This window comes from Miscanthus floridulus, chromosome 9 (genome assembly GCF_019320115.1).
Source record: "Miscanthus floridulus cultivar M001 chromosome 9, ASM1932011v1, whole genome shotgun sequence".
Taxonomy (NCBI): Eukaryota; Viridiplantae; Streptophyta; class Magnoliopsida; order Poales; family Poaceae; genus Miscanthus; species Miscanthus floridulus.
Window position 1 is genome coordinate 85,255,701 of NC_089588.1, and position 67,125 is coordinate 85,322,825.

Consider the following 67,125-nt stretch of genomic DNA (forward strand, 5'->3'; position numbering starts at 1 on the left):
TTCTATGCTGAGTCCATCATGTCATAGAACGCCTGTGCAGCTGCCTCCATCTCCTCCTCATGTCCATCATTGAACTGGCCATGGTGAAAGTCATCTAACATGTCTGCTACCCCTGCATCAGCATCAAAAGCCTCCACCCGTGGTCTCACCACCTCCTCTCTCATACGATGGGCTTCACCATGGTGGACCCACCGGGTGTAGTCCGGCGTAAATCCATTCTTCACAAGATGTTTACCCATTTCCACCTTGTTTACCCTTCTCCTGTTTACATTTGCTGTAGGGACACAAAACTAGGCAATGTCCTTTAGCAGCCTTGCCAAATGCACTATTCAAGAAAGCATCGGTCTTGTTCATGCATTCCGTGGTGTAATCACTCTGACTTCTCTAGCCCATGTACATCCACTGACGGTCATCCATCCTCTAACATATGTATCAGCGAGTAATGTAACCATCAATTGCATCTACATGGTGTTCCTACTATCTAATAGGTGAGGATAAGTCCTAATCCCACCCACGGATGTGTAGATGAGGTTAGTTTCCATGCTCTACTCCTATCCAAGATAGAATTTCGGCAGCACCTCCTCGCTGTTCTCCAGATACACGTCCTGCCAAACAAGAGTGCGTATCCAGAGAACAACAGGGAGGTGTTGCCGAAACTCTGTCTCAGACCAGAGCAAACCATGGAAACTAACCCATCTATGCATCCGTGGGCTATTCAAAAAACGTGGACAATCCGAAACAGATACGGTCATAGATATACAAAGATCTACATACCTCCAACCGTATCTCTTTCGAACAGGAGACGCCTAACTGGGTTACGCGATCTACGACCATGATACGGAAAGAGGGGTTATACCTAGGGTGGCGGCGGAGTTAGGCTAGCGGGGCCGTGGTGGGTCGGTGCAGTGGCGAGGCGATGTAGTGCAGGCAGACCGGCACGGCGACGGGAACTCTGACTCAGCTCTGATGGGCTCTTCTCTACAAAAATGGAACAAAATATTGTCATTTAAAAAAAATCAGTAGAACCTCCCCTACACGGTGAGGTTTCCAAAACCTATAAAAAACAACGGCACGATGGCCGACAAGCACATATGTCTCAAGAGAAGCCATGTAGTTTGGATATCAATCCATGCAGAAGAATATATCCAAGTAGTACCACTAGTTCTACTACTACTTCCACTATTGCTACTACTACTACCACTAGTTCTACTACTACTACTATAACTATTGCTACTACTACTACCACTAGTTCTACTACTACTACCACTACTTCTACTACTACTATCACTAGTTCTACTACTACTACCACTACTTCTAATACTACTACTACCACTAGCACTACTACTACGACTAATCCTACTACAACTATCACTACCATGACAACAATAAGAGAGAAGGCATACCTGACGGGCGCCGGGGGTAGGGGTGGGTGGCGTCGGGGTCACGGTCAGGGTCGCTGGAATCGGGAATGTGGTCAGGCACGGGCGGCGTCGGGGCACGCGGTCCATGGGGCGCGGCCGGGGGTAGGGCCAAAGTGGCCGGGGGCAGGGTGCGGCCGGCCGCAGGGCCAGCATTGGCGCGGCCGCAGGCAGGGCGCGGTGGCAGGGCTGGCGCGGCCATGGGCAGGGCACGGTCGGGGGCTGCCGGGGGCAGGGGCGGCGTGGGGAGGGGCGGCTGGGGTGGGGGCGGCGCGGGGAGGTGCGGCAGGGGGTGGGACTGCCGTGGGGTGGGGCCGCCGCGAGGAGGGGCGGTCGGGGGTGGGGCCGGCGTGGGGAGGGGCTGCCGGGGGCGGGGGTAGGCGCAGGGGCAGGGGCGGGGCTGTTTTTTCGAAGTGGCTGGCTGCCAGTTTTGTTTAATGGGCGGTCTCTTTGCCGAGTGCCCTGATCTAGCACTCGGCAAAGGAGGCCAGTTTGCCGAGTGCCAGATCGGGGCACTCGGCAAAGATTTTTTCTTTTTTTTAATCTAAACCCTAAACCGCACTCCATCGTATTTTTAAAAAAACAAAATTACCACTTTGCCGAGTGCCGGGCGGAGAGGCACTCGGCAAACATTTAAAAAAAAATTGGCACGCTCTTTGCCAAGTGTCCCCATGAACACTCGGCAAAGGGAACACTTTGCCGAGTGCCTACCATCTAGCACTCGCAAAGAGCATATTTGCCGAGTGTCAAAAGATGACACTCGGCAAACCAATTTTTTTTTGTATTTTGACCTCCAAACTTTTCCTCACCACCTCCTCTCTCATACGATGGGCTTCACCATGGTGGACCCACCGGGTGTAGTCCGGCGTAAATCCATTCTTCACAAGATGTTTACTCATTTCCACCTTGTTTACCCTTCTCCTGTTTACATTTGCCATAGGGACACAAAACTAGGCAATGTCCTTTAGCAGCCTTGCCAAATGCACTATTCAAGAAAGCATCGGTCTTGTTCATCCATTCCGTGGTGTAATCACTCTGACTTCTCCAGCCTGTGTACATCCACTAACGGTCATCCATCCTCTAACATATGTATCAGCAAGTAATGTAACCATCAATTGCATCTACATGGTGTTCCTACTATCTAATAGGTGAGGATAGGTCCTAATCCCACCCACGGATGTGTAGATGAGGTTAGTTTCCATGCTCTACTCCTATCCAAGATAGAATTTCGGCAGCACCTCCCCGCTGTTCTCTAGATACACGTCCTACCAAACAAGAGTGCATATCCGGAGAACAACAGGGAGGTGTTGCCGAAACTCTGTCTTAGACCGGAGCAAACCATGGAAACTAACCCATCTACGCATCCGCGGGCTATTCAAAAAATGTGGACAATCCGAAACAGATACGGTCATAGATATACAAAGATCTACATACCTCCAACCGTATCTCTTTCGAACGGGAGACGCCTAACTGGGTTACGCGATCTACGACCATGATACGGAAAGCGGGGTTATACCTAGGGTGGCGGCGGAGTTAGGCTAGCGGAGCCATGGCGGGTCGGTGTAGTGGCGAGGCGATGCGGTGCAGGCAGACCGGCACGGCGACGGGAAACTCCGACTCGGCTCCGACGGGCTCTTCTCTACAAAAATTGAACAAAATACTGTCATTTAAAAAAAATCGGTAGAACCTCCCCTACACGGTGAGATTTCCAAAACCTGTAAAAAACAATGGCACGATGGCCGACAAGCACATATGTCTCAAGAGAAGCCATGTAGTTTAGATATCAATCCATGTAGAAGAATATATCCAAGTAGTACCACTAGTTCTACTACTACTTTCACTATTGCTACTACTACTACCACTAGTTCTACTACTACTACTATAACTATTGCTACTACTACTACCACTAGTTCTACTACTACTACTACCACTACTTCTACTACTACTACCACTACTTCTACTACTACTACCACTAGTTCTACTACTACTACCACTACTTCTAATACTACTACTACCACTAGCACTACTACTACAACTAATCCTACTACAACTATCACTACCACGATGGGACGGGACCGCCATGGGGCGGGGCCGCCGCGAGGAGGGGCGGCCGGGGGCGGGGGCGGCGTGGGGAGGGGCTGCCGGGGGCGGGGGCAGGCACGGGGGCGGGGGCGGGGCCGTTTTTTCGAAGTGGCTGGCTGCCGGTTTTGTTTAATGGGTGGGCTCTTTGCCGAGTGCCCCAATCTGGCACTCGGCAAAGGAGGCCAGTTTGCCGAGTGCCAGATCGGGGCACTCGGCAAAGATTTTTTTCTTTTTTTTAATCTAAACCCTAAACCGCACTCCATCGTATTTTAAAAAAAAAACAAAATTACCACTTTGCCAAGTGCCGGGCGGGGAGGCACTTGGCAAACATTTTTAAAAAAAAATTGGCACACTCTTTGCCAAGTGTCCCCATGAACACTCGGCAAAGGGAACACTTTGCCGAGTGCCTACCATCTGGCACTCGCAAAGAGCATATTTGCCGAGTGTCAAAAGATGACACTCGGCAAACCATTTTTTTTTTGTATTTTGACCTCCAAACTTTTCCTGTAGTCCTCTTACAGTACTTGGTACTCCATGTCGAAATTTGGTACATTTACCGAACTGTTTACTATATTTATTTAATTTATTTCATTTACTTGATTTTTTTTAGGAAATGCAAATTTGAACTGCACGTGCATCGAATAATGGAATTTAATGATTCAAAAAATGATATTCATGGTATTGAGTGTAGTGTGAGGCCGTATCTAGGAACGGACCCGAAATTTCGAACATCTTGTTCACGAAACATGACCACGAACTTGCGGACGAATTGTTTTTAAATTCTATAAAATGCAAACGAAGTCCGGAAATCAAGAAAATTGTTGAGATGTCATGATATCGTATGTGAAGGATGTGATAAAAATTTGCAAAGGTTTGGTGCAAGTTATCATGTACGATGCTTACAAACTAGGACATCCCCACATGTGATATCAGATATCACATGTTGAGATGTCCTGGTTTGTAAGCATCATACGTGATAACTTGCACCAAACCTTCTAAATTTTTTATCACATCATCCACATACGATATCATGACATCTCGACAAGTTTCATGTTTTCCGGACTTCGTTTGCATTTTATAGAATTTAAAACAATTCGTCCGCAAGTTCGTGGTCATGTTTCATGAACATGATGTTCGAAATTTCGGGTCCGTTCCTGGATATGGCCTCACACTACACTCAATACCATGAATATCATTTTTTGAATCATTAAATTCCATTATTCGATGCACGTGCAATTTAAATTTGCATTTTCCGAAAAAATTCAAGTAAATGAAATAAATTAAATAAATATAGTAAACAGTTCGGTAAATGTATCAAATTTCGACATGGAGTACCAAGTACTGTAAGAGGACTATAGAAAAAGTTTGGAGGTCAAAATAGAAAAAAAAATTGGTTTGCCGAGTGTCTTCCTTTGACCCTCGGCAAATATGCTCTTTGCCGAGTGCTAGATGGTAGGCACTCGGCAAAGTGTTCCCTTTGCCGAGTGTTCGTGGGGACACTCGGCAAAGAGCGTGTGCCAATTTTTTTAAAAAAATGTTTGCCGAGTGCCTCTCCGCCCGGCACTCGGCAAAGTGGTAATTTTGTTTTTTTTTAAAATACGATGGAGTGCGGTTTAGGGTTTAGATTTTAAAAAGAAAAGAAAAAATCTTTGCCGAGTGCCCCGATCTGGCACTCGGCAAACCGGCAACCCTAGTCCTTTGCCGAGTGTCAGGGTCTGGCACTCGGCAAAGAAGTGGTTTGCCGAGTGCCTACCCGCTGGCACTCGGCAAACCTGGACGGTAGGCGGCGGCTGTTACCTGACGCCATTTTTTGTCGAGTACCAGAGTTTGCCGAGTGCCTGACACTCGGCAAAAAGGGCCTTTGCCGAGTGTCTGGCTTTGACACTCGGCAAAGCCTTCTTTGCCGAGTGTATATCTTTGTCGAGTGCAGCACTCGACAAAATAGCTCTTTGCCGAGTGCGGCACTCGGCAAAATAGCTCTTTGCCGAGTGCCCGATTTTTAGTCCTCGACAAAGAAAGTTGCACTCGGCAAAGACCCTGTTTCCCGTAGTGCATAGTGCATCTATAGAGGTATATTGTCACAAAATATGAGATAAAAAATAAATTCATAAAAAACTCATGCGTATAAACAACAAATTTTGGGTGTATATACACTAGAAGACAAATTCTCACAAATTTTGTCTTGTAGTGCATAGTTGCACATGAAATTTGTTCTTCCCGTATAAATTTCTTCTAAATGGTGTTTGGATCTCGAGTTTGTGATAATGTGCATCTATAGATGCACTATGGATGTGTATTGTTTCAAAAAAATTCAAAACCTCTAAATCTAAATGTGTTTTTCATGGGAGTTTTCATGATTTTACTGAAAAGATTGTTTGCACCAAATATTTTCCCATATTTATCTTCAAGTCCTTCACTTCATGGGGAAGCTCTAAATTGGTTGCTGGGTACGTAAATTAATTTCAAGTTAAATTTATGAGAAATCCTCGAACGCAGTTGCCTGATAATTTGTAAATCCATCAGTCACCTGGCTGAGAGACTGCATGCTGGACAGGGCTTGTGAGAGAGACCGGGCCGGGAGTGGGGGCGTGGTCTGCGACTGTGACAGAGACTGGGCAGCGATGCTGCATGCTGGGCAAAGGCAGAGCGCCGGGATGCATGCTGGGCAGCGATACGCTGCCGAGAGACGGGCGGCCGCAGCGCGACGGCTGTGAAGGTGACTGATGGATTATCTTTTCCATCAGTCACCTGCTGAGGAGATACTCCCTAAATTTATAGGTAAATTTTAGATTACAAGCGAATTAGATTGTCTTATTGAAGGAAAGTTAGGGTTTAATTGGAATTCCCCAAAGTATAAGCACATTTCTTGACATCCAAGTGCTCCAACACATGAGCAATTATTATTTCCACGTAGAAAGGAACTTGGAGTTGTGATTTTGAAGGTGCTAAAGATGACAATTGGTTCTTGGAGGCAACTAAACTGTAGATTGAGAGAATTACAACGATCTCTTCCAAAATTGCAAAAGAGAGAGGCGTGTCACAAATTCCTCTATATGGGCAATGGACACGATCGAAGGACTGAAGAGACATAATCTTTCACTTTATTTTTTTTTTCCGAGAATGTGTCCGTTGACACATTTCATTTAGAGGATTGTAAATGGTATACAGCATGACACCCATGATAACGCGAGTGGCGTAGGCCATGGTGACCGCGCACACGACGCTTAGACAAGCTTAATGGATCAACGAATTACATGCTGCGCACTACATTGTTACAAGTTTGGCGACCTGAGTGGACACGGCAGCATTCTAAAGCATCGCAAGCAACGCTTCATACATTGCACAAACACACAATCAGGCTTCTTTGGATCATAATCATCATCATCTTGTCCAACATCATCCTCATCCTCTGAGCGTGGAGCACCTGGTGGACGCGAACCACCTGCACTAGATGGGTCATAACCACCAAAACCATAGTCGCTATATCCACTTGTGAGGTCACCCCACCAGTCTGAAGCAAACTCATCTACAGCACTAGGACATGGTTGAGAGTGAGTAGGCACACGAGCCAGTAGTGGCAAGGTGTTTGGGTGCTCTAGTGCCTGCTACTACTGCTGCTGAGTCTGCTGCTGCTCTTGTCGCTGAAGAAACTAAGCAAACTCTCTATCGTACCTGACCTGTCACTGCTCCTCTGTCTCTGGGTCACTGAGATCCTCATCTAAAAGAGGAGACCTAGGAGGATTAAGCTCAAGGTTCTGAGTAATCAGCTTGAGTGTGCGGGTATCCTTCCTCCTAGCCTCCCTCTCTCTGCTGCCTAGTCTAGATGTCCCCGCACATCCAAAAAAATAGCACTAAACATCTTGCGAATTGGCGAAGGAGGGCTGTGATGGCGTGTAGAAGAACGTGAATGATCACGTGGTGGAGGAGAGGCTCCTGCTGTTGTTGCACCACCCTCAAGTGCATCTGTCTCTGCTGCTGTTCCCCCTAGACCAAGTGGGGGTACTCCAACCTCTGGTAATTAGCTACTATCTTCAGAACCTTGTGAGGTCTATCATACTCAAACTGGTGCCTTGTCACCTACTCAATCATATGCATGATGTATGGACCAAAACCATAGCCCTTGATGGGTCTCCAACACTCTGAATCTCACACCAGATGAAATCAAAGATACTAGAGGCCTGTGCATCTGGTGCCATCCTATGGAGAAGGTTCCTGGAGTAATCTACAATCGTACCCTTGTCTCCACCCTTGCAATCAATGCTCTTCCTGAATATCCTATCCAGGTACCTATAGGTGGGGTGAAGGCCATTCACTTTCCCGACTGAGCCACCTCTATACATGTAAGCCATCCTCTTAGGAGCTAATACCTGCTCAGTGTGAATCCTATCTCTTTGAAGCTCATCCTCTAAAATACCCAGATGCCCTGCGAAGACTGCATAGTCAACACAGTACCATTGTCCCTCTAGCATCTAGTGCATACGCCTCGGCTCCTCCTCTACAAACAATGTAGCATAGAACTGTGCAATAACTTCAGAGTTCTAAGGATGCTGAAACTCCATGAGCTGATATACACCTGTCCACTGACATGTAGCAATAGCATCATCAAGAGAGCGCTTCTGTAACTCTCTAACATGTGTCCAATCAATCCACTGAGACTTAGCTACAACTGAGTTTCTGGAGAGGATCACACTAGTATAAAAAACAAGCTGAAACATAGTGCGAAACCTATGATCATAAGGGCAACTCTCTGGCAGACTCCTAGGGTCAATCCTCCTCTGCTCTCTAGCTCTCTCAGTTATACCCTTAGCCTTGTATTTCACTCTAGCGAGATAGTTGGGTACCTTGGAGCTATGCACCTCAAGCATACCAAAGTGAATGCTCTGTGCTGGCTCACCTCCCTGACGTGGATGGTGAACTGGAGGTGCCTCCTCCTCCTCCTCCTCAATCTCCTCCTCCTCATCTGGGCTATCACCATCTGATCCTCTGTCGGTGCTCTTTCTCTTCTTGTGCTCAACTCTATAATCCTTGGTCTCATCATCATCAGAAGAGGGGCTACTGCCATCACCACTCTCTCTATACCGTGGAGCACCCCTAGCTATCTAGCAGGCCTCCTGCTGCCACCTTGATCACCAAAGGTGGGGTGAAGATCCTGCTTTGCTTTCTTGTGCTTCTCAAAGGCATGGTGATCACGTTGGGCCTTGGAACGAGGCTCGATCCGTCCACCTCTCATAGTAGCTGCCCTGTATCCAAACAAGCATACCAAAGAGTCTCAGAAGCATGTCCAAGAATAATTTCACATTGCATTATTAGAGAAATGATTACTTATCAAATGATTTTATGCTCATCTAGACCAACCTTGGTCATAGTTCCACAAAACATCTTAGACAAATAGTCATAACACTAACTACAATAGTGATGAAAGATTGAGTCGAGAACTGCAAAAAAAAATCTACACTGCTGCGCAATACCAGATGCGTCTGGTATACATGCATAGTAAAACCTAGCCAGGGGCTCACACTCGATCTCATCTCTGACTTAATCCAAATTTTAACCATGGCTTCTAGACCTCCAATGCAACATCTTGACCAAAGGAATTTGTAATTGAAGTGCTATCCAACATATCAAACGGGTGAAAGCCGAAGTTTGGTTTTGGTTAATTGATGAAACGTAGCACTAACTTTTGATCTAAGTGTGTGAATTAGATAAGGTGGTCTGTTGTTATTTATTAATGTGTCACTTGTTTTAAGTAGTCACACTATGTTGTTTACATTCTTTAGCATCTTTTACTAGGTTGTCATCCCTAGTGTTTATGCCAGAAATGCTTGTTGGTAAAACCTAGTGCCACTTCTAGAATGACACTAAGAAGTACTTTAATATTTCATGTGACTAGAAAAAATTTATATAAATGAAAGGAATCTGCAAGCACACAGATAATTATACCATTATAGCATTTCACCCAGGAGAATTCCAGGTATCGTTATTTATATTTTTACCACAGGGAAGGTCTGGCACAGACATGTATTGATAACTTATGCTATTGATGGAGAAGTAAACCATAACCAATATTCTACTCACAACATGGGTAAGTCATAGGATAAATTATGTATATGATAAGTATGGATTAATGATAAATCACTCAGAGTACTCCTTTCTATGGCATTAGCATGGTTAAGTAGAATATTAGAGGAATAATTTCTAAGTCATGCTTAATTACAAGTCAAAGCATACATTGATTAGTCTTATTACACCTTGTATCATGGCTAAGGTCATCTTTATATCTACACATAAGAGATATTACTAAGGAAGATTAAGAATAGAGCTTGTTCTTCCTTCGTAACTGGACCCTACTTGCACCTATATTCGAGGAGTGGATTACAAAGGACTCAAGGGAGTGTCACATCCGCGATCTACCACATGACCCGGAATATAGGGTGTATCCATAGGTAAACAACGTATAAGCACCACGCTTACACAATGTTGACCACTCACCCTACGTACACCAAAGCGAGCGCTATACGAACTTATGCATAAACATAATGATAAACTAGCTATACTAAGTATATAATCAAAGTAGACGATGAACATTACAACTAAGAACATAAATATTGTGAATACCAATGTTCTCATAACAATTGTAACAAACATATAAAAGGAATAAGAGATACAAAAGAGAGGGGGTACAAAGATTATACCAAACGACGCTCTTCACAAGATCAGGAAACCAACTTGCCTCCCTCTAGACCTAACCTAACTAGCTATGTCCTAGAATATGGTGGAACTCTGAGGATGATTAGGGTTTCTATCTTCTCAAATGACTTATGCCTGAGGAAGGGGGGTAGAGGCTGGTATATAGGCTGGAGTGTCAATCCTGAGCCCTCAGATCTAACTGACTTGAATAAATAGTGTAGATGCAATCTAGGAGGCAGTGGAGAACCGGCATAACACTGCGGAGCTGATAGGTGGGTCCTAGGGGTCGGCTGGCGTCTCGCCCTTCGCTTTGATGTGGAGTCCTCTCGAGTCCTCTAGAACCTTCAGGGTCATTTTCATTGTGGATAGCACGATTAAATCAGACATGTAGGTCCACATTGATGTTTTTCTGGATAAACCCTGCAGAAAATACAGATTCACCAAAACTCATGGAATTTGTTGGTGATTACATTTATGCCCTTATGCATATTATATTGACGGTTTATAATGGTTGTTAGCTACCATCAATATGGTCCAACCCAAGTGGTGAAGCTAGATGATGGCCATGGTGAAGGTGATGGCCACAAATGAGATGATCAAGTGCCTCACATTTGGATAAGAAGAAAGAGAAAAGCAAAAATGGGCTCAAGACAAAGGTATAATGATAGGAGCCATATTTGGTTTGCACTCAAGACACCATAGAGGGTAAGTGATTTAGGATCGATAGTCGTACTATAAAGAGGGGAAATCTTTGGCTAACCAGTTTATCAAGTGTCACTAGATGACATGATTCATGCATTGCATTTAGGAACCTAGTGTGCTAACTTCTAACCCTTACAAAATGTGTAACAACCCAAAAATCCACACACCAAAAATACCAACTGCAAATTTTTTTTCTCAAAACTCCCATGTGATGATGAGTGTCATGTAGAGAAACCCAACCTAAGAGATGCATTAGGTCTAACCCCAACCCAAGTCAACACATAAGCATGGCATGTCATTTGTTGATTATGATTATTTAAATTCTAACAAATAAAGTATTGCATACATTGCTAATTCAAGTTGTGATTTGGATTTCCATTTGCTTTATGTTATGCTTAACAATTCCATTAAAGTAATAAACCATAAAGTAATTATTAAACAAATCAAAAGAATAAATGCTTAAGGAGTAAACTAACCCTATTTTTGTACAACAAAACCACATCTATTTTTGTTATACAAAATAGCTAAACAAAATTCCCTAAACTCCAATGAATAAGTTACATCAGTTATGAATTCAAATTCTAAACCAAATTTGAATTCAAACAATGGAAAAGAAATGAAAAACAGAAAAAGGAAAAGAAGAAGTAGGCCTCCCAGCTAGCAGCTCGGCCCGCGTCAGCCAGCTAGCCCAACCGGCCTGCCAACCGCGCCCGCCTTCACCCAGCGCGCGCACGCGGCCTAGCTTGCGGCCCAGCGACCAGCCCCACGCGCTGCTCACCCATGCGCCCCTTTTTTTCTTCGCCCGTAGCCGCTGCCACGCGGGCCCCGCACGTCAGCCGGGGTCTATAGTGCCGTCTTCCTCACCCACACCTCAACCGCCTACGCGACCGGCGCCCGACAGCGGTGGTAGGGCGGGCCAGGGCTCACGCCCAGGGCATGGCCCTGTCTTTTCCTTGCGTCGCGCCCACGCAACCTCGCGCAAGCCATTGGATGCCACTGAACACGCCTCCACCGCTCGATCGCTGTCCGCCATAGGAGCATGGAGCTTGGCTATATAGCTCAGACCTCGGTCGCCCTAGCACCCCTCCATCGCCCCGCTGCCACTTGTGGCCATCCACCAGACCACCCAGCACGAGGGCCGAGGGGAGGAGAAGAACAAAGAGGGTAGAGCCGCTGCCGGGAGGAAGACCGAGAGATCACTGGAGCCGGAGCGGGCGACACTGCACGACACGACTTCTAGAGCTACATGGCCTTGAATCGCCACTGCATCGCCACCCTATCGTCGTCGACACCTACGGTGAGCCCCTGGTTCTTCCCCCTGCTCATCGCCGGACCTTGCTACTTCGGCCATGGCGCTCCATACCGTGAGCGCGTAGGCCAAGGCCATCTCCGGTCTCTAGGCACACAAGCACAGCACACTCACGCGCACACCGCGACCACCTCCGAGCCCTTGGATGCTGTAGACCCCTCCAAGCACCACGGACGCCGAAGTAGAGCACTCGCTCGCCGTGCTTGCAACACCGCTGTCGTGGCATGGCCACCACCGGCGCACCCGACCACCTCGCTAGACCAGAACGTAGCCGTAGAGCACCAGACCATCGGCCAAAGCACCAGACCACCAGCCAGAGCACCGCCACCATCGGCCAGAGCACCAGACCACCGTGGCCAGCACTGCTAGGAGTGCCTAGCGTCTCCTTGACTCACCCGTCTTGTTCGCTGAAGCCACGGGTAACTCACGCGCACACCGTGACCACCCCGCTGGAACCCCATAGTGACCCACGCGCCTCGCTGTCGTCACCATGTCGCCGTGGCCACCGGGAAGTCCCTACCGGCCACCTAGAAACCGGAAGTCCTGCCTTGAGCTTTGGATGCTCTCGCCGCATCCACATGGATCTGTAGGAGCCTACACACCCCACTGTGACGCTCCTCCGAGGCCATAGCCCCCACACTGACGTCGCCGATGTGATCAGAAGGCCGCCGCCATGGCCAAAGCCACCGAAGGCCCTGGAGGACCCCTCGACCTGCCCAACATGCCCGCTGAAGCATTGTGACGCCCATGCACACCACAGAACCGGCCAATGCCACTGCACCCGCACCATTCCCGCATGCCGGTTGTGCTCAAGCCACCGTTCGCCATGACCAGTGACTTAGGAAGCGCCATCCGTCGCCCCGACCCCACCATCGCAGTCGCCATGGCACGGGGAGGCTTTTCCCCACCTTAATTGGATGCCTGAGCCGTTGCGGGAGCTCGCCGGTGAGCACGTCACTGGTGGGAGCGCGCCGTGGAAGAAACAGAGGAGAAGGGGTGAGTTGGGCAGTGCAGCCCTGCACCCAGTGCACATGAGCCGAGCCGAGGGGAAATGACGATGGACTCGGTCCACCATGGACCCTGCCTTAGGTCCATGGACCGTGAACTTGGGTCCACCGTGAGCCGCGCTCACGCCCACAGCTAGGAAACGAAGCCCAGTAAGAGCCCAACTGTGCCACATGGCAGCGCCACAGCATGCCATGTGTCCGGGTCAGCCCGGCCCAGACCGGCCCAAATCCAGCCCTGTCTAGGCCTAGTTTGAACCTAGCCCGTATTGACCATTGACTGGTCAACGTTGACCATTGACCTGGCCCCACATGTCAGTGGCACAGACACTCTGGACCCACACGTCAGATGCTGATGACATGATGACATCACGCAGGACCCACACGTTAGAAGCCAACGCAGCCGGGGTGACGTCATGCTGACATCACGGTGACATCAGTTGCTGACGTCAGCTGGACCCCACCTGTCAGCTCAGAACCGAGACGATGATGATGCTGACGTCAGCATGCCATGTGGACCAGCCACAGCGTGACACGTGTCAGCCCAAGATTAGTTCAGCCTTTTTCTATTTTCAGAAATAGAATTAATCTTCGGAAATTCATAACTAATTCATACGACCTCAGAAAAATACGAAACCAGGACCAAAATTCATCTAAAATCGAGCTCTATGCAATGAACCCATGTTTGAGTGCATTTGGCTCTTTTGAATTTTCATTGCTTCTTTGTGCTATTCTATAGATGTCGCTAATGCGACTATAATGCGATCATTTGCAGACTCGGAGGAGAACCTGGCGGACGAGGATCGTGAGTACCATGAGGAGTACGAAGACGACTACACTAAAGGTGCCACATCCCACCCAATCTCGTAGCACCTATTACGCATGGCTAATATAGAACCGCTGAAAGGTCCTTGTTTGTTTTTGGTAATTGAGTGACAACTTAGGTGGACTAATTGTGTTTATGTGAGATACACAGGTAATTAGTCCACAGGTACATGTGTGTGAGCAACATATGCCATGGATGTGAAAATGGCTTGGAGATGTTGCAAAGCTCACACATATGATGGTGAAGGAGCTTAAATGCACATGAGACATGACATTGAGTCATGTGATCAAGGTGGAGAAGATCAAGACAAGACTTGGCTTGATGGACCAGTTGCAAGCGTGAAGGGCAAGTCGAAGGCTTTGGAGTGATGGACCGCATGGCGGTGAAGCTTGAGCAAGACTTGGCACCGATGGACGATGGCAACGGTGAAGAGCAAGTGAAGTCAAGATCGATGAACCAATATGATCATGTGATGATATGAAGTGGATCATATCATTGTTGATCATGTTGGTGCATGTGTTGCATCGATGTTGAAGGAGATGGAATGGAATGCGCAAGGCAAAGGTATAATCTAGGGCATTTCATTTCACCGGTCATAGGTGTGTAGAGAAGTTTATGACCGGGTTTAGGATAGATGGCCGTACTATCAAGAGGGGCAAACTTGTTTGCATATCGGTCATCTAGTGCCACTCGAGTGATCTAACTTTGCATTGTCGCTAGGATCGAGTGGCGTGGCAAGTTGAGTGGCTAACATCCTTTGGGAAATGATTGTGAAAATGCTAACACACTTACACATGGTGATGTACACTTGGTGGTGTTGGCACATTTACAAAGGCGGTGGTGTTTGCAGGGTTGAGATTCGGCGCTTTCGGCAAAATGGAATGCCTATTTTCTATTGCACTGGATGCAAATTCTTTGTGGTTGGCACATTGGAGCAAGGGTGAAGAGAATGGAGAAGATGCTGGCGTCGGTCAACTGACCGGACGCTGGATCTGAATGCACCGGACGCTGGCAGGCTACGTTCGGTCGCACTGACATGGAGTATAGCAGTAGCTGGAGAGTGATCGGACGCTGGCTACGTCCGATCGCGTTCGACCGGACGCGTCCGGTCATGCTTGGGAGCTTACTGGAAACGACCGGACGCTGGGAGTTCAGCGTCCGGTCAGTTGAAGCTAGAGCGTCCGGTCAGGTCAAGTGACTGTTGGAACCGAGACACGTGGTCGTCTGTGGGTGACTGGACGCTGAGGTCCAGCGTCCGGTCAACACGACCAGAGCGTCCGGTCGGCCCGACCGTTGCCTAGTGAAGGGGGTAACGGCTAGTTTAGCCCTTGGGGCTATAAATAGAAGTGGCCTTCAGCCATGGCTGGTGCTGAGCACCTCAAGGGACTTAGTGTCCATGCTTGTGAGTGCTTGGGAGCCCTCCATCACACATATACTTGATAGTGATCATTTGATTGTGTGAGTGAGTGATTCTAGTGCGATTGCATCGTGAGGTTGCATCGAGTGGCACTAGGTGATCGAGTTGCAAGCCGGTGGTGCTTGTTACTCTTGGAGGTTGCCACCTCCTAGATGGCTTGGTGGTGGTCTCCGTCGAAGTGCGCAAGAAGCTTGTGCGGCGCTCTGGAGAAGTGCTTGTGAGGGGCATTGTGCTCGCCCCGCAGGAGCCGCGAAGAGCAACTCTAGTAAAGCGTGTCATTGAACTATCCTCACTCAAGGGATAGGTTCTTGCGGCACCCGATGTGCAGGCTTAGCGGGTGATGCTAATTAGCCACCGAACCACCAAGTGAGCGGTCGACACAACGGGGACTAGCGTGTTGGCAAACACGTGAACCTCGGGAGAAAAATCATTGTGTCAACCTTGTTCTTCCCGTTGGTTTGCATCCCCGTTACACAAGCTTGCGTTTACATTCATATACATTAAGCTTGTGTTGTTGCTCTTGTAATTAGATAGCTTGTGTAGCTTGCTAATTACCTTCTTGCTTGTGTAGCATAGAAGTAGCTCCCTTGCGTGGCTAATTTGGTTTTAGTAACCTTGTTAGTCACATTGCTTAGTTTGTGTAGCTAAGTTTTTGCGCTCTCTAATTAGGCATTGGTTGCCTTGTTATTGAGCATTGCTAGTGAGCATCGTTAGCTTTGTGCTTTTGCTTACTAGCATGTGTAGGAGCTCCCTTGTTGCTTAAAGTACTAGTGGCATAGGTTTGTGTAACCTTGCTCCTAGAATTGTTTAGGAGAGCTCTAGCTAGCCCGGCACCTTTTGTTGCATATTTGTTATCTTTGCAAGGTGCTAGTGAACACATATAGTGGGGTATAGTCTTGGCTAGACCGATAGTTTTAATTCCACATTTGTATCGGTTAGCCGACGCGATTAAGTCATAGAAAAGACTATTCACCCCCCCTCTAGTCCACCATCTCGACCCTTCAACCGCTATTGCTTTACTTTATTGTTGTATTCACTCTATGATAGGACTTGCATGGTAGTGTGCTTACTTGATGGCCTTTACCTTGACGCAACCTTACCCCTGCTCACCCTGCTGTTAGGCTAGTCACACGCTCGCTACTATATTTCATTGCTTATTACTTCTACTACGCTTGCACTACATTGATGCGTGGTGGAAAACTGGTGTTATCTGGACTATGGGGAGAGTGCTGCGTGTGTGACTTGGGTGCATGGAGGGTGAGGGTTGTGTCGACCAAGTTAGAGTATACGACGTGCCTGGGGCAAGTCTTGTCGTGAGGTGCTACCTAGGCACCCCTGGAATGGATACCTGTGGTGGGTAAATGGTATATGAGGTGGCCCTGGGTGTGATCCTATGATGGGAGGAGCCCAGGGTGGAGGTGCTGTGGTGGCACGATAAATGGAAACCCTGATGGAGACATTCTGGCTTGGTCACCCCTAAGGACTTACTAGTACTCAGATTCACCGGGAAGCCTTATGTACCACTCGCCCTATATGGTGCGGGACGGTCGGACTACTTGGTAGGATATTGCCACTACTGCTAGGTTGATAGCGGATAGTGTAAGGAGGTACGGGGCGTGGAGGATTTCCCCCACACCCTTTCGAGACTTCATGGAGACCTTGTGGACCCGGCTCATGACTCACAGTTTCAGCCACCCCAGACTAGACTAGGGGTGTACCAGGGCTGAATGGTAGAGTGGCATTATCCTAGGCTAGTAAACGGCCGGTATCAACCTAGTTGACGACGGTCAGCGAGGAAGGCAGATCTTGTGGCTATGTAAAACCTCTGCAGAGTGTATGGTTGATCGATCGATACATATGCTGATTTGTCGGCTATGGACCTTTCCTGGGTTTCGCTTAAACTAGATAGAGAGATGAGTCCTTCTCTTCTTCACGGGTGAGAGAGTGTCAGTCATAGCCAGGGGCTACGAGCCTTGAGACAGTGCTGAGAGGGAGTTGGTCTGTCGACTGAGCGATGGTACGGTAAAGGTGTGGAGATGGTGGTAAATCGATTCTAGGATCGAAACCTGGCTCTAGGAAGCGAATGGGGTGGAATGTGTGGGGGGAATGGTGTTAAAACTTGACAATACTTTTATATATACTTGATATGCTAAATAAATAGGAAACCCCAGCCTTATAGGTCCCTTTTGAATATATCCAACTTGCATCCAATTTCTACAAAGCAATGCTCATAGGGTTGGGAGTGGCCAGTATAAATCGTACTGATAACATTTGGCACATAGGTTCTGCTAAGGAGTATAGCTCTGAGGAGTTTGACGGATGAGGATTCATTCCTACGCTCGAGTTTGGTGATCTTATCTTCAAGCTGTTCTAAATGAATGCTACTTTTGATTCCGCCAATGCGGCGATGTAATAAATTATGTAATTCCACACTATTTGTACTCTGTTTTTATCATTGTATGGATGTGATATTCGACTGGAATTTAGGTAATATGATCTATAATGGTCTTATTACACTTTGACGCTGTGGATTTCCCTTCACGGAAATCGGGGTCGCTTTAGTTGGTATCAGAGCCATACTTGACCATAGGACGAAACCCTTAGGAATGGACGATAGAATAGGACGTGAACAGCCCTTCTTTCAGTTATATACCAACCCCATATTTACTTTTATGCAAGGCTTATCTATTATTGACCTGCTAACACCTGTTCCTTAAAACATGCAGATGGCAACGAACATTGACTGGCCGCCTCTAGGACCGCTACCTCTGGACCATGCCAAGCTTACCTTCGACCTACGTGAGCTCGAGGGTTTTGCACAGACCCTCTGCCGAGTTCTTGTCATGTTAGGAGTCCCCGACAAGCTTGTCAAGGTCACCTGTACCGGGAAGCTAGCTCAAGAAGGAGGAATCGAAGGACCGGTTGTCACCTCAGTCGAGTTCCCAGCTAGCACTACCTTACCTTCTGTCCTAGCTTTCACCGAGTTGACTATAGAGGACACAGTCGAGGAGGGACTGCAGGCTATCTCACACAAGGCACTTCGCAGAATGATGAGGGACCACTACGAGCACCTGAAGATGACAGAGTTCCGTTTACTTCCCTAGGCCCTCGACCTCAGCCTTACCCCTAGTGAGCAGAGTTTCACAGCCAGCAAAGTTATCCTTGCCGAGGAGGACAGCTGCCTTCACGTCTTAGCTATCCACCTACTAGAGCAGGACAGGTACGTGACCTAGCTGGAGCGGAGGAGACGTTAGGACCAGGCCCTCCGGTGGGAGTACTAGGAGCGAGACTTGCTGGGAGCACAGGAGCGAGCTAGTCTACTGGAGACAGTCGCTAAGCTACAGGACGAGCTCAACCATCATGAAGAAGTCCATAAAGCTGAGGTCACTGACTTACAGGACAAAGCAGTCGACCTAGGCAATAGGAACTGCTACCTCGACAGCAAGGTCTTAGAGTTGTAGAGAGAGTTGGACGACAAGAAGGCTGAGTTCAACCGCAGAGGAGACAGAGAGAGATCCAAAGGGATTGATTTGCTGAAGATCCAATCTCAGAACAAGACCATGACTCAAGAGCTAGAGGAGTTTAGGAAGAAGGCTGTTCTCAACCAGGGTCACCTGATTGAGGCACTCAGGCAGACCGAGTACCTATAGGACAAGTGTGAGAGGACATGGTAGGCTTGGCAAAAGTCTGACAGGAAGCGCCTCAGGGAGATGAAGGGTATGTGGGATCAGCTACCCTAGGAGATTCATAGCAAGACGAAGCCTAGGATAGAGGAGTTTGAGTTAGCCCCGACTCGCCTCAACCTAGACGCCTGCCCTACCCTACCTAGAGCCAAGCCTAGTGAGGAGCTCGCCGAGGCCTTGAAGTACGTGTCCCGACTTCACAAGTCTGACGAGGAGATCGAGATCGAGAACAGTCGTATCCTAGCTGCGGTGTATGAGTTAGAGTAGATGACCCTGCATGGTCAAGAGTCATGTCAGTTGCTTCCATGAGTTATACCCCATGATGTACCCCTTATGAGATGCATTATGAGACATTATGCGTAGTACAATTCTCGCATGTCTTCAAGTGTAGCTACTGGAGATGATGCTATGTAATAAAACCCATGTAATGAATGTTTTGGATCTTATTGCATCTTATGGATCTTATCGCTTCTTTGTAATGAGTGTTGGATAGTATAAATGTTTTTCTTTAAATCGTCAAAATCATGTAATCATATCAAATTATAAGCACTTATGGCACAAGCACTAAGATTCCTATGATTCGTGTTGCAGATGCCGAACTGTTGATCCAATCGCCTAATGAACCATGGACGTGCGCCCACCCCTGAGCCAGTTGAACCAAATGGGGGCCGTGGTGGCAACAACCATGGCCATGGACGTGGCCGTGGACGTGGAGGGATACCCTTCCACCTGGAGAATACCCCGCCGCCTGAGGGGAACATTCCACCACCACCACTGAACCTGGCAAAAGTAATGGCACAACAGACTCAGCTTCTTGTAGCTCTTGTAGAAGGAGCAAACCGTCATCAGGGAGGTCAGCAGAATGATTTCCAAAGGAAGCTGGAAGGATTTCTAAAGCTAAGGCCACCTACCTATGATGGCACCGACCCTAACCTACTTGTAAACAATGACTGGCTCAAGGAGATGGAGAAGAAGCTTGACCTCACAACTCTCACCGACGAGGAGTGTGTTGGAGCTGCCACACACCAGCTCACAGGTGCAGCACGTGCCTGGTGGGACAGTTTTAGTGATTCCCATGAGGACCCTGCCAATATCTCATGGGATGAGTTTGCCAAAGCATTCACTGAGTATCACATTCCCAAGGGTATCATGGAGGCCAAAGCCGAGGAGTTCTGCAACATCAAGATGGGAAAGGACAAGGTGACTAGTACACTACCCATTTCACCAACCTTCTGCGCTATGCCCCTTCCTATGTTGTGAACTCTGAGAAGGAGAAGCTGTACTATTACCACAAGGGACTTAACCCACACATCAAACTAAAGTTTGGCGGTATTGAGAGTAACACACTGTGTGCTCTAGTGGATCGCTGCATCCAGATTGAGAAGGACCGTGCTAAAGCTAGAGAAGAGTACAGGGAGAGGAAGCGTAAGCCTGAGGAGTCCTTTCGTGGACGTGATCGCAAGAGGTTCCATAGAGATGCACCCTCTAGGGAGCGCTCTCGCCACAACAGGGGTGACAACCCTAGATTGAGTAGGGGTAGTGGAGGCTACACCACCAAATACTCCCGCCCTGCTCAGGATCGTTACACCTGGGACCATTATGCTCAGGACCATTTCAACCATTCCCGCTCTGTGAATGAACACCCAGCACAGAACCGCTCTACGCCAGGCACTGGAAACTAGAAGGCACCCACACCAACACCTATAGGCAGTGCGCCTTTCACCTGCTTCGCTTGTGGCCAACCAGGTCACAAAGCCGCTGAGTGCCCTCAGAACTCAGCTGCTCAGAAGTCTCAGTTCAAGGGATCTGCTACCCTGGACATCTCAACCATCTGGACACCGAGGAAGCACAGGCTGCCCCTGACATGGTGTATGGTATGTTTTTAGTTAATGGCAATACTACATCAGTTCTATTTGACTCAGGAGCAACTTGTTCTTACATATCATCCAAGTTTGCACGAGGACATGACCTATCTATAACCCCACGTGAAAAGCCTATCATCACTAGCTCACCTATAGGAGACCTAAAATGCACCCACATCTGTAAGGGAGTGAGTCTTACCATTGAGGGTCTTATCTTTAAAGCCGACCTAACCCTGTTACCTTCCACAAACCTAGATGTCATCTTAGGTATGGATTGGTTAACCCTTCACTGAGGTATCATATCATGTTCACCTAGATACGTCCAAGTAACCCACCCATCAGGCCAAGTCATTAGATGTGAACCCCAGTCCAAAAAGTCTACCTCTATCTTGTGTGCCCTTAAAGCCAGTTCAAAATCACAGAAAGAGGAGAAGATAGTTCATGATGTGCCTGTGGTCAGAGACTATCCCGATGTATTCCCTAAAGAATTACCGGGTATGCCACCAGACCGTGATGTAGATTTCATCATTGATCTCTTGCCAGGAACAGGACCCATTGCCAAGAGACCCTATCGCATGTCAGTTGATGAACTGGCTAAGCTCAAGAAACAGCTTGATGAGCTCATCTCGAAGGGATATATCAGACCCAGTGCTTCACCCTAGGGATCCCCTGTTCTGTTTATTAAGAAGAAGGATGGCTCAATGAGAATGTGCATTGACTATCGGAACTTGAATGCAATCACCATCAAGAACAAGTACCCTCTGCCAAGAATCAATGATCTGCTTGATCAGCTTCAAGGTGCCAAGTATTTCTCCAAGATTGATCTCAGATCTGGCTATCATCAGATGAAGATTCGAGAGAGTGACATATTGAAGACAGCCTTTGTGACTAGGTATGGATAGTTTGAGTTCATTGTGGTGTCCTTTGGACTCACGAATGCTCCTGCATACTGCATGAACATGATGAATAAGGTTTTCATGGATGAACTGGATAAGTTCGTGGTAGTATTCATTGATGACATCCTTGTTTATTCACCCACCGCCAAAGAACATAAACATCATCTGAGAACTATGCTTGAGAAATTAGCCCAACATCAGCTCTACGCAAAGTTTAGCAAATGCGAATTTTGGCTATAGAAAGTTGCCTTCCTTGGCCATGTACTATCAGCTGAAGGTGTTGTAGTTGACCCAGCCAAGATTGAAGCTGTGAAAGAATGGGATCAACCTCGTAATGTGACAGAAGTCAGAAGTTTCTTAGGATTGGCTAGATATTATCGCCGATTCATTGAGAACTTCTCTAAGATAGCCCGTCCAATGACCAACCTTCTTAAGAAGACTAAGGAGTTTGAGTGGACGCCCGAGTGTGAACAAAGCTTTTAGGAATTGAAATAGAAGCTTACCACAACTCCTGTGCTAGCATTGCCTGATATCAGCAAAGATTTCATGGTCTATTGTGATGCATCCCGTCAAGGACTTGGTTGTGTACTGATGCAAGATGGATGAGTGATAGCATATGCGTCTCGACAATTGAAAGAACACAAGAACCGTTACCCAACCCATGATCTTGAGTTAGCAGCAGTTGTGCATGCCTTGAAGATCTAGAGACACTATTTGATAGGCAACAAGTGTGATATCTATACGGATCACAAGAGCTTGAAGCACTTTTTCACTCAGGAAGATCTAAATATGAGGCAATGCCGATAGCTAGAGTTGATCAAGGACTACGACCTGGAAATTCACTATCATCTGGGAAAAGCTAATGTAGTCGTAGATGCTCTCAGTCACAAGAGTTACTGTCACACTTTGATCACTGAATCCATACCACCTGAGCTCAAGGAAGAGATTGAAGATTTCTAGCTTGAGATACTACCGCATGGCTTGTTGAATGAGCTCTGCATACATTATGATCTCACAGATCACATCCATCAAGCTCAGAAAAATTGTGAAGAGATCGAATATCTCCGTGGTCTGATGAAACTAGGCTACAAGACGAACCACCATGAAGATGAACAAGGGACCATCTGGTTCAAGGATAGAATCTGTGTACCTTCAGATCTAGCCCTACGAGAGGAAATTCTGTCAGAAGCCCATGATTCTAAGTATTGTATTCACCCTGGAGGTTCGAAGATGTATCAAGACTTGAAGAAACACTTTTGGTGGAAAGGCATGAAGATGGACATTGCAGGACATGTGGCACGATGTGACACCTGTAATAGAGTCAAGGCTAAACATCAAAGGCCTGCAGGATTGCTAAAGCCTCTTGACATCCCCGAGTGGAAATGGGAGAGCATATCCATGGATTTCATAGTTGGATTGCCCCATTCACAGAAAGGCAATGATTCCATCTGGGTGATTGTTGATCGTTTGACCAAGATTGCTCACTTTGTACCAGTGAAGACCAAGACCAATGCAGAAAAATTAGTAGATCTATATATTGAGCATATTCTCAGACTGCATGGAGCTCCCTCCAGTATTGTATCTGATCGTGGTCCTCAGTTTGTGTCCTGATTCTAGGAATCTCTGCACAAGTCCATGGGAACCAAACTTGATTTTAGTGCCGCTTATCACCCACAGACAGATGGACAAACAAAATGAGTAAATCAGATCTTAGAAGACATGCTTCGCACTAGTGTACTGAATTATGGCTCTGATTGGGAGAAATGTTTACCCTATGCAGAGTTCTCTTACAACAACAGCTATCAAGCCAGTATCAAGAAGTCATCGTTTGAAGCTCTATATGGTAGACCTTGTAAGACACCTTTGATGTGGTCTCAACCGGGTGAAAGATCGTTCTTTGATTCCGCTAAAATACAAGATGCAGAAGGAGTTGCTCAAGTGAAAGAGAATTTGAGAATTGCACAAAGTCGATACAAGAGTTATGCTGATAAAAGGAGAAGAGAACTTGTGTTCAATGTGGGGGACTTCATCTATCTCAAGGTATCCCCGCTACGTGGGACCATTAGATTTCATGTGAAAGGGAAGCTTGCCCCTAGGTTTGTTGGCCCATACAAGATTTGCAAGAGGATTGGAAGGCTCGCCTACAAACTTGAGCTACCGAAGGAATTGGCGGGTGTACATCCCATATTCCATGTCTCACAGCTACAAAAGTGTATGAGAGTGCCCGATGAAGTAGTTCCAACTAATACACTTGACATTCAAGATACACTTGAGTATAAAGAACATCATATCAGAATTCTGGGCAGAGATACCAAAGAGACCCGAAGCAAGACTATTCCTATGTGCAAGATCCAATGGAGTAACCACACTGAGAGAGAAGCAACATGGAAGAAAGAGTGTGACCTCCAGCTACAATATCCTTACCTCTTTGAAGAGTATGTTATGCTTTAATCTCGGGGACGAGATTCTGTTAAGGGGTAGGACTGTAACAACCCAAAAATCCACACACCAAAAATACCAACTATAAATTTTTTTTCTCAAAACTCCCATGTGATGATGTGTGTCATGTAGAGAAACCCAACCTAAGAGATGCATTAGGTCTAACCCCAACCCAAGTCAACACATAAGCATGGCATGTCATTTGTTGATTATGATTATTTAAATTCTAATAAATAAAGTATTGCATACATTGATAATTCAAGTTGTGATTTGGATTTCCATTTGCTTTATGTTATGCTTAACAATTCCATTAAAGTAATAAACCATAAAGTAATTATTAAACAAATCAAAAGAATAAATGCTTAAGGAGTAAACTAACCCTATTTTTGTACAACAAAACCACATCTATTTTTGTTATACAAAATAGCTAAACAAAATTCCCTAAACTCCAATGAATAAGTTACATCAGTTATGAATTCAAATTCTAAACCAAATTTGAATTCAAACAATGGAAAAGAAATGAAAAACAGAAAAAGGAAAAGAAGAAGTAGGCCTCCCAGCCAGCAGCTCGGCCCGCGTAAGCCAGCCAGCCCAACCGGCCTGCCAACCGCGCCCGCCTTCACCCAGCGCGCACACGCGGCCCAACTTGTGGCCCAGCGACCAGCCCCGCGCGCTGCTCACCCACGCGCCCCTTTTTTTCTTCACCCGTAGCCGCTGCCACGTGGGCCCCACATGTCAGCCACCCTGTCTACAGTGCCGTCTTCCTCACCCACGCCTCAATCGCCTACGCGACCGGCGCCCGACAGCGGTGGTAGGGCGGGCCAGGGGTCACGCCCGAGGCATGGCCCTGTCTTTTCCTTGCGCCGCACCCACGCAACCTCACGCGAGCCATTGGATGCCACTGAACACGCCTCCACCGCTCGATCGCTGTCCGCCATAGGAGCATGGAGCTTGGCTATAAAGCTCGGACCTTGGTCACCCTAGCGCCCCTCCATCGCCCCGCCGCCACTTGTGGCCATCCACCAGACCACCCAGCACGAGGGCCGAGGGGAGGAGAAGAACAAAGAGGGCGGAGCCGCTGCCGGGAGGAAGACCAGGAGATCACCAGAGCTGGAGCGAGCGACACTGCATGGCACGGCTTCTAGAGCTACACGGCCTCGAACCGCCACTGCATCGCCACCCTATTGTCGTCGACACCTACAGTGAGCCCTTGGTTCTTCCCCCTGCTTGCCACTAGACCTTGCTACTATGGCCATGGCGCTCCATACCGTGAGCACGTAGGCCAAGGCCATCTCCGGTCTCTAGGCACACAAGCACAGCACACTCATGCGCACACCGCGACCACCTCCGAGCCCTTGGACGCTGTAGACCCCTCCAAGCACCACGGATGCCGAAGCAGAGCACTCGCTCGCCGTGCTTGCAACGCCGCTGTCATGGCGTGACCATCACCGGTGCCCCCGACCACCTCGCTAGGCTAGAACGTAGCCATAGAGCACCAGACCACCAGCCAGAGCACCAGACCATCGGCCATAGCACTGCCACCACCGGCCAGAGCACCAGACCACTGGCCAGAGCACCGCCACCACCGCCTAGAGCACCAGATCACCATGGCCAGCACCGCTAGGAGCGCCTAGCGTCTCCTTAACTCGCCTGTCCTATTCGCTGAAGCCACAGGTAACTCATGCGCACGCTGTGACCACCCCACTAGAACCCCATAGTGACCCACGTGCCTCGCCGTCGTCACCATGTTGCCGTGGCTGCTGGGAAGTCCCTACCGGCCACCTAGAAACCGAAAGTCCTGCCTTGAGCTCTGGACGCCCTCGCCGCGTCCACATGGATCCATAGGAGCCTACACACCCCACTGTGACGCCCCTCCAAGGCCATAGCCCCCACACCGACGCCACCAACGTGATTGGAAGGCCGCCGCCATGGCCAAAGCCACCAGAGGCCCTAGAGGACCCCTCAACCTGCCCAACATGCCTGCTGAAGCATTGTGACGCCCACGCGCACCACAGAACTAGCCAATGCTGCTGCACCCACGCCATTCCCACATGCCGGTTGTGCTCGAGCCGCCGTTCGCCGTGACCAGTGACTTAGGAAGCGCCATCCGTTGCCCCAACCCCACCGTCACAGTCGCCATGGCGCGGGGAGGCTTTTCCCCACCTTAATTGGATGCCTGAGCCGTTGCGGGAGCTCGCCGATGAGCACGTCGCTGGCAGGAGCGTGCCATGGAAGAAACAGAGGAGAAGGGGTGAGTTGGGCAGCGTAGCCCTACACCCGGTGCACATGAGCCGAGCCGAGGGGAAATGACGAAGGACTCGGTCGACCATGGACCCTGCCTTAGGTCCATGGACCGTGAACTTGGGTCCACCATGAGCCGCGCTCACGTCCACAGCTAGGAAATGAAGCCCAGTAAGAGCCCAACTGCGCCACGTGGCAGTGCCACAGCACGCCACGTGTTTGGGTCAGCCCGGCCCAGACCGGCCCAAATCCAGCCCTGTCTAGGCCTAGTTTGAACCCGGCCTGTATTGATCGTTGACCGATCAACGTTGACCTGGCCCCACATGTCAGTGGCATAGACACTCTGGACCCACACATCATATGCTGACGACATGATGACATCACGCAGGACCCATACGTCAGAAGCCAACGCAGCTGGGGTGACATCATGCTGACATCACGGTGACATCAGCTGCTGACGTCAGCTGGACCCCACCTATCAGCTCAGAACCGAGACGATGACGATGCTGACGTCAGCATGCCACGTGGACCAGCCACAGCGTGACACGTGTCAGCCCAGGATTAGTTCAGCCTTTTTCCATTTTCAGAAATAGATTTAATCTTTGGAAATTCATAACTAATTCATACGACCTCAGAAAAATACAAAACTAGGACCAAAATTCATCTAAAATCGAGCTCTACGTAATGAACCCATGTTTGAGTGCATTTGGCTCTTTTGAATTTTCATTGCTTCTTTGTGCTATTCTATAGATGTCGCTAACGCGACTATAATGTGATCGTTTGCAGACTCGGAGGAGAACCTAACGGACGAGGATCGTGAGTACCATGAGGAGTATGGAGACGACTACACTGAAGGTGCCACATCCCACCCAATCTCATAGCACCTATTACGCATGGCTAATATAGAACCGCTATTGCTTTACTTTATTATTGTATTCACTCTATGATAGGACTTGCATGGTAGTGTGCTTACTTGATGGCCTTTACCTTGACGCAACCTTACCCCTGCTCACCCTGCTGTTAGGCTAGTCACACGCTCGCTACTATATTTCGTTGCTTATTACTTCTACTATGCTTGCACTACATTGATGCATGGTGGAAAACTGGTGTTATCTGGACTATGGGGAGAGTGCTGCGCGTGTGACTTGGGTGCGTGGAGGGTGAGGGTTGTGTCGACCAAGTTAGAGTATATGACGAGCCTGGGGCAAGTCTTGCCGTGAGGTGCTACCTGGGCACCCCTAGAATGGATACCTGTGGTGGGTAAATGGTATATGAGGTGGCCCTGGGTGTGATCCTATGATGGGAGGAGCCCAAGGTGGAGGTGTTGTGGTGGCACGGTAAATGAAAACCCTGATGGAGACATTCTGGCTTGGTCACCCCTAAGGACTTACTAGTACTCAGATTCATCGGGAAGCCTTACGTACCACTCACCCTATATGGTGCGGGACGGCTGGACTACTTGGTAGGATATTGCCACTACTGCTAGGTTGATAGCGGACAGTGTAAGGAGGTACGGGGCATGGAAGATTTCCCCCACACCCTTCCGAGACTTCATGGAGACCTTGTGGACCCAGCTCATGACTCACAGTTTCAGCCACCCTAGACTAGACTTGGGGTGTACCAGGTCTGAATGGTAGAGTGGCATTATCCTAGGCTAGTAAACGGCCGGTATCAGCCTAGTTGACGACGGTCAGTGAGGAAGGCGGATCTTGTGGCTATGTAAAACCTCTGCAGAGTGTATGGTTGATCGATCGATACATATGCTGATTTGTTGGCTATGGACCTTTCCTGGGTTTTGCTTAAACTAGATAGAGAGATGAGTCCTTCTCTTCTTCCCCCGTGAGAGAGTGTCGGTCATAGCCAGGGGCTATGAGCCTTGAGACAGTGCTAAGAGGGAGTTGGCCTATCGACTGAGCGATGGTACGGTAAAGGTGTGGAGATGGTGGTAAATCGATCCTAGGATTGAAACCTGGCTCTAGGAAGGGAATGGGGTGGAATGTGTGGGGGAATGGTGTTGAAACTTGACCATACTTTTATATATACTTGATATGCTAAATAAATAGGAAACCCCAGCCTTATAGGTCCCTTTTGACTATATCCAACTTGCACCCAATTTCCACAAGCAATGCTCATAGGGTTGGGAGTGGCCAGTACAAATCGTACTGATAAATTTTGGCACACAGGTTCTACTGAGGAGTATAGCTCCGAGGAGTTTGACGGATGAGGGATTCATTCCTACGCTCGAGTTTGGTGATCTTATCTTCAAGCTGTTCTGAATGAATGCTACTTTTGATTCCGCCAATGCGGCAATGTAATAAATTATGTAATTCCGCACTATTTGTACTCTGATTTTATTGTTGTATGGATGTGATATTCGACTGGAATTTGGGTAATATGATCTATAACGGTCTTATTACACTTCAACGCTGTGGATTTCCCTTCGCAGAAATCAGGGTCGCTTCAAAATGCTTTCAAAAATGCTAACACACGTGCACACAAGTTCTACACTTTGTGGTTAGCAAGTTGGAAGAAAGAGAGAACTGGTTGCAGACTTACAAAAAGAAAAGGTGGCATCGGTCCCTGACTGGACGCTGCACCGGACATAGGAGCTGACCCTAGGCAGCGTCGAGTTAGTGCATGGCACTTGGCCAAAGGCATAGGGAATGATCGGACATGGGGGACGTCATATAACCAGACACACAAGGGTCGCATCAGGTCACGCCTGACGTACACTGGCGTCAGCATCGAGTGCGCGTGAAGATAAGCGTAGAGCTGATCGGACTCACCGACACGTCCGATCACCCTAGACCTAACAAGTTCGGTCAGAGAAAACCAGCTCTGGAACCTTTTTGGAAGTGACCTAACGCTCTGTGTATGTGAGTCTGGTCGTTCCAGCATTGTGTCTAGTTGTTACTTAACATATCGTGTGACTGAGAGATGACCATTGAAATTGGGTAACTCTAGTTCAAATGGGGGACGCGTAGTAGCCATCAGGTGATCGAACTCACCTGACCAGATGCAGGGCAGCGTTTGGTCAGCCCATGGTAGAGCCTATGGCTCTATTTCATGAGGCCATCTATATATAGTATTTGGCCAGCTTAGGGCTCACTCTCTTGGCACTTTGACATACTTGACATCCTTATGAGCCTAAGCAAACACCTCCCACTCATCTCCATCATTGATTCATCATTGTAGTGAGATTAGGAGTGACTCCAAGTGCATTTGCTTGAGTGATTGCATCTAGTGACACTTAGAGATCGTTGTGGCTACGAAGTTCTTATTACTCTTGGTGGTTGCCGCCACCTAGATGGCTTGGAGTAGTGGAGGAGCTTCGGCACGTGTTGCTATTTGCTCCTGGCTGGCTCTGGTGATTGTGAGGGGTCTTGCACCCTCCCTAGCGAAGAGCCATAAGGTAGCTCTAGTAAATTGCTTGTGTCATTGAGTTACCTCATTTGTGGGTAGGTTATTGCGGTGCCTCTTATGGTGGGCTAGGTTTGTGATACCTATTAATCACCGAACCACCAAGTGTTGGTCGACACAATGGGGACTAGTGTGCCGGCAAGCACGTGAACCTCAGTAGAAAATTGGTGTGTCGCTTGTCTCTTGGATTTCTCCCGATGATTGATTGGTATTCATCTTGTGATTGGTTCATCCCTCGACATGGCGGTATAATCACCATGCTTAGTCCATTATTTTCTTGCAAACTAGTATTAGCAAGCTCTTTAGTGTAACTAGTTTTGAGAGCTTGCTTTGTAGTTTAGTTTCATCTAGTGGAGCTCTTTAGTATAGCCTTGTTGAGAACTCTTAGTGAGTAGTGACCTAGCTCTTGATTGTGCTTAGTGATCATAGCAACTAGAATTGTTGGATAGGTGGCTTGCAACCCTTGTAGAGGTAGAGCAAAATTGTGTTATGCCATTTGTGTCACTAATCCTTTTGCTCTAGAGTTTTTGTAGAGTTTTAAATAGGTTATTCACCCTCCTCTAGCCATATTAGGACCTTTCAAGTGGTATCGGAGCTGTGGTCACCGTTTGATTGAAGGCTTAACAACCTCATTGTCAAATTATGGCTTAAGTTGTGTTCAACCATGTGGGGGGCAAACCACAATTCTTTGATGGCATAAGCTATGATTATTAGAAAAGAAAGATGAAGATGTATCTTGGTTCAATCAATGATCAAGTGTGGGATGTGACCAAAAATGATTATTCTATTTTTAATCCCGAGAATCTCACCAACCAAGACAAGGCAAATAAGCAATGCAATACAATGGCTCTCAACACCATCTACAATGCCATTGATTGAAAGGTGTTTGAGCAAATCAAGGATCTTGATAGAGCTAGTGAGGTGTGGAAGATATTGGAGACCTATGAGGGCACACCGGCCGTGAAGAGTGCCAAGATATACATCCTCAAAAACAAGTTGACAAGCTTCAAGATGAAGGATGATGAGAGCATTTCGGAGATGTTCCATCATTTGCAACTAATTGTCAATGATTTGAAGGCTTTGGGTGAGAAGATCAATGATGGTGATGTATCTCATTAGTTCTTGATGTGCTTACCTTTGAGATTTGAGATGTTGAGAATGCTTATCATAAGAGTAGGATTGAAGCAATTAACCCCTAACCAAGTGCTAGGTGATGTCATAACTCAAGAGACATACCATGTGGAAAGGGAGGGGTTGACAAGGATGATAAGAAGGAAGATGAAGACAAGAAGAAGAAGAGTGTAGCATTCAAGGCTAGCTTATCATCCAAGAACACGGGCAAGTCCAAGAAGCAAGAATCAAGTGATCATGAAGATGCTAGTGACATTGATGATGAGGCCATGGCTCTCTTTGTGCACAAGTTTGGAATATTCATGAAGAAGGGCTATAGTGCTAGAAAGAGAAGAGACAACAACAAGAACAAAGAATATGTGAGAAGATGCTACAATTGCAAGAGCCCAGGCCATACTATGTTGTAGCGGATTGTCCTTACAATAGTGACAATGATGAGGATGAGAAGAAGAAGCAAAAGAAGGAGAAGAAAGAGAAGAAGGAGAAGAAGGAGAAAAAGATGACCTTCCAAAAGAAGAAGGGTGGTAGCTATGTGGTGACATGGGATAGTTATGCTTGTTGGGAGGATGATGACTCAAGTGATGATGACAAGAAATCCAAGAAGAAAGCACTTGCAAGCATAGCCATCAACTGCAAGCTTCCATCTTCAACACTTCATCAACTGCCTCATGGCAAAGACTACCAAGGTAAAATATGATGAAAGTGATGATGATGCTTGTGAGAGTGATGATTGTAGGAGTGATGATGATGATGATAATGATGAGGACTCCAAGGATTCTCTCATGGACATGTCGGAGAATGTCGACGAGATGAAGAGAAAGGAATGCAAAGAATTGCAAAAAGAGCTAAAAGCTCTCAAGCGATCCTTTGATGAGCTCAATGCTTCTTATGAGAGTCTAAGGGAAGACCATGAGGAGCTTGGCAATGCTCACACTAACCTTGAAAGCACTCACTCCTCTCTCCTCGAGCAAGTCAAGAAAGAGGAAGCCAAGAAGGAGCAAGTGATTGTGTCTTATGATGTGGGACAAACATGTGATATTCCTAATGAATGTTTTTATAAGCCCATTGTTGTTGCTCCCTATTGACATAAATTAATGCACATAGAATAATCCGCAAGCGCACAGATATTATACCGATGTAGCACTTCACCACGAGTACCCAGTTTTATATCAAACTTGAGAAAACATGTGTGAGAATAACTAAATCTAACTTATCCCAACTTCACGATCAAGGCTAGATAATAGGAGCATAGAGGAGACTGCTAAGGTCTTCTAGTTCTAACTTCTGTAAGCTTTGTCTTCTATTATTCAATTTTGAGGATATTACTAGAGAAAACATAGGCAGAGTATGTTTCCTATAGCAACAAAGTCCTACTAGGCCTACTAGTAGGAGGTGGACTACAAAGGATTCAACGAGGCTATAAGAGTCACCCTCACAAGCTACCATCAATCCAAAAAATAGGGTACATCCATGAGTAACCGAGTCTAAGCACCATACTTACACTACAAATACTACTTTAACCTAGGAGCTACAAGGATTAAAGTACTCAAAGAGAGTTGCAAACCTAAAGAACAATATGAACAAGATGCTTACTTGAATTAGAAGTCGATTACTAGAGAAATCTTAGAACCAAGCTCAAGAAGAACTTGATTCCACCAGGGTACAAGCCATAAAGGGAGCATCGATAGGCTGAGACTCCTCCAAACTCTTCCCTCTCACTCCATCTCACTATCTCTAATATAAGACTAGATCCTATTGAGGACTAATCTTCTCTTGATTGCTAGCTCTGATCCTAGTGGACATATGGATTAGGGTTTCTAAGTTCTTAGCTCTCAGGATCAAATGAGACATGCCCTGGAGAGGGCGTAGGCTGGTATATATAACCCAGAGTGTCCAACATGAGCCCTTGGATCAAACCAACTTCAAGAACGGTAGAGATGCAATCCTTAAGGTGATGAAGAACCGACATAACAACGAGGCTGACAGGTGGGGCCCATAGGGGCCGAGCGGCCTCCATGTGGGGCCGAGCGACCCAACATGTCAGAGACACATGTCCTGCTTCGGTGATTCATCTTCTAGAGTCTTCCCACATCAACTTTGCAGCAAAATTCTATGATTTCTTTTAACAAATAGGTCCTCCTTGGCGGTTTTCTGATTTAATCCTACTAAAAACTTAAATTTATCAAAACTCATGGAATTTGTCAGTTTAAACCCCTAAGTCTACATTGGTGATCAATTTTAGCCATTTATACAAGTTATATTGATGGTTTGTGATGAATGTTAACTACCATCAACACTCCCACTAACCCTTCTTGTAGTACTACCACTTCTACTTTACCTTTGAGTGATGGTTTCACTTGTGATGCCTCACTAATGGTGAAAAATGAAACCCTCAAGAAGAAGGTGAATGAGCTCACTCGTGCCTTAGGCAATGCCTATAGTGGAGATGGCCGCTTGCTAAAGTACTTGGGTAGCCAAAGGTTTCCTCTCAACAAAGAGGGATTAGGCTATATCCCTAAGAAAGGCAAGGTAGCCTTTGTCACTCCCAAAGCTAGCTTTGTGGAAGGCAATATTCAGTTTTGCAATAGATGCAAGCAAGTTGGGCATATAGAGCAATATTGCAAGACTAACAAGAACAAGCAACCTAATGTATCCTCAATTAGATTTAATTCTTGTTACATGCTTGTTAAGGGTGCCAATGGTGTGAAGACTAAGTTTATTGGTACACCAATTGTGGGTCCAAAGAAGAAGGCCATTTGGGGACCAAAGACCTTAGTGACTAACCTTCAAAGACCCAAGCAAGTTTGGGTACCTAAAAAGAATTAATCTTCTTTTGTAGGTCAATTGTAAAGCCAGAGGAAGTAATTTGGTGCTTGATAGTGGGTGTACACAACACATGACCGGTGATTCAAGAATGTTCAATTTAATCAATGAAAATGATAACAATGGGATTGATAGTATCACATTTGGTGACAATGGCAAAGGCAAGGTCAAGGGGCTTGTTAAGATTGCAATATCCAATGACTTGAGCATTTCCAATGTGCTACTAGTAGAGAGCTTGAACTTCAACCTATTATCGGTAGCTCAATTGTGTGATCTTGGTTTCAAGTGCATATTTGGTCTGGATGACGTAGAGATCATAAGTGTAGATGGCTCTAACTTGATATTCAAAGGATTTAGATATGAGAATCAATACTTGGTTGATTTCAATGCTAGAGAAGCTCAATTGTCAACATGTTTGCTCACTAAGTCTAGCATGGGTTGGTTATGGCATGGAAGGCTTGTCATGTTGGAATGAAACAAATGAACAAGTTAATTAAGCATGGCTTAGTCAGAGGCTTGAAAGATGTCACATTTGAGAAGGATAAGCTATGTAGTGCATGTCAAGCCAGAAAGCAAGTTAGTATCACACATCCTAAGAAGAGCATGAGGAGCACATTTAAAGCTTTTGAGTTGTTGCACATGGACTTATTTGGACTAACCACATACACTAGCATTGATGGAAACAAATATGGATTTGTGATTGTGGATGATTTCACTAGATATACATGTGTGTTCTTTCTTGTTGACAAGAGTGATGTGTTTGCAACCTTCAAGACATTCATTAAAAGAATCCACAATGAGTCGGAAACAACTATCAAGAAAGTGAGAAGTGACAATGGAAGTGAATTCAAGAACACAAGAATTGATGATTTGTGTGATGAGTTTGGGATTAGACATCAATAATTCTCAGCCAAGTACACTCCACAATCAAATGGCCTAGTTGAGAGGAAGAATAGAACCTTGATTGACATGGCACGATCAATGTTGAGTGAATACAATATTAGTCATTCTTTTTAGACCAAAGCAATCCACATGGCTTGCTACTATAGCAACCAACTCTGTTGTCACCCATTGAAGGAGAAGACCCCATATGACCTCTTGAATGATAGAAAGCCCAACATTGCATACTTTTAGGTTTTTGGTTGCAAATGCTACATATTGAAGAAAGACACAAGATTGAGCAAGTGAAACCAAGGGTTCCCAAAAGGAAGATGAGAATCTAGATAATGTGAGGGGCACTCAATTGGTCAATGCAATGAAGAACATGGACATTGGTGACATAAGACCTAGAGAGGTGATAGATGTTGAACATGGTAAGGATCAAGTTCTCTCTAACTCAAATGTGCAAGCTAGTGATTTTCATGATCAAGATCAAGCTAGTACAAGTGAAGACAAAGTGAAAGATCAACAACATGGGACTAGCGCATCATCTCAACCCAATGATCAACAAAGTGCAAGCAATCAAGTACAAGTGCTCCAACCAACCAATGTTGCAAGAGATCATCCATTGAACTCTATAATTGGTGATATCTCAAGAAGTGTACAAACAAGATCAAGATTGGCATCATTTTGTGAACATTTCTCATTTGTATCATCCATTGAACCAAAGAAGATAGATGAAGCTTTATTGGATGTTGATTGGGTAAATGCTATGCATGAAGAGCTAAACAACTTCACAACAAATCAAGTATGGGAGTTAGTTGAGAGACCTAAGGATCGTAATGTCATTGGAACCAAATGGGTCTTTAGAAACAAGTAAGATCAAGATGGGATTGTTGTAAGGAACAAAGCAAGATTAGTGGCTTAAGGTTACACTCAAGTTGAAGGTCTTGACTTTGGAGAAACTTATACCTCGGTTGCAAGATTGGAAGAAATAAGGATCTTAGTAGCCTATGCTTGTGCCAATAACATCAAGTTGTACCAAATGGATGTAAATAGTACATTTCTAAATGGGTACATAAATGATCTAGTGTATATTGAGCAACCTCCTGATTTTGAAGATGAGAAGAAACCCAACCATGTCTACAAGTTGAGAAAAGGCTTTGTATGGATTGAAAGAAGCACCAAGAGCATGGCATGAGAGATCAAGGGATTTCCTACTTTCTAAGGGATTCAAGACGGGCAAGGTTGACACCACTCTCTTCACCAAGAAGCTAGGCAATGACTTGTTTGTGTTGCAAATCTATATTGATGACATTATCTTTGATTCAACCAATCAAGATTTTTGTGAGTTTGGAAAGATGATGGCAAGTGAGTTTGAGATGTCTTTGATTGGAGAGCTTAGTTACTTCCTTGGTCTTCAAATCAAGCAAATGAAGAATGGCACATTTGTGAGTCAAGGCAAGTACATCAAAGACATGCTCAAGAAGTTTGGCATGAATGAGAGCAAAGCAATTAGTACACCAATGGGGAGAAATGGAAGCTTAGATAGTGATTTTCATGATCAAGATCAAGCTAGTACAAGTGAAGACAAAGTGAAAGATCAACAACATGGGACTAGCGCATCATCTCAACCCAATGATCAACAAAGTGCAAGCAATCAAGTACAAGTGCTCCAACCAACCAATGTTGCAAGAGATCATCCATTGAACTCTATAATTGGTGATATCTCAAGAAGTGTACAAACAAGATCAAGATTGGCATCATTTTGTGAACATTTCTCATTTGTATCATCCATTGAACCAAAGAAGATAGATGAAGCTTTATTGGATGTTGATTGGGTAAATGCTATGCATGAAGAGCTAAACAACTTCACAACAAATCAAGTATGGGAGTTAGTTGAGAGACCTAAGGATCGTAATGTCATTGGAACCAAATGGGTCTTTAGAAACAAGTAAGATCAAGATGGGATTGTTGTAAGGAACAAAGCAAGATTAGTGGCTTAAGGTTACACTCAAGTTGAAGGTCTTGACTTTGGAGAAACTTATACCTCGGTTGCAAGATTGGAAGAAATAAGGATCTTAGTAGCCTATGCTTGTGCCAATAACATCAAGTTGTACCAAATGGATGTAAATAGTACATTTCTAAATGGGTACATAAATGATCTAGTGTATATTGAGCAACCTCCTGATTTTGAAGATGAGAAGAAACCCAACCATGTCTACAAGTTGAGAAAAGGCTTTGTATGGATTGAAAGAAGCACCAAGAGCATGGCATGAGAGATCAAGGGATTTCCTACTTTCTAAGGGATTCAAGACGGGCAAGGTTGACACCACTCTCTTCACCAAGAAGCTAGGCAATGACTTGTTTGTGTTGCAAATCTATATTGATGACATTATCTTTGATTCAACCAATCAAGATTTTTGTGAGTTTGGAAAGATGATGGCAAGTGAGTTTGAGATGTCTTTGATTGGAGAGCTTAGTTACTTCCTTGGTCTTCAAATCAAGCAAATGAAGAATGGCACATTTGTGAGTCAAGGCAAGTACATCAAAGACATGCTCAAGAAGTTTGGCATGAATGAGAGCAAAGCAATTAGTACACCAATGGGGAGAAATGGAAGCTTAGATAGTGATTTTCATGATCAAGATCAAGCTAGTACAAGTGAAGACAAAGTGAAAGATCAACAACATGGGACTAGCGCATCATCTCAACCCAATGATCAACAAAGTGCAAGCAATCAAGTACAAGTGCTCCAACCAACCAATGTTGCAAGAGATCATCCATTGAACTCTATAATTGGTGATATCTCAAGAAGTGTACAAACAAGATCAAGATTGGCATCATTTTGTGAACATTTCTCATTTGTATCATCCATTGAACCAAAGAAGATAGATGAAGCTTTATTGGATGTTGATTGGGTAAATGCTATGCATGAAGAGCTAAACAACTTCACAACAAATCAAGTATGGGAGTTAGTTGAGAGACCTAAGGATCGTAATGTCATTGGAACCAAATGGGTCTTTAGAAACAAGTAAGATCAAGATGGGATTGTTGTAAGGAACAAAGCAAGATTAGTGGCTTAAGGTTACACTCAAGTTGAAGGTCTTGACTTTGGAGAAACTTATACCTCGGTTGCAAGATTGGAAGAAATAAGGATCTTAGTAGCCTATGCTTGTGCCAATAACATCAAGTTGTACCAAATGGATGTAAATAGTACATTTCTAAATGGGTACATAAATGATCTAGTGTATATTGAGCAACCTCCTGATTTTGAAGATGAGAAGAAACCCAACCATGTCTACAAGTTGAGAAAAGGCTTTGTATGGATTGAAAGAAGCACCAAGAGCATGGCATGAGAGATCAAGGGATTTCCTACTTTCTAAGGGATTCAAGACGGGCAAGGTTGACACCACTCTCTTCACCAAGAAGCTAGGCAATGACTTGTTTGTGTTGCAAATCTATATTGATGACATTATCTTTGATTCAACCAATCAAGATTTTTGTGAGTTTGGAAAGATGATGGCAAGTGAGTTTGAGATGTCTTTGATTGGAGAGCTTAGTTACTTCCTTGGTCTTCAAATCAAGCAAATGAAGAATGGCACATTTGTGAGTCAAGGCAAGTACATCAAAGACATGCTCAAGAAGTTTGGCATGAATGAGAGCAAAGCAATTAGTACACCAATGGGGAGAAATGGAAGCTTAGATAGTGATTTTCATGATCAAGATCAAGCTAGTACAAGTGAAGACAAAGTGAAAGATCAACAACATGGGACTAGCGCATCATCTCAACCCAATGATCAACAAAGTGCAAGCAATCAAGTACAAGTGCTCCAACCAACCAATGTTGCAAGAGATCATCCATTGAACTCTATAATTGGTGATATCTCAAGAAGTGTACAAACAAGATCAAGATTGGCATCATTTTGTGAACATTTCTCATTTGTATCATCCATTGAACCAAAGAAGATAGATGAAGCTTTATTGGATGTTGATTGGGTAAATGCTATGCATGAAGAGCTAAACAACTTCACAACAAATCAAGTATGGGAGTTAGTTGAGAGACCTAAGGATCGTAATGTCATTGGAACCAAATGGGTCTTTAGAAACAAGTAAGATCAAGATGGGATTGTTGTAAGGAACAAAGCAAGATTAGTGGCTTAAGGTTACACTCAAGTTGAAGGTCTTGACTTTGGAGAAACTTATACCTCGGTTGCAAGATTGGAAGAAATAAGGATCTTAGTAGCCTATGCTTGTGCCAATAACATCAAGTTGTACCAAATGGATGTAAATAGTACATTTCTAAATGGGTACATAAATGATCTAGTGTATATTGAGCAACCTCCTGATTTTGAAGATGAGAAGAAACCCAACCATGTCTACAAGTTGAGAAAAGGCTTTGTATGGATTGAAAGAAGCACCAAGAGCATGGCATGAGAGATCAAGGGATTTCCTACTTTCTAAGGGATTCAAGACGGGCAAGGTTGACACCACTCTCTTCACCAAGAAGCTAGGCAATGACTTGTTTGTGTTGCAAATCTATATTGATGACATTATCTTTGATTCAACCAATCAAGATTTTTGTGAGTTTGGAAAGATGATGGCAAGTGAGTTTGAGATGTCTTTGATTGGAGAGCTTAGTTACTTCCTTGGTCTTCAAATCAAGCAAATGAAGAATGGCACATTTGTGAGTCAAGGCAAGTACATCAAAGACATGCTCAAGAAGTTTGGCATGAATGAGAGCAAAGCAATTAGTACACTAATGGGGAGAAATGGAAGCTTAGATAGTGATGCTAGTGGCAACATGGTGGATCAAAAGATGTATCGGTCTATGATTGGAAGCCTACTCTATGTAACTACATCAAGGCCAAATGTGATGTTTAGTGTATGCATGTGTGCTAGATTCCAAGCCACACCAAGAGAGAGTCATTTGAAGGCAACCAAGAGAATATTGAGGTACTTGAAGCATACACAAAATGTTGGATTATAGTATCCCAAAGGAGTAAGATTTGAGTTGATTGGATATTTAGACTCCGATTATGCGGGATGCAAAGTTGAGAGAAAGAGCACCATGGGCACATGTCAACTATTAGGAAGATCACTTATGTCTTGGTCATCAAAGAAGAAAAATAGTGTAGCACTTTCAACTGCCGAAGCGGAGTACATTTTGGCCAGTAGTTGTTGTGCTCAATTACTTTGGATGAAGGCTACTTTGAGTGACTTTGGAATCAAATTCAAACAAGTGCCATTGCTTTGTGACAATGAGAGTGCTGTGAAGCTCACCAATAACTCAGTTTAACATTCAAGAACAAAGCATATAGATGTGCGCCATCATTTCATTAGACATCACCAACAAAAGGGGACATTTGCATTGAGAGTGTGGGCACCGATGATCAACTTGCCGACATATTCACCAAGCCACTTGATGAGAAGAGATTTTGCAAGCTAAAAAATAAATTGAACATACTTGACTTCTCAAAAATGTGTTGATGCACTACCATAATATGACATGCCTATCCTTCGAGCAAAACAAGGTAAAATTGGTTGACATGTCATACATCCTTTGCGAAGGACTTGTTTAGTGCATTTAGTCATTCCTATCATGTCTTAGGCTCATTTATGAAAATCAAATAAATTTGATGCTTGTATGGTGCCACTATTGCATGTATGTTTGAAATGATCTAGTGGTAGCATATGACATGTTTGTGGGCTTGTGAAGAGCCTAGTGTTTAATCTAGAAAATGAACTATAAGTGTCTAACTCAACATGGCACAAGATATCCCTTATTTGGAGGTGTGAAGAAGCTTATCCTTGGATCAAACCGAGTTAAATATCTTTTGCAAATGATCTAGATTGAACCAAATATTTGAAAATGATCCTCACTTCACATGGTTTCACACAACCTATCTAAAATTTGAGCTCACCTTTTGTGGTCATTGATGACAAAGGGGGAGAGAAATTCCCAAAGATGTTGCCAAAGGGCGAGAAGTAACACAAAGATAAGATAGGAGAAATGAAGGGGATCAATTAAAATTTGAAGCACACAAGTAGGGAGAGCAAGCTCATAAACTTGTATGTTGCATTTCTATGTGTATTACATATGTTTGCTTGCATGGCACAAGTTTTAAATTCCATATCCATGCTTGTGTGGTGTATGCTATATTGTAGAAAATAATTGATGTAATGAAAACTAGCATGCATAGGATAGCTAGACACTTGAATTGGTTTTACAAGTGGTACTAGAGCCTTGTTTCTAATGTTGATCTCATGAGGTATCTAGTGTCTTTGGTTTTCAAGTGAATATCTAGCAAATCATGGAGTTAAGGATGGTGTTCAAATGGCAACTCTGATTGGTATGATGCTTCAAACGTCCATTCTTTACACCTTAGCATCATTTTGTAGACATTACTTCTCCACACTTCCTAATCTATGCATATGAGCAAGCTTTCAAATCCAAACTCTTAGTACATATGTAGGGGGAGCTAATGCTACCGAATTGGGTTTATGAAACTTGTCCATAACCTTTACACATGGTAATATGCTTGGGCAAGCAACATGAATCCAAGAAAATTTTATTGAATATCTTTGAGAAGGGTTGTCATCAATTACCAAAAAGGGGAGATTCAAAGCCCTAGTTTGGTTTTGGTTAATTGACAAAACCTAGGACTAACCTTTGATCTAAGTGCGTGAATTAGATAAGGTGGTCCAACCCAAGTGGTGAAGCTAGATGATGGCCATGGTGAAGGTGATGGCCACAAATGAGATGATCAAGTGCTTCACATTTGGAAAACAAGAAAGAGAAAAACAAAAATGGGCTCAAGGCAAAGGTATAATGATTGGAGCCATTTTTGGTTTGCACTCAAGACACCATAGAGGGTGTGAGTGATTTAGGATCAATATCCGTACTATAAATAAGAGGGGAAATCTTTGGCTAACCGGTTTATCGAGTGCCACTAGGTGACATGATTCATGCATTGCATTATAAACCTAGTATGCTAACCTCTAACCCTAGTAAAATGCTTTGAAAAATGCTAACACATGTGAACATAAGTTCTACAATTTGTGGTTAGCAAGTTGGAAGCAAGGGAGAATTGGTTGCAGACTTAGAAAAAGAAAAGGTGGCGTCGGTCCCCACTACTAAAAATATCCACTTCTATGATGATCAGCTTTCGTCGCTAAACCTAAGAGCAGTTCAGCTCAACAGCAAACCACTGACAGAGTTCACATATCAAGCCACCAAAATTTCACATCAAAACAACAAACAAACCATATGTTCACTGCATCAACAAGACTGAGAGTTACCAGCGCTTAAGATCATGATATGCTCACAGAGTTAATTGTACATCTCCTATTGCTATTTCTTGAATTTCTCAAACTCTCTATCAGTGTTTTCTGCCTTCCTCTTCGGTTGATCCACTTGTTTGGTGAGGACAGCTAAACTTTTCTGATGAGTAGCAAGCCATTTCTGAAGTCTAGAGCAGCTTGTCCTGATACTAGCATTCCTCAAAGAAAAGGTGTTGCAGCTGGCCTAGGAGAGGACCTTGGAAACAACATCAGCAATAGGTTCTGCTCGTATAGTTTCCATAGCTTCCTGCAAAAACCAAGGAGTAAACATTAGAAAGAGGACTTAAATTGTAGAACCAAGAGATTATTTCAGTACAAGTAATGCATAAGTCTTCCTCAGCCTACTGCTGATAGAGATTCATAAGCACAATGCATAGGTAACATATTAACTATTGTAATATTACAACTTCAAAATGATGGTGCCACTTTAGGCTCCTACTTTTCTTCTTTTATGCCAATGGCTTTAGTAGATTTCAAGGAAAGCAAATGAAGGTACTTACCACTGCTTCTCTTGTAGCATTGCTCAATCCCGTGTTTCTACTGGTATGGAAGTTGTTGAAGATTTCCACTGCATCAACATCTTCATGAGGTTGATCATGTTCTTCAACGAGCACTTCTTGATCGTGTCCTGCGTCCTTCCTATTTTTCTCCTTCTGTGAAAATTGCACATGCCTTTCTGTTGACACAAAAGGCATTGTGTATTTGATATAAAAAGAGTAACACAACGATCACTTACATATGCTTGCAGGTGGGCAATATAGGAGTGAGATCTTATAACCTGGTGGCACTAGACTTTTGCATGATTTCGCTTGTTCTGCTCCGAGACTGCCTATAACCACAATTGTGTTAGACTACAGCACAAGTGGACCACATAAAGACTAGACAAGAAATAAATGAGTTCACACACACCTTGTTCTCAAAACTTAGCTACATGTGTACAAGTGCACACCACTATGTGTCATTCATGCAAGACACAGGAGAGGTCTTTCTGATTTCATCAACGGGGATGCCGTTGAAGTAAGATCTTGAACCTATACCGTGTATGCCATTCAATAGACTATAATACACCATGCATGCTTCTTTTGTTGCTTCATTATTGTCATCAATGACCAGCCTCAACTGCAGAAGTGTGAATGCAAATTAAATCCATTATTAAGTTGCTCAAGGTAGAGTTGAATGTCAATAGAGGATATAAATACTTACAGATAGCTTGGCCATAAATCCATTGAGAAGTTCGATACATTGCTTATAATGTATCCAGTGCGGGAAAATTAGTACTTGAGACCTAACTACTACACCTGCCTCTAAGGCAAACTTGGCAGCTTGCAGTGGATCATGTGGCCTTCTGTTCCCCTTGACAACCGAGATGGGCATCCTTGTTCCCATTGATTGGGTGGTTTTGTGAAGCCCAACCCCCTTAGTTGCTTGTATCAACTTCCTTGCTCTTCTCTGCAATGGTACTACATATTTTCATACATTCAGATTGTTAGAAAAGTAACATGGATATCAAATAGTGTGGCTTGATTTATAGACATGTCTAAGGTAGTACCAACCTTCGCAAGTTTGGTCATTCTGCTGGTAGGGAGGTGGAGTCTCCTCTTTGGCATGGCTAAGGTTAGCTTCACATGACCAGTCCCTCAAAGGGCTTTGTTCTCCTTGTGCGTGCTGACATTTGGACCTAGTTCAAACTACAAGATGCTGCAACTCTGCTAGACTAGTTGGCTTCACTCTCTTGGATTGCCATCCCCCAGGACCCATATCAGTGTAGCCTTTTGCCCTATTGGCAGGGACTTCTCTATGGCTTGTTCGACCCATAGCTTGAAATTGGAGAAACAAACTTAAGCGGCAAGCATGATTGCTATCCACACACCAAAGAATTGAATTGCACTGCAACCTAAACCAACCACCTCCTATGACAAGATAGAACAAGCACCTCAATTACAAGGGGTACTCGCTCTTCTAAATCTATATCTATTTCACCATATCCCTAAACACACTCCCCTGCTTCAGGGAGATATTTTGGATGTCAAGATGTAGATCACAAAGGCATTTGTTGAGTTAACCTTGTACCGAATGTCAACAAAACAGAGCAGGAGCATGCAAATTAGGTGCCTAAACTATAGCTTATACGGAAGCCATTACTTGAATAAAGCACATGTGAACTACAGCTTATACAGAAGCTATTATACTAAAAAACACATGTGAACTACAATCAACTAAGAAACATGTAACCTTGTCACTATATATCTACATGTCCTAGGTTCAGCCACTAGAGTATAGCATGCATCATAAAAGGAATTTAGGTACCTCTTCCTATTCCTGGCTACGCTACATCGTTGTCACCGCCCTCTTGTCATCCTCGTCGCGGAAGTGGTGCTGCCGGCGTCAATGAAGGGGTAGCAGATCTGGTGTGGCAGTCGTCAACGATGACGCTAGGGCTCGATCATGATAGGTGCTAATGTAGGGGGTCTAGATCTAGCATGTACCGCCACTGACGGTGGTCCTTCCACCGTTAGCGGACCTACTATCGATGAAGGGGATCAGATCTGGATCTGGCTCTAGCTCTAGCTAGGGTTTGGAAAGGTATGAGAGAGGGTGTGTCTAGAAAGTGGAGAGGGAATCAAGCTATTGTGCCGATGCACCTAGCTAGGGTTTGGACCGAGGTGGCAGAGGGGGCTAGGCTTTGGAGCAAGAGGAGAGACGGTGCGGCTGGTCCAGCTGGAGAATGGAGATGGAGGCGGAGACGATGATTCCTTGCACTTTTATGTGGCCATCACAATACCGCAAATACCCTTGTTTGAAATTTATGATGTTTGATGAAACGCATGTGTAATTTTTTCTAATTGTTGTAGATGGCCCAAGTTAAATTAAAGTTTGTAGAACTACCACATCGTAGAAAGAGCCAGAGGTAGGCAACCATTCTCTAAGAAATAGAGGAATAGGCACCACCATAGCCTAGAAAGAGCCAAAGGAAGGCTCGCAGTGTCCCAAAAGCAGAGGAACAAGCACCATCACAGCCCAGGAAGAGGCAGAGGAAGGTGGACAGTATCCGAGAGGAAGAGGAAGAAGCAACCAAATCTATGCTAGCCTTGGAGTCTGGGAATTCATGCAGGCGGACTCGAACGGCCCACCGATAGCAACAGCGTGAGGAGAGTGCTGAAATGGAACTTAGGGAGGAGGGGCTTACTAAGGAACAACTACAGCAAATGACCGAGTTCCACTCCAAACACTAGACCAATCGCTTTGCACCTTCCTAGATCAAATCTGTAGCTACTCATGGGGACACGGGCGCTCGCACTCATTGAGGTTCGATGTGTGCCACAATTGGTGGTACGAGGAGCAGTCAAGGAGGTAATTTGATGTGTGCCATAATTGGTGGTACGAGGAGTAGTCAAGGAGGTAATTTGAGGTCTGCCACAATTGGTGGTACGAGGAGCAGTTGAGGAGGTAATTTGATGTCTCCCAATGGTGGTACGAGGTGCAGTCGAGGAGGTTTGGTGTCTGCCAATGGTGCTATGAGGAGCAGTAATATTGAGAGAAAGAAAGAGGTGGTTTAGTTCTATGACTTTCGGTTTTATAGCTCAAAGAAGATACGGAGCATCAGGTTCTGCAATATTGAGTTCTTGTTTCCACTCCTCAAAGAGCTTCGCACAAAATCACAGTTCTAGACTATGACTCAGGAGAGTTTCTTCAAAATCTACCATGCTAGAGGGATGGAACTAGCAAACCAAAGGGTACTTGGTTGGGATGAGCTTGAGAGAGCAGCTGGTATACCCATCCAGCCCCTCTTTCAGTGAGGTTGATCGAATTATGATAAGCTAGGTGTGTCAGTTCTATGAAATAGTGTGGATTCATCCAGAGCATGACTTCATGGATTTTATGCTCGATGGTTGGCTAGAAAGAATGTCCAATCACCACCTGCAACAACTCCTCAGGTTTGACACTTCAGATAGGAAGCTCCACCAGATAGTCTACGGAGATGCTCTTCCTCCGCATCGTAGCAGGGCTGGAGGTACTTTTCCTATAGACCAGGAGATTCAGCCACTCTTCATGGAGCCCTTTGCGGATGGCTCCTTGTGTGCACTGCATATACTATGTCCAAAGGCTTATGTTCTACATATGGCTCTGAGGAAGACAGTCCAGTCTCATGGCGGCAATAGGGAGTCGTTGAGTAGCTTGTAGCAGTGGCTACTACTATCAATATGGAGAGGCGAGCAGTTTGACTTCTTACACTTTTTCCTGTCTAAGATGGAGGATGTGATAGCAGATGCTATCAGTATTGGATGGTAGAATGTGTACCCTCACATCATCAGCTATCTGCTATGCATGATTGACTCTGAAAAGAATAGGCCGCTGTACAACAAGTCGACCTACGAGGTTATGACCTACATGCCAACAAGTCTGGATGATCATTGTTGTGGATAGTGTGCCCTTAGGTTTGTTCAAGAGCTGTTACCCATATAGGACAGAGAAAGACACAAAATGGTGGATGCATCCGTAGAGCAAGCAGAGCACCAGTCTAGGATTGGAGGAATCTTGAATGTACGAATGCAAGATTGAGACGCCGATGGCAGCGACTACCATGACTCTACGTCAGATGACCACAATGAGGGAGGGTTGTCCTCTGGTGGTGTGGCCAACAAAGAGATGGATGATGTTCCACCTACTGTAGAGACATTTGCCAAGCAAGCACCACCTCTAGTGTTCGTTCAGCAACCGTTGGAGCTTGGATAGATACTTGCTAGACTAGTTATCGGCCAGGAAGAAAACCAGAAGCATATGGAATGATAAGACAAGCATATGGAATGACAAGAGAGGTGTTTGAAAGCAAGTATTGATAAGCAAGCAGAGAGTGTGGTCCTTCTCAAAGAGTAGATGAGCCAGCAATCATCTTTTTGTGAGGCCATCAACCAACAAGGCCAAAAAATCGACCTGATGTGCAATGTGTTCACCGGTTGCTTTAATCAACTGTATAGTGCCACAGGGGTCAACTCCATTACTGGTTATCTAACTGTTCCTAATAATACAACTGTCCACATAGAGTTACCCTTTGCGACGATGCTACATAAGCAGAGTTCAGCTTTAGGTCCTGATCAAGCTGATGATCCACCTTCTTCACCCCCTCAGGTCGAGGTGCAAATCGCCATGGAGGCACATATAGAGCCTCTTAGGGCTTCTCCAATGCCTAAGATACCTGAGCCAGCTTCAAGTTCTGATGAGGTAGGTGATCCACCTTCTTTGCCCCCTTAGGTTGAGGTGCAAGCTACCACCTTGGGGCTTCTCCAACGAACGAGATGCCTAAACCTGCTAATGCTACTATTACTACAGTCAAACATAAGTAGAGTTCAGCTTCAGCTCATGAGATAGTTGATCAACCTTCTCCTCCTAATCAGGTCGAGGGGGCAGATACTATGTACGATGCCATAGGGGCACATATAGAACCTCCTAGGGCTTCCCCAACAATCACGGAGCCTGATGTGACCATCGAGCCTACTAATCCTACCATTAATAGAGCTGAGTCAACCCCAAGGTCTGACACTACTACTTCAGTTTAGTAGACCCAAGAGTCCACCATTCGTCCAGGTAACCACTTCACTGAGCATGATGAGACATCGAATTCGAATGATGAGATTTCAGCATACTCACCAGGCGAGATGCACTCACCAGGTGAGTTTGACCTCAACAACACCGTCATGACTTCGATGCCTACTTCATCATCATCACCACATCCTTTGGATGTGTAGTCACCTTGATTCCCTGTCGAGGAACGGACATATAAGAGATTGGTGATAGTTTGACAGTCGAAATGAGGGATGCAGTAGAAGGTGAGGGAACAGAGGCATCAAAATTTGGATTTAGAAAGATTCTTGATGTAATAATTGAAGTCTTGCTTATGACACGATGTTTATTTTATGGTTCTATAATAAGTTATACATGTTGAACCATTTTTATCACTATGTTGCCAAATAGGCATCAAAATTTGGATTTAAAACAACTCTTGATATAATAATTGAAGTCTTGCTTAGGACACAATGTCTATTTTACGGTTTCGTAATAAGTTGTACATGTTGAACTATTTTTATCACTATGTTGCCACTGTAAATTAAACCTAACATCTAAGTGTGATATGAGCAACATCTATCTAGTCTAACTACCTCATTGCAACTCGAGTCGTTCCTCTTAAGAGAGAACTATAGGGTCGAACAACCCCATTGCAAGTCGAGGAGTCGCCCAGACACGAAATCTATTGTCCAACGCATTACAATCATAGAGTAGGGGACTTTCTTTCATGCGCAATCAAATCCTGTGTGCGCATTCAGAAAAGAGTAATAGATATTGTCCGGTGCGTTACAATCGCATAGCGTCAGACTTTTATAACACCCCAAAATTCCTATTTTAGATTGTTATTATAAAACACTAAATAAAATAAAGGATTTAAAATTTTTTCTAAAATGTTCCTAGATTTTATTAGTTGTTGTCATTGCAAAATGAGAAAAATATGGATTTTTTAAAAAACTTTTATGAAGAAAAAGAAAATGGGTGATTTGTTTATTTGCTTGTGTGCCTTTGCTTTGTCTTTGTTGTGAGGAAAATAAATTTCTAAAATTCAAGCAAGCCACGATTAGGTCCTCTTTGTTTTTTAAAATAAAACTTCAAAGGTCCTGTTTGAAAACTAGTTCAAATTTGAGTCTGAAAAACATTTTAAAATGTGTTTAAAATAAAACATGTTTCAAATTTTAAAATAGTCTAAAAATCACTTTCCAAAATAATCTCAAATTTATTAATAAAATTATGGTTTAAAATTTGCTTTGCAAAATGGTTTGGAAATCCAGTTTATAAAAAGAAAAGCCTTTTTTCTTTTTCTTTCTTTTCTCCCTCGTTTTTAGCCCATCCCTTGCTTTTGGCCCGCGCAGCCCAGCAGCGCAGTGCCCGCTCTAGCCTAGCAGCCCTGGCCTGCCAGCCCCCCCCCCCCCCCCCCGCGCGCCCTCGCCTTGATGGGTCGAAGCCTAGCCACGAGCAGCAGTGGCCTAGCTCCACAGCCCGCTCCGTGCCTCATGCCCGTGACGCCGCCGGGCGGGCCCTGCTAGCCAGGCCGCGCCGAGCCGCTGACCAGCTGGTCCCACGCGTCAGTGATTCCCAAGCGTCAGCAGGACGCCCTGTCTTCTTCCTCGCTCTGCATCATGCGGAAGGGCGCTGCCACCGTTTGATCCACGCCCGCGCATGCCCCAAGGTTTCCCACCGGCTATAAAAGGGTGAGCCCCATGCGCCGCACCCCCTTTGAACCCTAGAACGAGCCACGCCACCACCCTATGCCCTAGCCATGCGCTGCCATAGCTGCCTCCACCGAGCTAAGGTGCACCGCCGTTATTCTCCATCTTCGCCGACGAGAGCACCGCCACGAGCTTCGCAGGAACCCCACGAACCCGCTGGTACCGGTCTCTCCCTCTCTCCTGCTCTCTTTTGTGCTCACACCATCGCCGTAGATGCTCTGCCGCACCGGTCCACCCCGTCATCATTGCCGCCGTCTCCGACCAACCACCATCGCCGCAATGCCCCTCATCGGGTTTGTGACGGCGGGCGTCGTGTCCCCCTGTCCTCGCCTTAGGCCACCACACCATGTAGCCCTTCGTGCCGCACGCTGGCAAGCTCCCATGGCCACCCATGGCACTACCGCCATGAGCTGCCACACTGATCGCCAGCTGCTACCGAGGACCTACCCTACCTTGTTCACACCATAGCGCTCTACGCCCCCGTGCCCTTGACGTGCTTGGCCGAGCCCCATAGAGACCGTGCCACCACACTCTGTTAAGTCGTCGCCGCTGGCCATGGTGCACCACCTCGCGTAGTGCCGCCGCTGGTGAGTCAACCCTGCCAGTCAATCCTAGCCGCCCGATCCAATCTGGACAGCCTAGATCCGCCGCGGATCAGGTTAATGGCCTAGTTAGCGCAGCTGACGCGGCTGCCCCGTCAGCCGCCACACGACGCCATGTCAGCGCCACGCGTGCGCTGACCGATCAACCTGGTCAATCCCTGGTCAGCGTAGTGCTTTTACAGGAAAGCCCCTGCACTTTTTTCAATTAACCCGTGGTGCACCGCAGTTCAAAAGAGGTTCGCATATTTGCAGTTTAGCCCCGGAAGTCCTTGGTATTTATACCCACAGTCCTAATCTTTATAAAATACTGTTTTTAATTGTTTTAAAAGACAAAAATAGTTCCAGAAATTCATAGTTTTGCCACTGGACGTAGTTTTAGCCACAACTTGCGTGTCTTAGCTCAATTTAAACCCATTTTGTTGCATTAGTTTTGAGACGACGTAAGCTATGTGTTAGTAATGATGTTTACCATGCTCCATGCGTTTGAATTTCAACATAAATGTTAAATTAATTAATGCTTAAGCAACTGAGTTTCTAATTAAAAGCAATTTAGGTTTATAACTTCGGTGTTTTATAAATGAAAGCTAACTTGATTAATATCAACATTAATACCTTTCTAATATAACCTACTAAGTTCAACCTCAAATCATAAATGCTTTCGTTTAGTTTTTATCACATGTTCTTGGTTTTCTAAACTATAATTGTGTAAATGAAATAAATGATATATAATTATTTATAAATAGAATATGACTAAGGTTAGACTCTGGATTGTATAAATTAATATAATCTGGATAATTCAACTTTAGTATAATTCTCTAAAATTGTCTACCACTTTATTTCATTAACTAAAATGAATCAAGCTCATAGTCTGTCTTCTCCGTTAGGTCGCAAGCTTATCTATAGTCGTGTTCTCTTTAACGATAGCTCCGTTCTCAATTGTTCTTGCACTCTCCTAACTGTAGCACCGAGCTTTGCCATTAGTACACCCTTTTCAAGCATTTCTTTTTGAGTGATGTGTTTCTCTTAGTTGTGTTTGTTGTCTGTTTGTTCTGCTTGGTTGCTGCGAGTATAGGAAGCGTGATCTGTTAGCACTGAAGACCAGGAGCTGAGTACCGACAGTTGAAGCAGAAGCTGGAGACCAAAAGACAGAGGCCAAGGACTTCTGAGTAGCTTAACTTTGGGAAAAAGGCAAGTGCAGGCTCCCTTTGATCATATTGTACCTATGAACTTTAATAACATTTACTTTTCATTGCATGTGTCTAAATTAAGCAAACCCTAAGGACATGACTAGTCTTCTTAATACCTTCCTTGTATTACCTGGGGTTCAATATTTGGGTAGTGTAGTAATGCTAAGCTGCTCCACCCACAATTATTACATGTTAATAATGTTGGATAATGATTACCTTAAAGATGATTAATGGCTACTATGATGATGGAGAAGGATGATACTTATAGCATCATGGTTGAGGTTATGAAAGGGGGAACAGGTATTGGAGCTTGGTCCAGTTTTCGGGGGTACCCGTGTCTGCCCTCCCTAAAGACCAGTTCGTGGAGCGGCCACCTAGGACTTACCGTACAGCTTCAATCTATATGGCTCTTGCTTGATGTAGTATCAGGACCTCTACTAGTAGGGTGTGACTTACCAGGTAGGCGCTACATGGGGGTTTAGGTTTTGAAGTATGGTAATTCGGGTCTCATGGCTACGGGGACGGTTGCCATGTGCCTAAGCTCTTCCTAGCGGGTTGCACTCTATTAGCTGGAACCTATGAACAGTCTTGTAGTGAAACCCTACCTGCTCACCTTGGAAGTGTTTTGGGGAATGGACCGCCTCGGGTGAATGGGAATCATGACTTGAAGTGAAAGTGTACACCTCTACAGAGTTAAAACTGATATATTGGTTGTGCTCACAGACACGAGCGGCCCAGACTCTCACATGATTAGAACCTGACTCACTTGGACAGTGGAGGCGATTTATGGATTGAGGTGGCTACCTCATGCTTTGGTGGGATTGCTATCCCTTATTCATATTGGGGTTGCTACCCTAAGTTACTATTTGAGGTTACTACCTCGGTACTAATAATAATGATGATGATTAATAATATTGCTAACTTTACTCCATTTATTTAAGGGTTGGGATATTCTACTCACATTAGTAATAGGTTGTTTTAATAAAAGTTACTGACTAAAATGCTAATCTACTATCAAACCATGTCAGCCTTCCTTTTTATTAAGCCTTGCGTGTCATGTGCTTTTCACCTGTACTTGTATGGACTCACCCTTGCTATTCCCACCACACCCCTAGTGTGTAGTATGGTGCTGCTCAGAAGAAGGACAAAGATGTTGTAGAGTTTTCTAGAAGTTTGTTAAAAGTGATTGGCGTATGGAGGCCCCAGTCAGCCATCCCTGAGAAGAATGGAGCCCGAGGAAAAGTATAGCACCCGTTTCACGTACTCTGATAGTTGTAAGTGTTTATATAATTATGTTTTTCTGATATTTCTATTCTGATGTTGTATGTGTGGACTTCCTAGGCACACATATGATGAGTTCTTGGTCTTCTTTTGAAAACCGAGCGTGACAACTTTCTTGTGTGTGCATTCAAAAAAGAGTAATACACATTGTGCCAACGATTAACATTTATAATGCCTGACATAGGTGGAAGCATTTAGAACAAAAATATGTGAAGTTACTAAGTTACCTATGGTGTTTCATAAGAGGGAAGGAAGCTTCCCTAAAACCGAAGACCCTTTCGAGAGAGGAGGCAGGATCCGGCCCACGACCTCCTAATCACCTCATCCGAGCATGTCGGCTGCACAAGCCTTTCGCGTCCAAGCACAAGAAGCAAATACCATGAAAGACAAAGCAACGTGCATAAGTTGCTCTTCGAATTAAAGTAACAAACTAGACTTTCATTAAGATTGGAATGACCCTAGATACAATCTATGGCTCAAAGAAGGCTATGAGGACGATGTCTCCTGCATGCATAGCCGCCACGATGGCCTCCATGGTGGTGGTAAAGTCGCCAGTGAGCTCCTCCTTCTCCTCCTCATTAAAGCCAATTGGAAAGCCAGGTTCAAGCAGGCAAAGATCATGGCTGGAACAAAGTTGTGCCATAGCCAGGGCTAAGGCAGCCCCATGGCGCACCTCACAAAGGGCCACCATCCTAACCCGAGCTGGCATGGCTCGTAGGCGGTCCTCAAGCAGGACACCATGTGCATTCACATCGTTGATGACGATGAGGGCTGCCTCTCGAGGCCAACTCTTCCTCCAGGGCTAACAACACTAAAAACCATCAAAACAAGGCCGTGGACATTTGGACAGAGCTTCTTGATGAAGGAAACCTTACCGATCATCCTGGCTTGATCATCGGCAGCTGCCACCTAGGAATCAGCAATCTCCCACTCTAAGGAGACAAGGGCAGTCTAGATAGCATTGAGGCAGAGCGCAAGCTGACTAACCTCACCCCTGGGGTCGGAGCACGGGTCGCGAGCTGCATCCTGATTACGGAAGGGCTCGTGGACTTCTCGGTGGCCGAGGGAAAAGACCCCTCCGGTTCTGCAAGGTGCCCGTTTGGAGAGCGGGCGGCATCGGATAACCGCCCAACCTCTAGAGTCATGGTGTGAGAAATGGCCCTAAAAATTAAGGAGATCAGAACGAAATGACTCTGGTGACTAAGAACAAGACCGCCTTACCCAAGGCACCATAAATGAGAGTGGAGACACGGTGGAGGCCCACTTCCCTCCAGAGGGTTCTCAGTCGGGTGCTTCCCATGGTCCATCACTCTTGCCGAAGACGCGATTCGCTCGAGGTTGGAGAGAAGGCAAAGGAGTACCATAGGAAGACAGAGAAGAGCGGTTGCCTCGCTCTTACCTCTCATAGATTTATGGCTAAACTAGGCACACTGGGCTCTCTGGGTTTCATGTAAATTTAATACATATTTAATCGTTGTGGATTTCCAAGCAATAGGTTATAGCGGATGCAATCAAAAAAAGAATAATAGATATTGTCTGGCATGTTACAATCACATAGTATCAGACTTTCTCACATGTGCATTCAGAAAATAGTAGTACACATTGTGCCGATGATTAACATTTATACAATGCCTAACACAAGTGAAAGCATTCAGTCATTGTCCGGCACATTACAATCATATAGTATACGACTTTCTCACGTTTGCATTTAGAAAAGAGTAGTACACATTGTGCCTACGATTAACATTTAATATACAATGCCTGGCATAGGTGAAAGCATTTAGTCATTGTCCAGTGCGTTATAATCGCATAGCGTCAGACTTTCTCGCGTGTGCATTCAGAAAAGAGTAATACACATTATGGCAATGATTAACATTTACAATGCCTAACGCTGGTGCAATCATTCAGAACAGAAATACACTAATAAGTTACTAAGTTACCTATGGTATTTTTATATGTTTTATGGATCAATTGGAGGCCATTGTGCATTTTCACTATCTATAGCAAGCAGATCTAGCGTCAGGAGCCACATCCATCCTGGCACCAGGCCATGGCCTCCTCCTTTATGGGTTGCGCATCGAACAACCAGCGATATAGCCCATCGATCCATTTCTCCATGAAGCGCTTCAGGACCTTCTTCATCATCGACTCCAGCGACATGACCGGTGTCCACCTGGTGAGAAGCATGTGGAACACATTGTACCCTTCATTCGATAGGACGACACTAATGGCAACGAATTGGGATGCCAAGCGTGGTGTAATGAGCTTGTGGACGAATGGCATCAACCAATCACGCCCACTGAAAGCGAGCTCAAACTACAGCACCATCCTATCATCACAATCTACCATGAAGAACCACCTACATAGAGCACCCTACCAATCTTTGCCAGGGAACTCACCCTATAGGAGGTCAAGCATTTTCTAGGGCAAAATCTTGGATGCCCACCTCATCAGGTGGTCAACTCGTGCGTCCGTAGCTGCCATTCCTCCCGACGGTGGTTTGTTGCAGACATTTCCAAGTCTGCGCTTCAGGTAAGGAATGATGACACCATCGACAAACCCATTCCAAACATTAGACCAAGTTGTTTGCTTCCATGGCAGCACAATGTCATAATTTTTGTGCGCATTTTCACCAGTACACTTCAATAGGAACTTTTGGACCGCGGTCAGCACCTTGGTGAGCATCGGCTATAGCAAGTCCCGGTCGATGGTCGACATCCACAGATGCAGAAATACATTAATTGGAACAATCTCCTAGGAAGAGTCATACCTATAGGTAGCGCCGGATAGTCTAGGCAACACTACATCATGTAGGAATTCCCTTGCATGAGGGGACTCTGGCGGTAGGTTGTGCAAGAACTATACCATTTGTTCTTGCTACGGGAACCTGGTGGGATTCCACGTATCCTTCAACCATTTCATCATGGGGTCAACCACCAGTTCAATGAGCTGCTTGGCATATGGCAAGGAGGCAGACCCATCATCCAAGAGTATGTACTTGAGCTTGCTCACCGCCTCCATCTTCTTGTTTGGCTACTCCAGCGGATCATACCACGTCAACTGCTTGAATGTCTCCTACACGATAGGGACCAACATCTTGCACGCAGTGTCTGGTAGGGCCATCTCCTTGTAATAGGAGGGATACTCAGTCAGCTACTTCATGAACTCATTGATAACCGTATCCATGATGACCTCAATGTGGCTCTCCTATGAGCTTGGTGGTTGCATGACCTAGTCATCACGAGGACTCAAATTGCTTGCGCCCTCATCATCAGACGAGGTTGAATCGTTGGAGGGATTATTGGCTGCAGGGATGATGTAGGAGGTGTCGGCACGGTCGGTGCTAAGACCGAAGTACCTATGGCATAGTCCCACCTGGATGACGTTGGTGTCCCCTTGGTGGTGCAGTCCTAAGGCCGTGGCCAGCACTGTAGCCCATGTGTTTGATTATCCGATGAACCGCTAAGTTGTTCACAGTGGGTCGTTGGCGACACCGTCAGACAGAGTGATGCTCGATGCACGCCTAGCAGAGCAGAATGGCTAGACCACGATGCTAGGCCCCCAAAGACAAATGGCATGGGTCGCTTATAATCGATGGTAGCAATGGGCATGGCATCCTCGTTAGCAACTGCGGTGCCAACAACATCAACAACCATAGCACCACCAGCATCAGCAACTACTGCGCCATTAGCATCAACAACCATGGCACTAGGGACAGCACCAGTGTTGTGCTCTATTGGCATCGTATGCTGGATGTTGCCACCGGTGGGCTTGTCGAAGGCCATGGGAAGCGGCGACAGTCATGTGGATGGATGTCACAACAAAGTGGGAGGCGAAAGAAGTTGTGCACTACTAACTTTTTCACTTAAGTATAGGACTATGTTGTGGCAGTTCCAAACACTAGATGGAGGATGATCAGTAACTATTGCATCAATGCGGTTGAATTGAGATTGGGCCACGTTTGTCGCATCACCATGGGCATCGCAACCGTCAAAGTTTGCCCTTTTGGATCGGAGGACGTGGGTGTATAGCTGTTGAGATTATTGAGACCCTAAGATAGTCTGACCCTATGAAATATAGATGCTCTAGATCACTGCGAGTGGGGGAACAATGAAATATAGTGCTGGCAACTATCAGGGGCTATCCAACTAGTCCATAGAACCCAACTATCAGGGGCTAACAACTAGTTCTAGTCCATAGAACCCAACAATTAGTTCACTTTTTTTAGCCATGGCTAACTAGTCATAGTCAATCCAAACAGGGCCTAAGACAATCTGATACTAGGAAATCTTGACAAGCCGGATAATAGTTCTTATGAAACAACAAAATACAGATCATGTCAACTCTTGCACCAAGTTCACCGCAACCATCCATTGTTCATCTTGCACACCTCCACCTTGAGCTTAGCTTCATCATACTCCTACAACTCCTCCCATTCCTTGTCCTCATCATCGCTGTAGGATCACGCTGAAGAAGCAGGTGTCACCGACATTGAGGTGGTTGCATGCGCAAAACTCATCCCACCCATACTTGAACGATGTGCACACTTTGTTGTTCGTGTGGGTCCTCTCCAAGCCCACGAACTAGGACTGCCCAGTGTTGGTATATTTTAAATGCACACAGATAAATCCGCAAGTTCATGGATACCATTGTTGCTTTCAACCGGGAGTATTCCAGAGTATCATATTTATCCATAGGGAAACAATCGTTAAAGAAGTCGATAGTTCACCATCATGTATCTACTAACTAGTATACCAACTAAACTAATGTGACAGTAAGTGATGATAATGATAAGAGTTATGAAAAACACACACATAAGATAATTCCATGGTAAAAATAAATGAGCAGTCTAGCTAAGTTGAGAGGACAACGGGTGAGTTCAAGGTTCATAAATACTTCTCTATTACCTTGGTTCTAAAGGGTGTGACTAATTCATGAATAGATATAGCGATCACACACAATAACACTTCAGAGCAATAGTACCTTTCCAACACTCGAGGGGGATGAGAAAGCATAGTTGGGGGATGGCTGCCTAAAGCTCTACGAACATCAATCCTAACATGGTGGATTACAACGGCCTGATAGAGCTGTCACCCCTGGGGCTACCATAACTAACTATAGGATTGAGCGCAATCTCAGGTAACCTATAGTCTAGACACCATGTCTATACTATAGATTACTACTCTAGTCACATATGATAACTAAAGCACTCAATGCGAGTGGAGATCCCATGCTAAGGTACGATAACTATACTAACCATACACATGAAAGGTATAAAAGTAGATAGAGAAGATAACTATATTAAAGCATAAGTCTTGCAAAGGTAAGATACAAAGATATACCTGACCTCCTAAGATTTCTCTAGAACCTGATGCAAGTGGTCTCACGTCAAAAGCCCTCGGAATCAACATGAACCGTCGAAACAAGTTAGCATCCAGAATCTGCCAGGGTGCTGCGACACCGTCTTTTGGTCCATTAGGCCGTGTATCGTTTTAGAGCCCATTAGGGGGCATCTAGGTGGGTGACGTCCGAGGCTCTATAATTAGCGGCCATCGCTCTCCTTAGGGTTTGGGTTTTGTTTAGTTCTTGATTTCCTCATGAAACAGACGTCATTTTGCTGCAACTGTGCCGCTAAGGCTGCTTGCTATGAACCAGGGCCCCTATTCTTGATCTTGTTCGCCTGTGGCGATTAGTCCTTTCGAATTAAGACTTGAACTTCTTCTTGTTATCATAAGCCTCAAATTTATTTGCAATTTCAGATTGCGTTCATCCCGTTCTTGCTTGTGTTCTCAATTCGCTTGCAGGAAAGCCTTCTCGGTGAGGTCAATTGCATTCACGTGGTTGATAACCAACGAAGCAATGGTGTAATGGTTGTGGGGGTCCGAATCAGTCTTTGTTCAAAGCCTAGATCGTGAACGTCAAGTCTCCACCAATCGATGCTATCGTACCTATCGGAAGATCGGGCCTTGTCTACATCAAGTGGTATCAGAGACCTTGTTGCCCGTTAGGTATAACTTTATTTTTCCCTTTAGATTGTTACTATTTTTGCATTACCTATAGCCCACAAAAAGCCAAAAAAAATACACCACCACATATTCCCTATCATATAGCCTCATTGTGCTGTGCAATTTTGTCTCTGTTTCATGTTGTTGAGTTCGTGTCCTAGGGCAAGTTCTGGTTGCTGATTTTAGATCGTTTTTAGTCCAGTTTGTGTCTTTTCCTTTGTTGTTCATCATAATCTGTGAACACCTTCAAGTCTTGCTATGTTTCCTTTGTATCCATCAAACCCTAGTCCACACCATCTAATTTGTTACACTTATCTTCACTGTTTGCATCTATCCATAGCCGTCGCAGCAACTTTTGCGCGCATTGTTTCCGTTTTGTCCTCTAAATCGGAGTCAGTTCTCAAAACTGGTCTGGTTTTCGCATACAAACTCGGATTTTGACGTTCCATATATCAAAATTGATCAGAAAAAAATTCAGATCCATTTGTCCTCGCTTTGTCGGGTTTGGAAAATTTTATTTTGGCTAAAAACTAGTCACAAGATCCTCTTTTTGTGGTCACAAGCTTTTTGTCAATTTTGAGCACGTCTTCTGAATTTTCCATAGGCCACACCTTTCACTTGTTTAAGGACATATTTTTTGTGGTTACTTCTTTTGTGCTCCTAGGTGAAGAAAAAATATCAAAAAAATAAAAAGAAAAAGTCAAAGAATCCTAAAAAACAACATCAGCCCAAAAATAGAGAAAAAAGATAGGGGCAAAAGTGGAACAATATCTAGAGCACATAGAGAGCGCCATTTGAGTTGTATTTGCGTGTGCTGATTTCCACCTTGTTCCTAATCATATTTCTGATGTTCACATCACTTGATACATCTGGTACTTGGAATGTGAGTAGGCCAACAACTAAGACAAGTACTCGGGATACTTATTCAACTTTGCTATTCAGTTGCGAATATTGCTATTCCTTGCTACTATATTCTGCATGTTTAAGCTCCACTTTCTTCTAACCATGTATAGGTCCACCTTGCAACTGTTACACTCAAGCTACAACGGTATCATAGTCACCGACTGATTGCACCTCATGTTGCTTTGGTAAGAACACTTGTAAGACCGTGGTAAGACGCTTGAGAGTGTGTGACTTTACTCCTTGACCATATCCTATAGTAGCTGATGGGAAAATACATACTTGTGTGTTTTCTTGTTTGATGCTAACAATGATAGGTTACAACACGTACCGATATGAGACATCAATGATGTATGAGCCACGCACTACTGCTGCTACACCTCCTCCCGCAGGTCAATCTATTCTTTCTTCCGTACCTACTTATGATGGTATTGGTGCTGATGAGTACACTGAGTGGGAAACTAAAATAAATAATATTTTTGCACAAAGTTATATGTGTGAGCGGAGGAAAATTAAAAATGCAACTAGTGTTTTGAGACAATCTGCATCAACTTGGTGGGAGTCTTTAAGTTTTTCAGATAAACCTCACACATGGAATGATATGAAAGATCTTATGAGAGAAAATTTTGTTAATCCATCTCTTGTAATTAATTCAAATGATGAGGTGTATCAACTAGATCAATCTCTTGTTATTCCTCCTGCTATGCCTAACCTTTTGCAGGATAATATACAAAAGAGCCAGGATGAGGTGAAAGAAAATGAGGTGCTCACAGCCTCATGTGAAAATTTAGAACCATCACCTATTACTCTAGCTGAACATGAGAGCAAAGGTAATGCCCATGATGCTAAACTCACGGAAGGTGAGTTCTCTTGATGTGCTGAATTTTTCCACCAATCATGCTATGATAGAGCGAATTTTAGTTGAGCCTTCGCTTGATTTACCTTTGTCACAAGATGATTTGCTTGATGTTCCTTGTGACGAAGATGACTTGCATGATGATATTTTTGTTATACCCATGCAATCATTTAAGAATGATCATGCTATATGTGTGCTGAAAATAGACTTGTTATTCATAATGCTAGTGAAGTTGATGAGCTGAAATTGTTGTCTTCTTTAAATACTTTGGATTATATTGAATTTGATGTTCCGTATAATCTTAGTTCGTTAGAGGAGAAACTTTATGCATATGCTGATTTGCCATGGTTCTCTAGGCATACATATCATGTTTTTGACAAATATAACAACCAAGGACAATATTTGATACAACGAGTTTACATTTATACAAATTTAAATTCTCCTTTTGTTGTGCAGAGTAATGATCAACTAGAGGATAGTAAAATCAACACTGTTTATTATGCCATATTCCTCTAGTTTTGCTTTTCGAACACAAGTGGAATCCAAAGAAAGGGAGCATATGTTTCTTGTTAGTACTAATCTTTTGCAGGATAGTATTGGCAAAGATCGTGTGTATTTCAATCAAGTAGACTACACGTCTGTAGGACAAGACATGCTACAAACCTAGACATGTGGTCATATTCTTTCTCACAACATTGTCCATTCTCATTATTTTGGAAACCTCGTTTGTCTTCATGTTGTGTAGGATCGACTTCAAGCAAAATCGACGCCGAGGATGGCTTTTCATCGAGAAAGGGAGGATGATGAGGACATGAGCTCCATGCATATGACCATGCTTGGAGATAGAGGATGAGGAGATTAGCGAGGGTGTCCTAACTGAGAAGGAGGCCCAAAGCTCATTCGGTTCGAGTCACCAAGGTGGAGGCCCAAATCAAGTTCGAGCCCATCTCGGGTTCCAGGACCAGTCTATCATAAAACTAGTCACACGAACGTGTCCCGACTCTATTTTCGATGATCCACATATGGATGGAAAGCTAATTAGATAAGGAAGCCAATGCAAGTGGTCTCACCTCAAAATCCCTTCGAAATCAATAGGAATCATCGAAACAAGTCAGCGTCTAGAATCTACTAGGGTGCTGCGACACCGTCTTTTGGTTCGTTGGGCCGTGTATCGTTTTAGAGCCCATTAGGGGGCGCATCCAGGGGGTTAATGTCTGGGGCTCTATAATTAGCAGCCATCACGCTCCTTAGGGTTTGGGTTTTGTTTAGTTTTTTATTTCCTCATAAAATAGACGTCATTTTGCTGCAACTGTGCCGCCAAGGCTACTTGCTGTGAACCAGGGCCCCTGTTCTTGATCTTGTTCGCCTATGGCGATTAGTCCTTTCGAATTAAGACTTGAACTTCTTCTCATTATCATAAGCCTCATATTTATTTGCAATTTTAGATTGCATTCATCCCGTTCTTGCTTGTGTTCTCGATTCGCTTGCAGGAAAGCCTTCTCGGCGAGGTCAATCGCATTCGCGTGGTTGATAACCAATGGAGCAGTGGTGTAATGGTTGTAGGGGTCCAAATCAGTCTTGGTTCAAAGGCTATATCATAAATGTCAAGTCTCCACCAATCGATGCTATCGTACCTATCGAAAGATCAGGCCTTGTCTACAGCAGCCTCTCCTCCTTCTTCCTTTTTGCCAAGCTTGTTCGCGCGCCGCTGTATTTCCTAGGAGAAAGAGGGTAAAGCGAGGTTGAGGAGAACTCACAGAACCATTCATGAATCCAGAGCGCAATGTCAAACTGGAGGCCATCCAACGTAGATGAGGTGGTGCTGGCCGCCTTCACCGAGAAGGGGTTGCTTCCGCCGAAGGAGGTGGTGCACTAGAGGGCTCCTGTGCCGGGGGAGGCTATTTCGCTACCTCGGGCTGACGAGGTTGTCTCCTTCCTTGCCTTCCATGAGCATAGCCTAGGAGTGGGGCCTGGAGCTGCACTAGTTCCTCTGCAGGCTCCTCAATGAGTGGGGCCTAGAGCTGCAGCACCTCAATCCAACTAGGGTGCTGCCATCGCTGGTTTCGTGATCGTCTGCGAGGCCTTCCTCGGGATGGAGCCGCATGTGGACTTCTTTTGGTAGATCTTCACTGGGTGAGCCTTGTTGGAGGGGAAGCCACCAAGGACCGAGGCCACTGGGCTCTTACCCTGCGTACTCCCCTTGCGACTCCAATCGAGGGTGGCATCGGGAGTGGTTCTATATCAAGAACCCAGTGGAGGCGCCATTCCCACCGATCACTGGAAGGAGGCCAGAGAGGTGGGAGAGCTGTTGTGGGGGCCCTCCAGTTAGCAGAACAAGCTAGAGGTCATCGAGGCGGAGCTCTAGAAGCTAGTGCAGCACGGCCTCGATAGGCCACGGGTGTTCCACACCTTCTTTCGCTATTGGGTCACCCTGCTGGTGGAGAGGAGGCGGCCGATGTGGAACTACCTAGGCCCAATAGATCCTGACCGCTCATCGCCGGAGGAGTTGGTGAAGGACGAGGTTTGGAGTCGGCTCGACTGGGTGCTACAACTGAGGGCCCAAGAGTCCCTTGAAGGAAAGCCTGGACCCCTCCATGCTGCGAAGCTGTCCACTTTGGTACACTCCCCTCTCCTTATTCCATGTCTTTTTTCCTTTTGCTCTCCTATATTTTGACTTCGAGTCATCCATTTCATAGGGACTTGCCAGATACAAATCCTAGCCGCATCTTTTGAGGGGGCTAGAGGGCATAGCTCGGCAAGCTACCCTAAAGGAGGCAGCAGATGCCAAGAAGAAGAAGAGAGCTGAGAAGGCTCAGCAGAGGAACGAGAAGGAGGAGATTGCCCGGCAGGTGTGGGCCAGCAAAAATTGGAGCGACATGGAGGCGGACCTCGAGTCAAAGGAGCCCATGGAGATGGGTGGTAATGCAAGCACCTCCGAGGACAATGGAGACCGGGGTGTCATTGTGACCATGGTGGAGCATCATGCGCCTATAGCCGCATTCGCTAGTGGTGGGCAGGATGCGGAGAGGCGCAGTGACATTCCCACATCGAGGAAGCGTGCCATGAGCTCAAACGCCGCTATTGAGCGAGAGGTAAAGAGGGCGCGGTCGCTGTGCCCTTCGGAGCCATCATTGGCTTTGCCCCCTGCTCTAAGCATTGCGGGGCATGCCGGCCGGTCGGAGGAGTGTGCTCGTACCCCTGCTTCTTTAGGGTTGGTGCATGTGCATGACCCACAACAGGGAGACGCCTCGTTAGTTGCTCCGGTGGGTGCGCCACAAGCCGGCGGTCATGGCGACTCGTAGGCCAATCGAGAACTGGCTGGGTCGGCTCCTCCCTCGATTGATGCGAGGGGGTGCGGGTCGCGACCCATAAGCGGTCCTCGTCCAGTAGGCTCATCGCTAGTAGGTCAGGGCTTTAGGGTCCTGTCCCTTTTGTCTAGGTATGTACCTATGTCACTTTTGATCTCACAGTTGATTTTTTGAGTGCGACTGACCTGTATTTTTTTTACAGCGGCCAGGGACTGATGGGATTGAGCATCGCCCTACCTCCCATGTGAGAGGAGTGGAGACCCATCCTACAACGAGTTGCGACAAGCAACGGGGAAAGCAGGTAGGCGGCGGTGCGACCTTCCCTTCTGGGGGTTGTGCCCTCCTAGCCCATCGTGAGCACAGTGGTGGCAGTGGCTGCAGTGATGGCAGGGATCCCTAGGATGATGATGGAGGTAGGGTCAGAGGTGACCCTTGTGATCCCTCCCGCACTAGCAATGGCGAAAGAGAGGAGGGAGACTAGGCTCCCTGCCTCACCTAGCGGAGGGACGCATGGCTTGCCCTCCTAGTCGGAGTTGGAGGTGTCAGGAGGTGACTCGGCCAGGCTAGAGGTAGAACATCTACCAGTGGGCCATGGGGTCGAGGTAGTGGAGATCCCTTGCTCTGACGAGGCTGGCACTAGGGTGGAGCCACCGGCCATCCCGCCATTGTAGGAGCTAGCGGTGGTCCAGTCGTCGCATGATGTTACGGTGGCTGGATCTTCTAGTGGGTTGGGGGCCACCCATGAGCTAGTGTGGCCTTGCCCTAGTGACCCAAGGAAGCCTTGGTTCATCCTGCACGACGGGGAGGAGGTGGCGCTCTAGCACTTCCTAGAGGAGAGAGGACTGTCAATGGAGTCCGATCTCGCCCAAACCAAGGCAAAGCTCAAGGAGGCCATGGAGTGGGTAGAGCACATCCATCAGGCGGTCTCAATCGACCTACCGCGCATCACCGAGTAAGCTTTCTGCTTTTTAGCATTTGTCCTTGACTCCTTGGTCTTCCATTGCTTGTTTCAACATGCCTACTTCTCGCTTTACAGGAGTTGGAGGCGACGTTGATCCACAAGTTCTGTTTCCTCCGAGAGGAGCACGGTCAGATGGATCAGGAAGCTGCAATGTTGTGGCTTGTTGATGAGCTTTAGTGCCAGCTAGAGTCCACCCACCGTGAGTCCCAAGACCGGGTGACCAAGGTGATGGGAGCACGGGCGGGGGAACTGCTCACTGCAGAATGGGCAACCACTTCTGAGCAGGGACTCGACGTGGCGAAGGTCCACCTGACGAAGACCGAGGCAACACTCCAGAAGTCCTTGGAGGCTCTAGAGTTAGAGCGGAAGACCCTGTCGGATGCTAATCGAGAAGTGCTCATGCTCCGAGGGTGGATGCTTGGGACGGAGGAGTCGAATGCTCGACTGCTCGTGAAGGTGACCCAATAGGAGGAAGGACTCTCCATCCTCGAGAACACCCGCTTTGGTATGTACCTATTCTGCCTTTAGCTAATGCCTTGGTTTTTCCTTTCCTTTGCTTCTAAGCTTGTCGTTCTTTTTCTAGAACTGGGCAAAAGGATTGGATCTCTAGAGCGGGAGCTAGAGACAGCCAAGGTGGCGATTGGTCAGAGTGTGGAGGTGCTAGCCAAGTCCCTTGAAGAGTGATGTGCACTTGAGGGGGGGCTTGACCAGATCCGCAACATCGCCTAGGTCATTGTTTTGGAGGTGTTTAGGTCAGCGCCGAGCACCAGCACACCCGCCATCTAGCTGGTGGAGGTCCCAAATGAGGTTGAGGTGCTCATCTCTGACGAGGTAGTATCGCACCCTCGTGGAGCCCCCGAGTGACCTCGGTCGAGAGTGCACAGGCTAGGGTGCTTGTAGGAGCAAACATTGAATGAAAGAAAGTAGTAAGACCAAATTTTCAGGGGAAGAAACGACATAGCTGTTCGATGTTCCAAGTGTTGGTGAGAACATTGCCGTTGTCATCCTTTAGTCGGTAGGCGCACGGTTGGATCACCTCGGTCACCGTATAGGGTCCTTCCCATGGTGGAGAGAGTTTATGTTTTTCCTTGGTTGATTGGGTTCTTCAGAGCATGAGATCTCCGACCTCGAGGATCCTCCCTCTGATTTTTCTTTCATGGTACCTATGGAGAGTTAGTAGTGAGCGGACCAGATGATGGTCATCTCGCAAGCCTCCTCAAGAAGGTCAACCGCGTCCTGTTGAGCCTCCACAGCATGGTCGCGGTCAAAGGCCTTCACTCTTAGGGCGCTGTGGTCAAGGTTGGAGGGCAGTACTGCTTTAGCTCCATAGGCCAGGAAGAAGGATGTGAACCTTGTGGATTGGTTTAGGGTCGTTCTCAGGCTCCAGAGGATCGCTGGGGCCTCTACAACCCATCGCCTAGCGTACTTATTGAGTCGGTCAAAGATGTGTGGCTTGAGTCCTTGGAGGACCATGCCATTGGCCCGCTTGACCTAAACGTTAGTACATGGATGTCCAACCAAGGCCCAGTTGATCCTGATGTCATATCCATCGTAGAAGTCCAGGAACTTCTTCCTAGTGAAGTTAGTTTCGTGGTCAGTGATGATACAGTTAAGAACACCAAAATGGTAGATGATGTCAAGGAAGAACTTGACCGCCTCTTCTGATCGAATGTTGGTGATGGGCTTCGCCTCTATCCACTTGGTGAATTTGTCCACCACTATGAGTAGGTGAGTGAAGTCGCCTAGGCCCTTTTTGAGGGGTCCTACCATGTCTAGGCCCTAGACCATGAATGGCCAGGTGATGGGGATGGTTTGGAGCTCCTGTGCCGACAAATGAGTTTGTCGAGCGTAGAACTGGCTTCCCTCACACCTGTGGACAACCTCCTCTGCCTCTCATAGCACGGTGGGCTAGTAAAAACCTTATCAAAAGGCTTTTCCAACCAGCGACCTTGGGGCCACGTGATGTCCGTAGATTCCAGCATGGACCTCGAGGAGGAGTTGTTTCCCTTGGTCGGTAGGGATGCACTTCATGAGTATTCCTGATAGAATTCGCTTGTAAAGTTCATTACCGGCTGCGATGAATGTCTTGGCGCATTGAACGATCCATCGTGCTTTAGTACTTTTGGGTGGGAGAATCTCCTCAAGGAGTTGGGCTAGTAGCGGTGCTCACCAATCATCTTGATCGAGTGCTACCATGGCAACATCGGTGGGCGACGTCATCACAGAGGCACCAAGGTCGGAGCCCCCAAATGCTATGTTGGCATCAGGGTGTGTCTAGATCAGACCTTCTGGGATGCAGGTGGATGGCTCGTGAAGGTCATTGATGAAGAACCCATTCGGAGACGGAACCCACCTAGCAGCCAATTTTGCGAGAAAATCGGTGGCATCGTTGTCCTTTCAGAGGACATGATGTAGTTTGATCCCTTGGAATTTGTCCTCGAGCTTGTGCACCTCTTGGTAGTATGCTGCCATGAGGGGGCTTTTGCAAGAGGACTCCTTCATGACTTGGTTGACGACCAACTCTGAGTCACCGTGGACGTACAGCCACATAGCGCTAAGCTTGATGGCGATGTGTCGTCCGTTGATGAGGGCC

The 67,125-nt window shown here is 45.7% G+C and overlaps 1 protein-coding gene across 1 annotated transcript; it reads left to right on the top strand.

The window, feature by feature from the left end:
- Positions 1-19,920: 19,920 nt before the first annotated feature.
- LOC136480213 (uncharacterized) lies at positions 19,921-32,202 on the top strand. Its single transcript, XM_066477824.1, has 5 exons — positions 19,921-20,136; positions 20,272-20,328; positions 30,887-31,093; positions 31,234-31,476; positions 31,795-32,202. Exons 1-5 carry the CDS (start codon positions 19,921-19,923, stop codon positions 32,200-32,202), a joined length of 1,131 nt encoding a protein of 376 aa, XP_066333921.1.
- The last annotated feature ends 34,923 nt before the right edge of the window (positions 32,203-67,125 follow it).

Coding starts and splice junctions, on each gene's coding strand:
- LOC136480213 (XM_066477824.1), top strand. CDS start 19,921: ATGGCACAACAGACTCAGCTTCTTGTAGCTCTTGTAGAAGGAGCAAAC. Junction 31,094..31,233: donor AGAAGATCAATGATGGTGAT/GTATCTCATTAG, acceptor CCATGTGGAAAG/GGAGGGGTTGACAAGGATGA. Junction 31,477..31,794: donor ACAACAAGAACAAAGAATAT/GTGAGAAGATGC, acceptor CTCATGGCAAAG/ACTACCAAGGTAAAATATGA.